This window comes from Arvicanthis niloticus, chromosome 4, assembly GCF_011762505.2.
Source record: "Arvicanthis niloticus isolate mArvNil1 chromosome 4, mArvNil1.pat.X, whole genome shotgun sequence".
NCBI lineage: Eukaryota > Metazoa > Chordata > Mammalia > Rodentia > Muridae > Arvicanthis > Arvicanthis niloticus.
Window position 1 is genome coordinate 47,034,557 of NC_047661.1, and position 71,098 is coordinate 47,105,654.

The window sequence follows — 71,098 nt, forward strand, 5'->3', positions numbered from 1 at the left end:
TCCCCAGTGTGTGCCTCACTTGCTGCAAGAACACTTTCTTCACTTTTTTATTTTCTGGTTGTGCTTACTAACTTTGTACTTACCAAGAAGCAAACCCATTGTATCCGTTATAAAATGAGTGGACAAACCAAGAGAGCAGTGAGTAAAGGCTGTAAGAGAATAAAACTCCCTTCTCTGAAAGGAACTCTACCGGCTGCCCAGGAGAAACAGAAACCAGCAGAGCTGCCAGGAAGAGAGTTTCAGACTGAGGCACCTGGAAAGGCCACTCTCCAGCCTGTTGGAGCTGCCTGCAGGCTGCTCAATGTAGTCCAGGTTCCCAGTTTATGTGAGCTGTCACCCATGCTGGGGTGGCCTTTGGTGACGCAGCTGTCTCTGAGTCATTTCTGCTCCTATAAGTAAACCCTCACCTGTATTCCTCTAAGTAACCCCAATAAAACACATTGGTTCACCAAATTGGCCTTTCTCAGGTTCTCTATGTGGGGTAAAGAAATGTGTGTGCTGTGTCTTCCCAGAAAAGATTTGTCACAACAATGTCAAATGGAGAAACAAGTGTGTTTGCTATATAGATTTAGACATGAAGACTTTCAGACCAGGGAAATGGCTCAGTGGTAAAGTTGCTTGCTGACAAGCTTGGTGACCAGAGTTTGAACCCTGGGATTCATAAAGTAGAAGCAGAGAGCCAACTCCAAAAGTTACCCTCTGGTCTTCACACACAGAAAGACAGACAGATGGATGGACTGACGGATAGACAGACAGACAGACACAGACACTCACATACACACACACAAAGAGAGAGAGAGAGATACACACACACATTAACTGATGCAGTAAAATAAAGAAAAATGAAGTTAAGGACATTCTTGGCTTCAAGAGCAAACAACCCCAACTTGTCTCCTAATTGCTAGACTTCATTATATAATTGACTGCCAGCATCTCTACAAGTGTTATCTAGTGTGTCTTAATAATACCAGCCAAATCTACATGTTTCCTTCTCCCTATTTCCCAAAGCTCATTCCTCCCAGTGAAATAAATGACAACCCTATTCTTCTAGTTGCTTGAGTTACAAATGGAATCATTCCTGGGTCTTCAGTTTCTTTCACATGCCGAATTCAATAGCAAGTGCTCTCAGTACCACTTCACATGTGTCCAGAATCTAACCAGTAATTGCTAGCACACTAGTTCAGACCACCGTGATCTCTGTCTATTAACTAATCTTGATTCCATTCTCTGCAGCCTACAAAAGCTCTTCTCCACACAGAAGCCAGAGTGTTCTTTTTTAAATGTAAATTACATTGACTTTTGTTTTAAAGATCTAAGCAGTATCCTTGTTTACTCTACTCCAACCAACCTGGTCCCGGATTCCTGCTAACACACCAAGCTTGTCCCCAGCTCAGAGCCTACATGTGCTGTGCCATTTCCCTGGGAAGTTTCTCCTCTAGTGTTCCCGTTGCTTGCCCCTTATTTTCTTCAGGCTTCTGCTTATGCGTTCTCTTCTTTTCTCTGCTGCTCACCACATTACTTTTTTCCCCTAATATTATTCTCTTTTCCACAGCACTCTAAAAACTTATGTAGGAATGTAGTATGAGTATAATTTTTATCGAGGACAGTCCTAACTTAACCTGTATCATTCCGTTATAACTATGAATAATCATTATTCACATGCTCATGTTTGCTGAGGAGGTTGTTCTGCTCTTACCACAGTTTATTTTTACAGCTTTCAGCATCTCTAATACAACCTGCTTCCCCAATTAGAGTGTTGCTATGAATTTGCAATTTGTTTTCTTCTGTGCCATCTAACACTTAAACACACCTAGAACATGGCATGTAAAATAAATAAATAAACGTGGAATGCAGATGCTCAAAAAATATGTGTTGAATAAACAAATGGCATTACTGACTACCTGATATATATAATGTGTTCTACTAGGAACTAGGGTAGACAAGACAAATATGGTACCCGTCAGTGCTCACGCCTCATCTGAGAAATTCTGATTTAGCTGGCCTTGGAAAAAGACTAAAAACAGATGTACAATTTATACTTCATATGTGAAGTGGCTCAAAGAATTCTCAAATATCAGTCAGGTTGAAATCCTGTGAGCTAGGCACTATTTTCCTGGTAAGAGAATCAGAGAAAAGGGAATGGTAGGCATCAGAGTAATTTTCTCCACTCTGCCAAAGTCACAGTTCTAAGTGTGGACATCAATGACAACCTCAGCTAAACACACGATCCTGAATAACACAGCTGGTCAGGGTCCAGTAAACTTAGTCCCTACATGTTGTTACTGAAAAATCTAAAAGTCTTGAGGAAAGTGTGGTGGCCCAAGCCTGTAATCCATCACTTAAGTGGCAGTACAGTGAGTCTGAGGCTAGAGCCTATCTCAAAAAAGAAAAAAAAGAAAAAAAGTCTTTACAAAGAATGTTGGGTTTTGGTTGCTATGTCTTTTGACAAGATAAGAAAAGAAAAGGGGGGGGGTCTTGGACTGGTCAAAAATGAGCCACTCAAACCTACTAATTTTTTCATTTTGTAATCAAATGCACACAACTCTAATTATACCCTTAGGATAGATCCCCACAGGGAGAAGGCTGTTAATTCTAGTTATTTCTGTACATGCTTATCCAGATCTTTAGTTTTATTTGAGGATCTTACTTTTTAAAAAGGATTGGGGTTCTCATGGCTGGAGGGCTGCTCTTACAGAGGACCTGGGTTGGTTCCCACTATCCATCCATTTGGCGGTTCACAACAATCGGAAATCAGGAATAGGACTGGAGACTTTGTGGGAGGCTTTCCTAATGATAGATGGCGGATTCACAAGCTTCACTATGACAAACTTAAAAAAAAAAAAAAAAAAAAAAAAGGTAGCGGCTATGTTCATGTATGTCACATAACTACTGCATAGCAACACATACATGAAAAGGTATACTGTATCAATTGAATTAAGAGGTCGGGAAAAGACCCAGGAACTTCTCTGAGAGAATCATCTCAAAGAGACCCCAGACCAACTACGTTAGAAAGTATTTTTGGTATATGCAGCAAGAGATACTAAACAGGTCCACAACTGGAGTGAACGAAGAACTTACCAGACTTTCTGAATCCTACAAAACCAAAAAGGTCAGCAGGTGATCAGGCCATTTACAGAAGTACATCTCAGATAACCAGAAGAGCAAGTGAACTTGCCAAAACATTTTAACACTTATTATATTTAGATTTTGTGTTTAATTTTTCACTAGGTCTTTCTCTTTAACCTTAGTTTCCCAGACTTAAGAACTTGTTGTCTCACTCATGGCAGAGACAAAAAAGTGAGTTTCAAGAGAGAGCAAGTATAACTAAGGAATGTCTTTTAAAATGCAGTAATGGTCTCCTATCATCTTTACAAAGTATGACTTTAAAATGTCCAGTTCCAAACGAATTTAGGAAAAACCTTAAGCTAACTAAACCATTAATTATTCACAAAGCCATAGAAAACGAGATAGCTTGAACTTAGCACTCAGAGATAAGGAGCTCTGGGTTCACTATTTGTACAGGTAGCTGTGCTCTGGGTTCACTGTTTGTACAGGTAGCTGTGCTCTCCCTGTGATCTCAGCTCAGTGATACAAAAGGACAAAACTTGTTTTCAAATCTCAAGTCTTTCACTGAGCTCTCTCTCTTTGTCACGCTGGTCATTGTTTCCTCCTTGGTGTGGTAACCAAAAGTAATCATCTTTCCTGGAGAAGGATGTTGGGAAATTAACTATTACAAATAATTGCAATAGCAGAAAGCAACAAAATACCGATATTTAGACATTTGATAACATTTACTGTTAATGAAAATGAAAACTAGTTTCTTTGAGTCACTTGAAATTTCACAAAAGAAATCTTGGTTCTCACACTAAAGTGTATTCATTAGCATTAGGAGTACTCTAATAATATGCTGGGGTTAATCCAGAACACAATAATCATGAAAATTGGCAATAAGAAGAATGCTTGGAAGTTAAAATATTTCTATTCTCTATACATATTTCAAAAAATAAATGACTTATAAAAATACACGGTCACAAATAAAAGTCTACACACACATATAACATATAGCCACATGGTATGTCTTCCAGTTTTGGAAATCATTCACTAAGATGTCATACATTCTCCCTTATGTTGACTCATATTTAACCATCTGACTTGAATTGAATTTTTTTTTTTTTTTTTTTTTTTTTTTAATGAATTGAGGGCAGTGAGATGGTGGTCACATTGAAAGTCTGGGGACATTGGTCTGACCCCCAGAATCCATGTAAAGGTGGAAGGAGAGAACAGACCCACAAATGTGCCATGTCTGCACCCACATACCTCCCCACACAAACACACTGTGTTGTACACACGGTAATAATATTAATTTTTTTAAAAAGTGAATTGACATGTTCTGTGCCAAGAAACAGTTAACCATAACATGTTATAGTTAGTCTGCTACTTACTTAAAAGTAATTTCCCCCCTGTGTATTTTTAGGACCATTCCTGTGTGTATATATTTTATTTCTCACCACAGTATATGTATTTGTTTTCTCACTTAGCCACACCCTAGCGAACTTGTGCTAACTCAGAAAGCTATTTATAGTATAACATTAGGTAAAATAATATAAATATGCACTAGTGTCATAATGGTAAAAACGTACTTGGAAAAAAGGCAGAGACCGTCAAAATGTTAAAATGAGACTTTGGGAGATTCAAGTTTGGATACTGTTTCTCCATTCTACCTCCTATTTCCTTTAATAAATGTTTCTTATGCTAATAATAATTTGAGATATCAGAATTTAGCAGAAAATGGTATAGGAGTTGATACATTATTTTGTGATAGCTCTGTGTATTTCTAACACACTAAGTCAAGTTAGTATCTAACTTGTAAATCAGGTGAGCAAGAACTCAGTAGAAATTAACTTATAATAGTTTATGTACTAGCCAAAACTATGTTCAGCTACACACTCCAGGTAGAAGTGGAGATAAATTCAGGTTTATCTGGGGGACAGAAGCAGCCATTTTAGGACTGCTGAAGTAGCCTCAGAGTATCATGAATGACCCAGGAACCTTCTTTCTTTCCAAGCATCCTCAGCCTACGGCTTCCAGCTTCATGTTTTCCACATTATGCTCTCTTATTTTTGTCATGAGACACTATTTCCATCTATGTGTCAAAAGAGAAGGGTGGTGAGGGAGGGAACAGGAGGGAAGAAGAGGCTCAGTATTAGAAAGAGAAATGCTTTTCTAGCAATCGAGCAGTTTCCAGGACTGTCTCCTTATGAGAGCCATAATTACATGAGATCTAGGGTGATACATTTTTCAGCCAGGCACCCTTCTCCCTTCTTCCTCAAGACAAGAAGGAGAAGAAGAAGGAAGAGAAGAGGAAGAAGAAGAAGAGAAGGAGAAAGAAGAAGAGGAGAAATAGGAAAAAGAGGAGGAAGAGGAAGAAAAGGAAGAAGGAGGAGAAAGAAAATCATCCAAATATTTCTAATAAAGGAGAAAAGCACAATAGAAACTTTATGACCAATTCACCCCTCTTCTCATTCGAGGAATACAATCGTACCCTTCTAGAGTAGCCCAGAATGCCCATCAGTTACGATAGTGAGCTCAGAGTGCAGGCTTTAAGAGCCCTCATGATGTTAGTGGTATTTCCGATCAAGTGTGTGAATTCATGTTCACATCAGCAGCATGTATGTATGTATACTAAGAAAAGATTAGGATGGAAACTGTGCAAAAATGACATAAAATTCACGACACCTTCTATAATTTTAAACTTTCATATTCCACATTTAAAAGTCCTTAATTTTAAATGTATGAGATCTCCTACATGTCTGCACATGTACCATGTTTGTGCCTAATACCCATGGAGGTCAGAAGAGGGCATCAGATCCCCTGGAAATGGTTAGCTGCCATGTGGCTGCTGAGAACTGCACATAGGTCCTCTGACACAGCATCAAGTGCTCTTAAGTACTGACTGAGCCATCTCTCCAACCCTCCCACCTCCAAGTTTTTGTTTTGTTTTGTTTTTTTAAAGAGTATGAGTTTCAGGGTTCTAGAAACCAATATTTAAACTAGCTCTGGAATTACATCTAATTATCAACTCTTAATTAAGATAAGTTAACCCTTAAATGATCTATAGCCTTTTATATAAAATACTTTTTCCCACTTAGATGCTCAACTTGATCATGTGACTTGCTTGGGTCAGTGACCTATTAGTAATCGTATTGCTTGCATATTGATGCTTGTTCCCTTGGAATGCCCCCCATTTTATGACCCAGATTATCATTTTATGAGGAAGCCTAAATCAGCCGGGTGGAGATGCCACACACAAGGAAACAGGACAACAAACCTTCTTTTTCTCTAGCATTCTCAGTTTCCATCTTTGCACTTTCCACATCACTGTCAGCTTATTTTTGCCTGAGACACTAGCTTCAACCTCGTGTTCTAAGAGATTTCAGTTAGACTAGTCAGGCCCAGCCATCGTGTTCTAAGAGATTTCAGTTAGACTAGCCAGGCCCAGCCATCCTGTCGTTCAGATGAGCTACTGGTGCCATGTCCCGATGGAATTCCTGAGCAAAGAGTCCGGGATCATGAGCAAATCAGTTATGGTTTTAAATAACTATGGTGGTGGTGGGGGGTAATTTGTACATAGCAATAACTGAAACGTTAATAAGCATATAAAGAATGTATAAAAATTGTTAGAAGAGAATGGAATTTTAAAAAATAGCACGAAAGCAAAGCAAACAAAATAGATGAGACAAAAAAAATAAGTAGAAAAATGATAGATTTAAACCCAAATATGGTATGTCCAACCTGAGACATGAGGCTTCATGTATATGTCCCAGGACTAATTTTGGATACAATCCAACATAAAACAGTATACTTACTTAAAACATTTGTTTTTGCAATTTTGGGGGGATAATCATTTAGTAGGTGAAGTTGGTACAGTTGTAAAAAGTTAGAAATACTACGATCTTCTTATAATTTTTAAAACTAGAGTTTCATTTTGCTTATGTACTAGTTTCTGAATTCTGTCCCAACCTTTCCACTTTAGTTTGAGAGCCTTGGCTTGATGCAATTTAAAACAACACTGCTGGGTGATCGTTAAGCTAGGTTAGCAGTGCCATAAAACTTGGGAACCACCACCTTTCCTCAGCGTCTGTTTTCCAGGACTCCGTTTTTTTGGAATAACTACGATCTTTTAATTTTTCTGAAATTTGCATTATACTAATTTAATATAATGTTTATTTCCTACTGGGGAAAAAAAAAGCTATTGAATACATGAAGTTACACTCCAGATGACAGTTTCGTGTATATTTTTGAAGTTAACTCTCGGTTCCCTAAGTTTCTATGAGGGCAGGCGTGGGGTCTGGGTGATGAAGGTTGTAGTTCTAAACCTAGTACACGCTCGGCGCATAATAGGTGCTCTGACTTGTTAAATGAATTAGTCACTACGGTGTCCGTGGGCTGTAAAACACACGCATAGGCATCTCTATTGTCAAACCCCTAGCACTGGCTTCCCCTAGCGGAGGCTGAGTCGGTGTCCGAGAACAGGCGGCGGGGCGGGCGCAGCCTTCCCGCCCGTACGGCGCGGGGCCGGCGACCCCGTCTGGAGGCAACGGCGGAGGCGGCCACTCGCTTTCCCCTCGGGATCTGGAGGCGTCTTGAAAGGAGGCCGATAAACAAAGGCAACCGCACCGAAACCGGCCGTTCCGTCTCACATCCTCTCTCACATCGCGTGCCTGGGTGTCCGCGGAACACGGTGACCCTGCATCTTGTCGGCAGGCAGGTGGAGCCCGCCCCACGCGGCGCGCGCCTCCTTTCCTCGCAGGAGCACAGGGGCCTCCGCGGCCTCGCGGACAGGGAGAGCCTGCCCGACCCTCAGCGGCTCTCAAGTGGACACTCCCTCCCCCCTCACTCCCCGGAGCGCAAAACGGCCGCGCGCCCCTCCGTCAGGCGCACGCGCACCGGAGGCGGGTCCACTTCCCGGCACCCACTGATCGCCCGGCCCCCTCACCCCACCCCTCACCCCTCAGCACCGAAGCTCCGCCCTCCCCCAAGACGAGCCGGCCCGGAGGAGGAGACCGGAAGCCACTTAAAGCAGAGCTGGAGCTGACAGGCGAGCGAGCTGGAACGCGGAGAGCAGTTGCGGCTTTCTGCGCCCAGGTCCGCGGAATGGTCCGCCCGCCGCTCGCCGCGTCGGCCGCCCACGACCCCTAGACACCGGCACTCGCCCTCGGCTCAGGCCGCTGGCGCAGAGCCGACCCTCCACGCCGCTCCTGTGCTGCGTTCTAAAGGCAGCCTGCCTGAGGTAAAAGGGCTCGGGGTGGGCAGCGAGTGATGGAGGGACCCCAGCGGGATGGCGGGCGCCGGCCTCGCCGCCCCGAGTCCCCGCCGGGACAGCGGCGGATCCGTAGACTGCCTGGGAGAGAGCTGAATGCGCTCTCGGTATCCTGTGGCGGGGTGGGATTGGGTTAAGCTCCGGTCGCCGGGAGTTGGGCAGGTGTATAGACGGACTGGCTCCGCAGGGCTTGCGGGGCGGCCGGCGACTCCCTCGGGGGGCTTGCAGCCGGGCGGGGGGGTGGGGGAGCCCCTGCGGGAGGGCTCGGCGCTGCGGGAGAGTTCCGGCCGGCGCGGGTTCTGGGCTGCAGCCCAGAAGTTTGCAGGCTGTGATCGAGTTAACTTTGAGTGCGCTCGGGTGCCTTTCTTCTTCCCCGCCACCCGTAGTGCCGGCTGCGGCTCGGCCCCGCAAGCTCCGGGACTCACAGGACAGTCCTCCGAGGGAGGAAGGGCCGAGGGAAATTGATTGAGTGGCTTCGGGGAGGCGGGGAGGTCGGGTCCTGAGGAAGGCGGGCCGGGGTTGATGAGGGGGTGCCCGGGTTGCTAAGGACAAGGTGAAGACGAGGATGCTCGCCCCTCACGGCGAAGTGCCGAGCCCGGTGGAACGGGCGCGGCGGGAGGTCGTGGCTGCGCAGACCGCGGCCGGCAGGAGGCGTCGCTCGGACCCGGCCGTCTCACGGCGGGCTGTTGGGAGCGGGCAGTTTCCATGGAAGGTGTGACCAGCCGGTAGTGCCAGACGACCGGGGCGTCACGAGGTGAAGGGTGGTGCGATTGGATTGCCCGCTGCGGGCGCCCGGAGGAAACGTCCTTCCAGTCTTTATTTTTCTGTTATGCAAACTAATTGAGGAACTGGTGGCTTCCGCACTTCGCTCCTCGGCTTCCCAGTTGAGTTACCGAGTTTAGTGGAGGTCAGTAAGAGGAAAAGTTGTGCGTGCGTGCGTGCGTGCATGCATGAGCGTGTGCAGAAGTATAAATAAAATCGCTCTAGTATTTTGCCGGGATTGGTGTGATGGGGGGGGATAGTGTGCGTGCGTAGGGGAAGGCACAGGCCGGTTCGATACGGAGAGGGAATACCACAATCTGTGCCAACTGAGCCTTGAGGCAAGAGCGCCGAATGATGAATAATAACGCCTGGCTTGGCTGCTTTCCAGTTATTTATGTCTCATGTCAGATCCCTCCTTCGTGAGGCTTTCTCTAACAATGCCAGCTCATACTGAACTCTTTTTTTAAAAAAATAAAATCTCTTTTGTACTTAGACTAACACTTTATTCCGTGCCTTGTGTTTTTCTGAGTTTTGATTATTCAGCACTTTTGTATACGTATACTTATAAATCCCTCCTAGATCTTTATATTCATTTTTTAAAGCACGAAGTTTTATCATTTTTGGTTTTGACCTTCAACCAAGAACAAAGCATCTAGTGTGTGCCTTTTCTTCAGTAATGCAGCCATAAAATATAGACATCCTCAGGGGTGAACCGTGCTAGGTACTATACTGGACCCTTAATGCATACTTGATTAAATTATAGGTTCTTACATCAAGGAGTTCTTTCAGTCTATTGGACAAGAAAAAAGACCATTAATTACTCATCACTGTCCTTTCTCATCTGGAACAATCTCAGTAAATACCTGGAAATCTCAGTCTTTTTAAAAGATCTGGTTCTTGCAAGGAAAAATAAAATTCTTAGTTTCCTTCAGTAGCTCATTCAGATTCTGAAATTTGGTATTTTTAAATATTTGTATTTTTGTTTATAATATGCTTTCATTTGTTTTTGGTTTTTTTTTTTTTTTAAATGGATGTGTAACTTTTCTAAAGACAAGGACTAGAAAACACTTTGTATACTCCTGCTGTGTTGAGTTCTAAGGCAGAGAGTACTGTGTGGCTGGTGAAGTTAGGCACGCCCTGATATTCCTTCAGTTATGGGAACTTTTTAAAAATTTTTGTAAGTCTTTAACATCCAACAATTAAATACTAGAACTCTCAGAAAATGGTAGCAAGCAGGCTTCTGGCTTTCTCTTGTATCACAATTCACTTGAAATCTTCAGTGTCTATTCTTACATACACACACGCACACACACACCAATTCTTTCACTTTTTAACTTTTGGGGTTTTTGTTTGTTTGTTTTGTTTTGTTTTTTTGTTTTTGTTTTTCGAGACAGGGTTTCTCTGTGTAGCCCTGGCTGTCCTGGAACTCTGTAGACCAGCTTTGCCTCAAACTCAGAAATCTGCCTGACTCTGCCTCCCAAGTGCTGGGATTAAAGGTCTATGCCAGCACTGCCCGGCTATTTTTAAGTTTATCCTTTTGATGAACTTTCCTCCCAGAGAAACTTGTTTTTGCCAACTCATGCAACACATACATAAACAACTGTAAAGGGAACCACAAAACTAAGCAAGAGATGTGGTTTCCCTGCTTCATCATCTAGAAAAGACAGTTATTTCTACCTTACAGAATAAAGTTATACCCCAGTAGAATCACACAGCACGCGCTCTCTCTCTCTCTCTCTCTGTCTCCCCCCCATATGTGTGTATATAACAATTATTAAATCAAATTATTTATGAGATATGTATCCCACAAATAAGTAATACATAACTATTGGAAGATACATTCTTATCTACCATTATCTACTATTATGCAGATTTTTGCATAGCTTTTGAATCTTCATTTCTCAGTTAAAAAAACAAAAAGAAAATTGACCTGTAAGAGCTAAATATAATGCAAACAGTGATTGCAGATAGTTAATCATAGACCTACACAAAATGTTTTAATGAATGAATGGGTTCAGTTGTCAGTTTTCAAATGATCATCTTTCTTCCTTTTCTGGTAGGATTTGTAGATACTGAGGTGAAGTTGGAGCTAATCCACATAATGGAAATGGAAACCACCGAACCTGAGCCGGACTGTGTAGTAGTACAGCCTCCCTCTCCACCTGATGACTTTTCATGCCAAATGAGAATTTCTGAGAAGATCACTCCATTGAAAACTTGTTTTAAGAAAAAACAGGAGCAGAAAAGATTGGGAACTGGAACCCTGAGATCCTTGAGGCCAATATTAAATACTTTGCTAGAATCTGGCTCGCTTGATGGAGTTTTTAGAGCTAGAGACCAAAATGGAGATGAGAGCAGCTTAAATGAACATATAGTGAAAAAAACCCTGGAAATCAACCCATCGTGTCCACCAACAGAAAACAGTATGCCTGTTCTGATTCCTGATGGGACAAATGTTGAGGGCCAATTACCAGAAGCGCATCCTTCTACCGATGCTCCAGAACAGGTAGTTCCAATCCAGGATCACAGTTTTCCACCAGAAACCATCAATGGGACAGTGGCAGATTCTACACCAGGACACTTCCAAACTGACCTTTTGCATCCTATTTCAGGTGATGTTCCTACAAGTCCTGACTGCATAGATAAAGTTATGGATTATGTTCCAGGAGCGTTCCAAGACAATAGTTTTACAATACAGTACATTTTGGATACCAGTGATAAGTTGAGTACTGAGCTCTTCCAAGACAAAAGTGAGGAAGCTTCCCTAGAACTTGTGTTTGAGCTTGTAAACCAGCTACAGTACCATACTCACCAAGAGAATGGAATTGAAATTTGTATGGACTTTCTGCAAGGCACTTGCATTTATGGCAGGGATTGTTTGAAACATCATACCGTATTGCCCTATCATTGGCAGATCAAAAGGACAACCACTCAGAAGTGGCAGAGTGTTTCCAATGATTCTCAGGAGCACTTGGAAAGATTTTACTGTAATCCAGAAAATGATAGAATGAGAATGAAGTATGGGTATGTATTATAATAACTTAAAAATTGTTACATGTTCTAATGAAGCTGAAAGTTTGGTATGGTGGTTTCTTTCAGTAGTGTACCATGGTTTTTGTTTCGGTTTTTTTTCTTTTATGGCTTTTATGTTATTCTGATTTTCCATAATGTTTAAATTTTAATGTAGTCTCTTTACCTAACCAGACAAAGGAATATTTTATGATTTGAACAATTTAGATGTCATTCTGTTTAGTATATGTATGAATGAAAGTTGTATATACATTTGAGTGTTGTGAATCAAGTACTATTTTAACTGTAATCAACTTGCCTTTAAAAGAAAATCCACTGTCAATCTTACATACTAAATTTATCTAGTTTTTAAATTTTTATGAACTGGGTAGCTGTTTTGTTTTGTTTTTTTTTTTTTTTAAATATAGGAACTAATATTTGGAGCACTTTTACTAAACACTTTTTATAGGAATAATTCAGAAGTTCTTCATGTATAGATAGACACATGCTATTTTATAGGAATAATTCAGAAGTTCTTCATGTATAGATAGACACATGCTATTTTATAGGAATGATTCAGAAGTTCTTCATGTATAGATAGACACATGCTATTTTATAGGAATGATTCAGAAGTTCTTCATGTATAGATAGACACATGCTATTTTATAGGAATGATTCAGAAGTTCTTCATGTATAGATAGACACATGCTATTTTATAGGAATAATTCAGAAGTTCTTCATGTATAGATAGACACATGCTATTTTATAGGAATAATTCAGAAGTTCTTCATGTATAGATAGACACATGCTATTTTATAGGAATGATTCAGAAGTTCTTCATGTATAGATAGACACATGCTATTTTATAGGAATAATTCAGAAGTTCTTCATGTATAGATAGACACATGCTATTTTATAGGAATAATTCAGAAGTTCTTCATGTATAGATAGACACATGCTATTTTATAGGAATGATTCAGAAGTTCTTCATGTATAGATAGACACATGCTATTTTATAGGAATGATTCAGAAGTTCTTCATGTATAGATAGACACATGCTATTTTATAGGAATGATTCAGAAGTTCTTCATGTATAGATAGACACATGCTATTTTATAGGAATGATTCAGAAGTTCTTCATGTATAGATAGACACATGCTATTTTATAGGAATGATTCAGAAGTTCTTCATGTATAGATAGACACATGCTATTTTATAGGAATAATTCAGAAGTTCTTCATGTATAGATAGACACATGCTATTTTATAGGAATAATTCAGAAGTTCTTCATGTATAGATAGACACATGCTATTTTATAGGAATAATTCAGAAGTTCTTCATGTATAGATAGACACATGCTATTTTATAGGAATAATTCAGAAGTTCTTCATGTATAGATAGACACATGCTATTTTGATTTTTCAAGGTGTTGGAATGTTTACAAGTGTTCTGCCTGTATGAATATATGTGCACCTGGTGCTGCAGAGGCCTAAAGTGGGTGTTAAATACCCTGGCATGGTTACAAACTGGTTTGAGCCTCCATGAGGTGCTAAGCACTGAACCTTAGTCCTCTGCAAGAGGCCCCCTTTTCTTAAAAATAGTTTTAATAAGGTATTGTCCAAAAATTCGATTGCCCCTGAGCTAGCAATTCTAATTGTTCTGTCAAGAGTAATTAAGTTTATGAATTCTCAAAGCCACTCGAATCCTTCCATCTCCAGACTACAAAACACTTCAGAGCAGTGGCCTCTCACTTCACTTACGAAGCATATTTCAGTCTACTGAGTACTTGACATTGTGGTACATTAAGTTTCTATTTGACTTAGTCAGAAAGAAACTAGCAGAATCATTGTCTTACACATTACACTCTGTCATGGTCAGCAAGACAAGACAATCATTTTTGTCCCAGAAGGTCCAAAAATTCTTTTCAGTAACATATTGAACATTTATATTTCCTAAGATCTTTTTGTTTGAAAAGTAGATAGATTGAGAGCCTTTAGCAAAAACTATAGGATCAGTTATAAAGTAGTTACAGTAGGAGCATGATTTCCAAATCAGTATTAATGATGTAAACTAACATTTATGTAATACTTAGGAGAGGAAAAGTATGAGTGAATTACTATTGTAATTGATATTGCTGCTACTACCACTTTAAGTGGTCCTGCAGTAATACCATAGCTGGAAATATGAAGTGTTAATTACTAATGAAATTTTCAGTGAACAAGAAGAAGAAATATAAGATTGAAAATAACTGTCAAAAATTAGGCTTTTGGGGAGTTGACCTGTGGTCATTGCAACCTGGTTTTCCTTGTATTCCAAAGCGATGTTGTGTTTCCTGGCAACAAGATGCAGATAACGGCATGTTGAGCCTTGCTGAGAGAATCACAAACAAGCTGGAGCAGCCCAGGTTCACATGGTTACCACATTATTTGGCTAAAGCTATTAATCTCTGTGGTCAGGCCTGTAAAGCTGGTCTATCTGTGCAGATTGCACATAACCAGGAAATGTGTGTTCAGCTGTGTATATGTTCATATTGGAGCCAGTCTTATATTCAGGATGAGTGGATGAATGGTGTTTGTTCTACTTGTTTTGGACAGTTTATATGACTAAGTCATCAATGTACACTATATCATAGTATTATTTTGAGGACTTTGAGGTATGTTCATAGTTCTGGGTCTATTTTGTTTTCAGGAATGAAATTGGGTAGGAAATTGAGCCAGATGTCTTTACAGTTTCCTTTGAGCTCATTAGTTAAGATGATGCTTATATACTAAAAACACATATGATATTTGGATGACAAATGCTTAATGCTTATGATACAGTCCTGTTTACTTTCCCTGTTTTTGTACATCAGAGCTGTGTATTGCAAACATAAGTTGGAAACTAATTAGTTATGGATCTGGACTCCAAATTTGATTTTTAGGCTTTTGTATATCGACCAGACCTTCAAAAACTACTGAGAGCAAGAACACTAAGTATTGTACTTTTTTATTGAGAAAATAATCTTTTAATAGTATAGATTCTCATCATTAGGAGATGGTGATTTTGAGTGGCAGAACTAGGCAGTTTCAAAGGAGCCTTGCTAATTGGAATACTGTTGTTGATAATTGAAACTGGAAACAGTGCAAATCTTTTTAGCAACCAAGATCACCATTAGTTTCACATTACATTCGTTTCAAAGTCAGTCAGAATGGAAGGGAACCACAAACTGGGTTTTGGAGTTGACTTGCTAGTGAAACTATGACCAATTGAGTATTCCTAATTTCTCAGTTCACTGAATGATGATTGGGGTGAACTCATGGTTAGATTTTTCTCAGGGAGAAGGTGGCTTTTGTTTATTTTGAGACATGGTCTTGCTATGTAGGCAGTGCTGTACTAAATGTACTAAATGCTGTGATTATAGGCGTGATCAGAATTTAGTATGTGTGTTTGCCTAGTATTTACGGATAATATAATTTTACTTGCTGTGAATTTTTTTTTTATTGGTAATAGTTCTTATGAGCCTTTAAAATTTTCAGAAATCTATCCAAGGGATAATGCCAGTAGATAACTTCAAAGTAGCTCTATGTAAGAAGTCAAAAGCTTATGTTATAATTTATATGACTTGGTGAAGTATCTAAACTAGAGCAAGCTCCTGATTGAACTTGACTAGAATAGTTAAATTAGCCAAATTAGTTCTGGTCTTACAGCTGTGATGATGTAGGAACTAACTCATTATGTGTTGTTGATAACACTGGCCAGAGGAGAACAGCTGAAACTTAACTGTGCCTTGTGACTTTCTGGTAGTTCTTGAATATACACAGCTGTATGAGTTTGAATTTATTTTTAAAATTCCTGTGTAAGAGAGAGAGCTCCATAAGCAAGAACTGGTTTGAAGTGACTTTCAAAATGGGTGCCTTGTGCTATTAGGATAAAGCCATGCAATGACTTGATTTTTTTTTTTCTACCTCTTTATGCTGCTATTTACATATGAAATAAAACTAATTGGCATCTATCTGTACTAATCTAGAGAAGTTAGTGGGTCTGTGTAGAGCTATCATGGCAATCAATAGCAGTCATTCATTTACTTTTCTGGCTTTTCATCAATAAGTAGGTTACTTCTGAAGCAGCTGTCACCTGGCTTCAGGTTGAGGTCAGGCTTTTCCTGATGTAATCAAAGTGAACCTTGGAAAAGGCAAAGATTTCTAATTATTCAGACGGTTGGGGAGGGGGGCCTCATAAGGCTATCTGGCTATTCCTGAGTATAATTGCATGATATATAATATCTTTTATTATCCAGTTGAATCTAAAACTTTTAGTTATTATTGTACATGAAAAAAATACTAGTAACATGGAGGTGTAAAGAAAAACTCAGGCATACAAGATACTTTTCACTAACTCTTCTGTCCTATAAATCTGTTTTGTTTTTTCTAATTAGTGATCCTCATCCTAGATTTGAATTCTAGAGAGTGAAGGAGTTTATATCATGTATAAACGATAACTACTAAAGGAATGCTACTAAAATCCAACCATTGTAAATTTGTAACTGTTTTCTGTGGCCTGCTAATTTCTTATTATGCCCTGCCCTCCATTTGAGACCACCAGATTGTGCATTCTTTGTCTGCTGGGGTTGGTTCTGGAATGTATTTAGATTAGGTTGTCAAGTCCTTTTAACCTACATCAGCAACCTTTAGTAATTATCAGTCTTTGTGAATTGTAGAGAGAAAACTGCATGCATGTGCTTATCACTTTACAAAGAAAAAAATTTTATTTTGAGTTACATTATAATTGATTCTGGCTCAGTTTTGTGAAATGTGGGCTTAAAGTGGACACTGGTAATTTTGAAAAAAAACCTCAATTCTTAAAACTAACCAGTGCTTCTCTTTTATAATTGAGTTATTTTGTATCTCTGAGAGATAAATAGAATGCTAAAGATTGAGCCACTTTCGGTTAGATTTTGGGTTTAGAGTTAGTATTTTATATTTATTTATGACAAGGCTTTCTGGAGACCAGGAATTACACCACATAAAGACTCCCATTTTTTTCCCTACAATTGTTAAACATCACCTAGCCCAGCCTCTGAAATAATAACTGAAAGCCTCAAATTGTAATAAAAGATTTTGATATTACAAGTGGTAGATTTTTAAAATACTGCATGAAGTTTCAGATTAGATTTTTATGTAAAATAAATGATCTTATCTCAGTTTGTATTTTGTAGATTTATCAGTTCATACAAAAATTTTACTAAATACAACCAATTCTGTGATCAGGAAATCCAAATTTAGAAGTTGATGCTATCAAAAAGCTTCTTGTTAATCAAATGTAAAACTTTAAATTTTTCTTTTGTTACCTAGCCAGTTATTGTTTTTAAGACAAGCATGGAAAGTTAATTAAGCATTCCTCTCTGTTATTCCACAGGATAAAATGTGCCTGTCTTTTCAGGCTTTCTGTGCTTTATTCTGTTGACTAACTTGAGTACCCACTTGACCAGTAAAGAACCCTTTCGTAGTCATTGCACAGAATAAGCTCTTAAGAGTGAGAATGGTTAGGGTGACTGTTGTTTCTCTCATATCCTAGTATTTGTACCACAAGAAATTCTGAATAGTAATCTTCCATTACTAAGTTGTATGAGAGTTTAGTAAATTTGTATTCTTTATGCAAGTCCAAGTCCTGTGCTTTAGTGCAGTTGCTTCTGAGACAGGTTTGTATTATTTATGTTGGTTGAAACAGCACATCTCTCATATTAGCTGTATTTTTTTTTTAAAGAAAATTCCTTTTTTTGTATTTTAAGAGAATCTTACCCTGTTTCTTCTTGTTTGCAATAGCTGTAAGTTCTTTGCTCCAAGTTTGTACCAGCACTGCTTAGTCAGGCATCAAAGAATGGCAGGGATGGGGGCCCAAGGATGAGCTTTGCAATGATACATGTGCCTTCAGGATCTTGCTTACATTCTTATCTTCACATCTCCCACAGATGATCAGGGTGTAGACAGAGCAAAGGTACAAAATACCCTAAATAATTTCCTGTTGTGGTTGGTCTTTGGTTTCTAACTGTCACCTGGTTTAGCTCTTATTTTCAGGCACTGACACAAAAAGAATAGAAAATACTGGGTTTCCTTCCAAATACTCATCTTAATTTAAAAAGTAAAAGACATTCATGAGTCTGGGTAAAGAATGAAAGAAAAACTTTTCTTATTTACTTTTTGACATTTGAATTAGCAAAATACTGTCATATATCAGAAGTGTTGTATAAAGCCTCTTAATATCTTTTCTGTAAAAACTTCCTCATCCCTCCCACAAGAATTTTCATGAGGAGCTGTCAGTAATAGATTCTCTGTATATTAGTTTGTGTACATTAAACTTTAGTCTGCTAAAACTTGTTTACTTTAGATTGTTAGCAACAGTACATAAACAATCATCACTGAGTCTATTTCTGTTTCTCTTATTTACCAGTTAAATTTATTTAGAGTAACTGGGGGGAAAGTACAAGGCTAAATAAAATTTGGAATAAATAATTATTTTTGAAGAATCATTTGTTTGTTTTTCGAGACAGGGTTTCTCTGTATAAGCCTGGGCTGTCCTGGAACTCACTCTGTAGACCAGGCTGGCCTCGAACTCAGAAATCCACCTGCCTCTGCCTCCCAAGTGCTGGGACTAAAGTCATGCACCACCACTGCCCAGCCTGAAGAGTCATTTGTAATTGAAATATTAAATCAGAAATAAATTGACTTACTACATTTATTTTTCTAGATATTATTAGAGAGTATGTTCTATAACGTTTATAGTGTCTTGTTTATAAATGAGTTTTAATTCGAGATTATCTTAAAGTGGTTTAAAGGATATTTTATCATATATATCTTATGTATATATACTATTAAGCATTTTATATTTATGTAGAAGTGTTTTATAAATTTTATTTTAGCCCTTTCTACTTTCAGTTTTTTTAAATGAATTAATTTGTGTCTTGTATATATGGCACACATTTTTAATTGATCACTTTGAAACTTCTGCTTTTAAAATATTTTACTCAGCAAAGGGGATATTCACATATTTCAGAAACCTTTATATAGTTTAGGGCAATATAAGATATAAATAGAACTTTTTGATTAAAAAAAAAAAAACTGCTTCCTTTCCCAGCTGTTCTCATAGAAATTACATTTCACTTCCTTATTAGGAAATATAATATTCACAGTTAAATATATTTTACCTGAATAGTTACCTTCTATTTGTCTCAGGACATGTGATTGAATTTGGATCAAAATTAAGGCTCTATGACATTTCTGACATCTTCAGAGTGCAAAATTTAATCCCAATTCTCTGAATAGATGGCAATAAGATCTTACAAGAATACTTTTTATTTACAAAAGATTTTAAGCTTATTTACATGGTGTTAGAAAATTATTTATATATGTTCTTTGCTTTCATCTGCAGTTGTTACTTTAACAACAATTATAATGGCTAACGTTTTGATCAGTTCTTTTCCTTGAGTATGGATATTATAGTCTGTTTTTAGTGTTTGCGTTGGTTGAAATGGGTACAAAGGTGGGGAGTAGAGGAAAATGTAGGGGCTTTAGGAACTCTAAATATATGAACATTAGAATTTTGACAAATATTTGTGTGCATTCAAGTGGCTATGTCTCAGTATCGCTGGTTTTGGTTTTGCTTTGTTTTAGTATAAGCTTTACTAGCTGCATGCTGTTCTGTTCTCCACATTCTTTGGAAATTTTTTTTTTTTATTTAGGAAACTTAACTACCTCTCTTCTTTCAGCCTCTCTCCATCTCCATCCCACCCCACCCCACCCCCACTCTCTTTCCACTATGTTCTCTTCTAGAAAGACTTCAAGACCACACATTAAATGTCTGACATGTAAATCAGGCATAAGGTTTGGCATATAGATAAGTGTGATGTCCCACTTAAAAACTGCCTGCCTTCTCAGAAATTCTCAGACATGTTTCTGATGTTCTAGGATTGTTCAAGGGAGCACCGCACATAGGCTTAATTTTGCTTAATGATCACTTTTTAAAATGCATTATATCTTAAAATGGAGATACCCTTAACCTTACCTACAATTTTTAGTATTTGAAAACATTAGCTATGTCTATCATTTTGGTTTTATGTTAATAGTTCTACTGAGTGATCTAAGCCTTGGTAATCCTGCTCTGCTACATCATCCTCTTTAAAAGTAGACACATTTAATCCATAATCAACAGTAAAGGTTTCTTATTTTATTTCTCCTCCATGTATGTGCACCATGTGCATGCCTGGTGCCAAAGAGATTAGAAGTGATCCCCTGGAACTGGAGTTACAGATAGTTGTGAACAATCACATGGGTGCTCAGAATCAAACCTCTGCAAGAACAGAAAGTGCTCTTAACCACTGAGCCATATCTCCAGCTCTAACATTTGGTTTTTAATCTGCCCATAGCTACTGAGGTCCATATAGATAATAGTATAAACTCTGAAATTTGTCTTAAGAATATGTCTATGATATAGCGACTTTGAAACACAAAAGGAATCTGAGTATGTACATTGTATATAATTGTAAGCCTTTAGTTAATAGTTGAAGGATGTTGCATGGAATGTCAGCATGTATGAATGTTTCCCTTTCTCTCCAGGAGCTCTCTACTATTTGAGGCAATGATAACAGAAATCATAATTAGTAACAGGATATGATAATTGACAATGATAGTGCTTCTAATACAGAAAACTATGGGCCCTCTTTAAATACTTTCATATTCAAAGAATTGTTACATAGGCCATAGGCCTGGTATTACATGGAATGTAATACCTGGAATCTGGCAGGGGAAAGTTCAAGGCTAGTACAGACAGTTTAGGCTCTGTCTGGAATAAAAAAAGGGTCAGGGATGTAACTGAGTAGTAGGATGGATACTTGCTTGCCTGGTGCATATGAGACTCTGGAATCAGTCTCCCACCATCCCCTCCTCCCAAGTTGAAATTAACCAATATTTATGCAAACATTTTATTGTCTACTTTGAGTTAAGGAAGAAAGCTTACTTTTAACATTTTCATAAAACTTTAACCTCATAGTTGAAGGTATAAAGTACATAGTCCTCTGAAGTTTAATAAATATAGTACTTTCACAAAATAATGTTGACATATTACACACCATGTCTTTGGTTCTCATTTCCTTGTAACATCTTGAAGGAGTATATGAGCTGGCAGATACTCCAGCAGAGCTGAGTTCTGGAAACATCAAAGCCATGGATCAAAAGCCAGCTATATTTTGTGTCCCTGTGAAATTTCTTCAGCAGCAAACATCCCCATCTGTCAAACTTGTCTTAAGCTAGGGGATCCCCTCATATTCTTCAGGCAGCATTTAAGCTTTTCTTTCTATCATTAGGACCCTCAGCTTAAGAAGACATTTTATTTTTCATGATAATAATAGAAGAGGACTCCTGATTAGGGCGAGTGCTAATGTTTGAGGTCATAGATTTACCCTTGTAGAAACTGCTTAACTCTTTGTTGTTGTTGTTGTTTGTTTGTTTGGCTTGATTTATGGTGTTTTTGAGACAGGTTTCTTTGTGTAATAGCCCTGGCTGTCATGAAACTCACTTTGTAGACCAGGCTGGCCTCAAACTCAAGACATTTGCCTGCCTCTGCCTCCCAAATACTGGGATTAAAGGCCTGGTTAACTCTAATAGACAGAAAGCCAAGGTTCTGAAGTCTAGCTGATCTCATTAAAATTGAGCAATGTTCAGAAAGTTTATACTTAATTTATTTTCCTAAAGTATTAATTTTTATTTACATCATCTTCCCACTCAGACATGTTCTGCCTCTTATAGTTTTTATTGGCATCGTTATCCAAGAACACAGATTAGAAACAAAGGACACATTTTGGGCTCTTTGATAAAGTAAGTCTTCTGTGTAATGCAGACTGGCCTCAAACTTGGCCCCTCTCTTGCCTCAGTCTTCTGAGTGCAAGTATGTGCTTCTGCCACACACCTGGCCTTCACGTACTCTGTACTTTCTTACCCACATGTAATTGTTCTTGATGTAGTTTGATTGTAACCTAACCTATCAAGCAGCCTCCTTTTATTGCCTCCATAGTCTGTCAACATTTGTCTTCTAATTGTTAAACATAGATAATAAATATGCTAATATCGCAAAGTAGTATTAGCCTCTACTCTTCCCTCATCTTTCTCCATCCTCTATCAAAAATAAATCACTTTACTGGAGTAAGCTTTATAAAAGGCAGCCATAGGCCCCGTTGATCCTGCCCATAGGATCAAGCCCTAACCTCTTAACCCAACATACAAAGCTCTTCCTTATCCGGCTCCAGCCAATCTCTCCAGACCAGTCTTATCTCTAATCACCTCCCACGTACACTCTGACCTCCCACATGAACTACATGTGCTTCTTGCATTGTATCCTCATGCCCTGCTTAGTTAACTTTTACACATATTAAGTCACCTCGTGGTGGTCTGGTAACTAACTTCACATGTCACATTCTGAAGCAATCCTTGTCACCTCTCTTGATACCTTTATCAGCAATGGCAGGCCATTCTTTGGTATTTTCTTAGACAAGATCTCACTATGTATCCTTGGTTGATTTGGAAGTTGCTTCTGTACTGTGTCTCCTGAGTACTGGAACTAAGGTGTGCACCACCACTCCTTGCCCAGGCCATATACTTTTGAGTTATCCTTAGACCATCTTTATGTCATATTTCACACTATAATGGGGTTATTCTTCTCTCTAAACTAACGTTCTGTGGCATTTTGATTTTTTTTTCAACCCATGTCTGCAGCATATAGTCTAGTCTATAGTCAGTTGTCTTATTTAAAATTAGTTTTTAATTGTCATTATTTTCTTCATAGTTTTAAATACTTTATTACATCTACTTTATTTTGTGTATCATGGGGAGGGGCATATGCTATGGCACACTTAGGGAGGTCAGAGGACAACATGTCGGAATCAGCTCTCTCCTTCTACCATGTGGATCCTGGGGATGTCAGGCTTGGCACCAACTGGTTTTACCCAGAGCTATTTTAACAGCCTCTCAAATAAAAATTGTCCAAGACTGTTAAATTGTATACTGAGTTCCCAAATACATAATGAATAAACAGAAAACTATTTGAGCAAGAAATGTAGTAAATTTTGTTTTACTCAACACCTATTTCTGTATTGGTTTTGATTGTTCTCCTACCTCACAATTTTTCTCATTGTGGGATCTTTTCACTTTCTTTTTTAGTATCTGAAATACACACAGACACACACATATGAAATAATATATGAGGCATACTATGTGGGTACTGGTACATGGATTGGTGAAAAACTTCTGGAAATGCTGACTTAATTAGTATGTAAGTTATTTGTGAGAGAAGAGAACCATTTTTAAAAATTATGATAATGGAGTCCTTTTCCAGAATTTCAAGTTAGTTTTCTATCTAGATTTTTGAACAAGTGTGTGTGATGGTATGTTTGTTAGTAAAGCATGTAACAGGATTTCTAATTTTATTCTTTTAGTTCATAACCTGTTCACAAGATGTGTTTTTGTCCCTCTGATTAATGATGAGGTTACTATAGATTGTAAATTCTATAGTATAGTGACCATCTCCTTTGTATTATGGCCACCTCTCAACTCTTATGCCGAGTAGGGTTCTCATCTATCTCTGATTTTATCTTGACACCTCCTCGACCTGCCCCCTCAATCTTAACTTTGTTTCTCTTATTCTGTTTTCACACATCCTGTATTTACTACATTCCTGTCTGCTTTCTCCCTGTTTACCTTCTGTCCTCCAAGGTCCTGGATTAACTTCTGCTCTCCCATTGCCTGTACATGATATGCAGGTCCTTCATATCTTATGCATTGTCTAGAAGGTCTTCTTCAACTATTTGAACTACTCAGATGTTCTGAGGAATAAAGCACCTAGCTCATTTTTCTTGTTCTCCTGCAGCCTCTTTACTTGTTGATATTTTATAATATTTAAACTGCTCTTAAAATATTTTCTTAAATACTTCTTGGATATATATATTTATATATATTTATATATATTTATATTTTACTTTCCCTGACCATTATCTACTCTTGGACATCAATAACTACTTTTTCTCCCATGACATTGCAAATCTGTCATTTACTTCAGTTGTTTGAATATATTATTTGCCGCTAATGAATTTCTATAGACAGGTGTATACTGTTTCTTTGGAACCCTTGTAAAATTGAGATCAAAGCTCTTAATTTTTTTTTTGCATTATCTAATTCAGCACACAATTCATTACCATGCATAGATGACTTGTAACTTCTTTCTTGATAATAGTAAATAATGGCTTGATAAAGAAGGTGTTGAACACTTGGTAATTACATTATGTGTATGTGTAGTGATACAGATTGTTAAAAAAAAAAAAAAACTCTTCGCTTTGAATTTTTAAAACATCCCCTGTTTAACATTTGGTAGTAAAATTAATCTTATAAAAAGATAATATTTATCACATTTGTTATTTTACCTTGTCAAGTCTGAAAAAGCATGTTGAAAATGAAATATAGCCAAAACAGTACTTTATTCAGTACACTAATCTAAAGAAAGTAAATTAGGGCTTAGCATAGAAATTTCTCAAGCCCAAAGGACTAGAATACATAGAGGTTGTAACAAAAGCCATGTTCATAGATGTTTTCTCATGCAAATCACTATCTACAAAGTTTTTAGTGATAAAGGCTTGTACAGAAATTGCTGAAGTGATGTCTACAATAAAATCTAAACAGCAGAAAGCAGAAATGACAAAGGGTTTATTAGCTTGCTGGAAAATGATGCTTAATGAGGGAAAATATGTTTTAAAACTTGAAATGTCCTTCAGAGAAAGATTATTAGTTCTTCTCAGTTATAATATCTAATTTCTCCTTTATAAAGTGACAAGAAAATTGCTTTCTGTAACTTAATAGGAAGTTGAACTTAAGCATAAGGATTTCCATTTTTGGGGTTGTTTTCTTTTTTCTAGAACCTTCTATGAACGTTTTTTCTTTTAAATTAAATATTACTATTTATAAATTTTAAATGAAATAGTGTCCAAATGTGATTTGCCCCTTACTTTTTTAAGTTCCTAATTATACAGAATAAATGGGCTTCATTATTTAATAATGAACTTGGAGAAAATATATCCCCTTATGCTTGTCCTTCTTAAGCCTCCCCTCTAAAACCTTTACTTCTTTCTAATAGTCTCTTTCCTAGATTCATGTTATTTTTTTTTTCCCAAAATGTTATTTCCAACTCCATTTTATTATAGTCCCATTTTATGCTGAATTTAACTTGTATGTTGTTTTGGGGTTATTTTTAAAGGAATATACATCTTTTTACAAGTTGGGGTGGTTTTTTTGTTTGTTTGTTTGTTTTTTGTTTTGGGTTTTTTTGGGGGGGTTTGTTTTTTGGGTTTTTGGGGTTTTTTTGGGGTTTTTTTGGTTTTTTTTTTTTTTTTGTATCTTTAATTATTCATGTGACTATAGTTTTGCTTTTTGTTTCCCAAAGAGTAGTACTTGATCATAAATTATGACATGAGGAGAGAGAATCGATAGATTTTTCTTGACATTTGCCAGGGGTGTGTGCTTTGAGAGGTGTTAGATGTTTGTGTGAAAAAGGAGAGCATCTTCATTGGTTTGGAAGTATACTCTTGTCATTCTTATCATAGTACTGTTGTCCTTGGCATATTACAGGGACTAAGGAACAGCTACAGTAAATAGTTTAACTTGTGTAACCAGGTTAATTTTCAAACATTTGACTAGAGAGGGATTTTTTAGTACTTATTTACAGTCCTTGAAACAAGTATACCAAAAGCACAGTTGGATTAGCTAACAAATCATTAATAATGAATACCCTTCTCAAAATCTTGTTTTGTAACAAGGAAAGTCCTTGATTTCACGTATAAATGCTCACTTGATCTGTCTTATAGATATCCCCTTAGATGTCTGCATTGAGAATCGAGAGACTGAGGAAACACATTCAGGAGCTTAGTTACAAATATCTATAATATTATCTTATTTTTAAAAATATTTTCTTAAGGAAATTTGCATTTGTCCATTATACAGAGCAGAGAACAGTGACATTTACTAGTGTCTTAAAGTTAATGGTTCAGACGTTTCAACATGATCTAATGATTCACTAAAGAGGAAATGTTTTATTTAAGTCATCCTTTGTCAATTAATGATTTAAGTGAATTTGATTCTTATAGTGGACTTGTCTCCCAACAATATGAAGATGTAACCTAGGTATGGTGGCACAACACATATAATCTCATAATTTGGGAGAGGAAGGTAGGAAGTGAGTAGTCCTTAGCTATAAAACAAAGGCCAGCTCAGACTACATGAGACCCTGTCTCAAAAGAAAAAAACTAATATGGAGATGTTTGTAAAGGTTTAATTTAGCAATAGTAGACTAGATAACAAATGACAAAATAGTCTCATAGCTAACCCTCATAATAATTCAAACTACTTTTTAACATTTTCCCACTTACACAATGAAATGAAATATTGATGCTTGTTGAATCGGCGGGGCTGGCTGGTGTTGTTTTTCTGTCATCTTTTCTCCTACCTCACCAGGCAGTATTGTATATCTACATTGGCACAGGTAACCTGATGCTTCTGGAAAAAAACTATGTTTCAAAAAGTTTTTTGGTTTCTCCACCTGCTTTTCATCAGTTTCATTCTTCAGACTGACTCCCTGATTGACAGCCTGGGTTTGGTTTATCTTAACCAGGGAGAAGAACCTAGGGTTGTATTTATTGATGGCTTAGCCTGTAATGGCAGTGGTTAATTGTTAGTAATTTTTTAATCATACCATAAGGACACAACCTGGAAATGTTGGTCTAGTTAGGAATGAGCATATAGAAAATGTATGTTGGGGAAGCAACCAATAATGTTCTTTTATACCAAATAAAATGAATTATGGCAATTATACATCAGTCTATATTAGACATTCTTAATGCCCAATAAGATATTTAGGTACTTTTATTTAGCAGGTCTTTTTTTTTCTTGGGTCTTTCTAGAGGACAAGACTTTTGGGCAGATTTGAATGCCATGACTGTATTTGAAACAACCGAATTTGACCAACTACGAAGGCTGTCTACACCACCCTGTAGTAGTTCAAACTCTATTTACCACACATTTTGGAAATTCTTCTGTAGAGACCACTTTGGATGGAGAGAGTATCCTGAGGTATTTACATGTTCTTTTTTTTTCTTTTAAATAAATTTAAATTTTTTCCTGTGGTCTTTTTCCTTCCCAACAGTGACTAAGCAGAACTGAGTATAATAATCAGATATCTTAAGAATGTAAATTTAAAATCTTGCTGGTACAGGTAAAACTTCTCTCTTTATATTTCTAAAAGTACATTTCTTTCCATTGATCTGAAAACCTTAATAGAATGCCACTAAAGGACTTTCCTAGAATCTCACAGTATAGAGATGCCGTACTTAACAGACTTGGTGCCATCTTATAATAGTTTTGATGAGATCTGGTATAACTTTTGTCTATGTGCCTATAGAAATCTAATCTAAAATCTATAGAAATCTAATCTAAAGTTAAATCTACCATTTTTAGAAGCCTGATGGAACAGGAGTCATTCCTGAGTTTATGGAAGAGATGCTTGAATATGTTTCATTATTAAGCTATAGTTAGGCAAATCATCTCTTTAGAATTTTGTCATGTGCACATGTATCACTAGTATGATATAGAAGAACTCACCAGTTGCAAAGCTTTGCTTGTAACTGAATCCAGTAAAACTTTGAAAATGGTTGTTAGAGATTAACTTATCATTCCACTGATCTGTCAGTTTGTTAATTTTATCTGTAAAATTACAAAGAGGTTTTAATATGTATGTTTTTTAAGACATTACCAAACAAAAGCACCCTAAGTAAACACAATATTGAATCATTTTCTGATTTTTGTCGTTTAATAGTTGATTGGTGTCTACCTTCCAAATGAAGTAAGGAGTTGTTTAAATGGAATGCATGGACTGTCCTTGTGCCTTTACTCTCAGGTTTTTTAGGCTTAGAACTTGGCTGGGTTTTTTTTTTGTTTTGTTTTGTTTTTATTTCTTTTGAAATTTGAATACTGTTAACTTTTAATTCCTCTCTGAAATTTTCCTTAACAAATGTAAGTCACGAAAAGTCTCTAGGACATCATTAAGGTTGAAAATAGAATGGACTTCTAAGCCTCATGTGTCATAAGGCAGATAGATAGCCATGCTCTTGTGAACAGAGAGTGTCTTTTCACTTATAAGGCTCTGAAATCCTAAATACAGAATTAGTTGGATTTATTGTATTTATTGAAATTCCTTTGATGTTAGCAGTGAACTGTTTTTTGCTTTCAGTTACTTTTTTCATGTAAATTGAATTTTTATTTACATTCTGTTTTTTTTTTTTTTTTTTTTTTTTTTTTCTCCATAGTCTGTTGTTCGACTAATTGAAGACGCCAACTCTCGGGGTCTGAAAGAAGTTAGATTTATGATGTGGAACAACCATTACATCCTCCACAACTCATTCTTCAGGAGAGAAATAAAACGGAGACCCCTTTTCCGTTCCTGTTTCATACTGATTCCATATTTACAGTAAGTATCCAATTGTTTTTGACTCTTCATTTTTACTTTCCATTGTGTAAATGCACTACTGGATGCCATTTTTAAAGGCATCTTTATCTTGGTTACTGTTACCAGAATATGAATTTGTGTATTCTTTACATTTAATTCTTAAGTAAATTGAGTTCAGATAACTACTGTTCACCCAACCCTAAACAAATGAATTTTTTATTGGGTTTTTGAACTGAAAAAATGGGGTACAGTTAACATATTTATATACCTAAAGTAACTTGTATTTGGAATGAAGCAGGGCTTGCTTCTTTTAAGATGTTTCCAAATTATAAGACTACTTTAGGGTCAGATATACCATTATTAGAATTTGGTTTTGAAAGTGATATTAAACTTAGTATCTGTTGGTTCATTCTGATTCTTGAAGTAAAATGCTGTTTTCATATTCCTACTATTTTTATTTTGAGTATTGAATGTAGTTCTGGGGTTGAAATAGGACCATTAAAAACAAGTTGCTGGCCGGGCAGTGGTGGCGCACGCCTTTAATCCCAGCACTTGGGAGGCAGAGACAGGCAGATTTCTGAGTTCGAGGCCAGCCTGGTCTACAGAGTGAGTTCCAGGACAGTCAGGACTACACAGAGAAACCCTGTCTCAAAAAAAAAAAAAAAAAAAAAAAAAAAACAAAAAAAACAAAAACCAAGTTGCTGGTTATGGCTGCCCAGGCTGTAATCTTGGTGCATAGGTGATAAAGGTAGGAGGGATACATACCAAATTTCAGACCAGTTGGGGCAACCAAAGGAGACCCTGTCTTAAAACAAGGACACAAAACTTAAAAGAATCCCTCAATGAATTAGAATTCAAAATAAGCTTGTGATAAGGTCAGTTTTAAAAATATATTGACTTGTGTTTTCTTTTAAGTCCATATGTGAAAATGAAATTATACCTAGGTTTTTTTTTTTTTTTTTTAATTAGAAGTAATAAAAATGCTATTGCTGGGATTTCACGTGCACAGCTGGAGCTAGTGTCTCCATCCAGTAGTGAGGAACATACTGTCCTCCTGGTGAGACAGTAGAACTCATTACTGAGACCAGCAGCTTGGCATGCTGAGCTAACAGAAGCAAGACATGGCTCCTCTGTAAGGATGAAAATCCTCATTCAAATGCTACATTGTCGGGAAAAGTTTTAAATAGTGAAAAGAAATACTTTAAGAGATTATGCCTTTTTTAAAAAAAATACCTCATACTCATTTTGAAAGTATAAAATATAAAAATAATACAAGCATAAATATGACATTTTTATAGAATGCAGATGAAATGCAATGAAAGAAAATAATTATTTGCTTTTTCTTTTCAAAAATTATTTTAGTCTTCTTGTCTGAGACAGTGATAATAAAGGACTAAAATGAGAGAGCAGCAAATCAATAAGAGGGAGATGTTTGAAGAAGAAAAGTACAAAGTAAATTGACAGGGTGAAATGTTAAATACAGCATCCTATCTGCTCTCTGGTCTACAACTATAGGACATTCCCTCCTAATAGGGACAAGGAAAAAAGGGCATGATCTTAGCTAGAGAGAAGGATTTGTGTTTTCCATTTAACTATTAAATTCAAAGAACCAAAGGAAACAATAGATGTGGGTCTTAAATTTCCAGCATATTCCATTGTATAAAGAATTTTCTGATACTGCTAAAAAGGACCCTGTTCTTTAATATTCCTAGAATAACTGAGCTGAAGTAACTTAGGCAACAAATCAAATTAGGGGGCTTCAGTGCCTGTGTCTCAGAACTGAAAGTACACCTATTTCATGTAATCATCTCATGGTTATAAGAATGCCAAACATAGTTTCTTTGACTCTTTCCTTAGAAGGATAAAATTAATCCATTTTTATTTCAGTACTGAAATTGGTTTAGGAAAAATTTCAGAATGGTAAAGGGAGGCAAGGAGAATAAGGTTGGAATCTAAAAACTGTAAGGAGTATGTTATTACAACACTACAAGCTGAATAGAAACAGCATTCTCAGACAATGGTGGTACATTTTAACATTGCTTAGAACATGCACATACATGTTATTGACATGGCAACTGGAGTATAAAAGTCCATCATCACACATGCCTTTACTTATCTGTTTCAGTAAAGTTAGAATGTTAACCTGATGAAAGTATGTGTTTGTGGGAGTTGATGTTGTCCATGTATAGAATCTGGAATATCTGCATATTTATGTTTATTGTTGCGCTAATAAAGAGTCATCCTATATGCCCATCAACAGATAATAGAGAAAAATGTGTTATATGTATGCTGGGTTTTATTCATCCATGAAGGAAAAGTCATTTAAAAGGAAGTGGTTAGTCCCAGAGCTCATATTAAAGGAAATAAGCCAGATTCACACAGAAAGTTATTGCATGTTTTGTCTTTTGTAGAGTCTAGATTTAGCAATATATCTGTAAGACAGACATGAAAGTGGAACAGAGAGTCGGGGAGGAGAATGGGGGACAGTAAACAGAAACCGAATGAACAAAGTACAAAGGTATACATGTGAATTATTTACTTTTCTCATTGCTTTCACAAAATACCTGACAAAAGCAAAACTTGAGGAAGGAGCAGTCTGTTGTAGCTCTTGGTTTAAGGTACAGTTGATTGTGGCAGGGAAGTTATGGTAGAAGCTGTGTGAGATGGCTGCTTGTGTTAAATCTGAAGTCAGAAAACAAAGAAAAGAATGCTTGCTGTCTTCCTTTTTATTCAGTCTGGAGACTCAGACCACCCATGGGAACATCTTTACAGAATGCAAAACAGTTTATTTTCTGTGTTATTCTGAATTCTGTAAGATGAACAATTTATAGGCATCTATAACATTATTCTGTATGTCAACTGTAAATAACAAATAAGTCTTAACAGAATGTTTGGGGAAAGTCTTACTTTTGTTGGAAATGTCAAACCCTAACAATAATAGAAAACCAAGTAGGCTAGTGCCTACTTTTGCCAAGCAGGATAGGAGTTGGGGGCTAAAAGTTGGATGCTCTTCTGTAATTTGTTCAGAACAGTGATGGCAATTTAAGAAGAGCCAGAGTTTTTGAGACTGATTAAAGTGGTGGAGCTTCTATTTAGAAAAGCATATCAGTGAAAAATATAACCATTGTAAATATACCTGTGACAAGTCTCCAGAGGAATTTGTCAGCTGTTGGAAAATGATCCAAAAGAAAAGAAGTATGAGTCTTGTAAAAGTTGGAGGAACTACTTAAATCTACCCCTGAATTTCAGATGGGGGTGGTGGGAGGACTTGCTAAGTCCTGAATCCACTCACTTAGAACTTTGTCTTACAAAGGGGCTTTGGGGCATAATGAATTGAAGGCACAACTACTTACATGAAACTGGCAGGGATTAGAGAAGGCAATTGTGTTTCCATAGCAGTAGTAGTGGCGCTACCAGTAATAGTTGTCATAAGAGTCAGATAAACCAGCTTGTATCTACCACTTAGTAGCTTTATTTTATTGTAAGTTGTGAAGTGTGGAAATGGAAAGAAACAAGCCTGGATTAAAAAGTACATCTGCTATATTGGGACAAAATCATTAACTACTCTGAACTGTTTGTTTATTTGAGGAGGAGGATAATCAAGCCATATTGCAGTTCATGTGACAGTGACAGGTGACTAATGACAGTGGTAGGATATGCTCTTTAGAGACAAGACAAATGTTCCATATACAACTATAACCTCTGTGTCACAAAGCTCTTTTGAAAATGTCAATTTCCAAATCCACTTGGCAGACATTACTCCTTCCTTGTGACCACTATGTACTGATGAGTGAGTGTTACAATACCCTGACACTGAAACTAGGTCTCGGGGTCAGGGTTTCCTTATTCTTTGCTTCTTCCCTTTTTCTTGTTTTGAAAAAAGCTAAAAAGTATGATTTAAATATATGAACCAACCAGGCAGGAAGAAGAAAACCTATTTGTGTAAATTCATCTTTAGAAATAACAAAATTGAATTTTAAAGATTGAATGAATTGTGCACCCTCTGGCATCTGTGCTATTTGGGGGAGGGGCCTGAAGATTGAACCCAATGCATTAAGCATCATAGATCATCACTTTATTACTTGAGCCCACCTTCCCTTAATAGACTCCTAGTTTCATCTTAAATACATCTAAAATTGTAAAATTGGAATAATATTTAGTGATTGTTTTAATTGTAGTATTAGAAAGTGAATGCCTGCTTCATGATTTTTGTTACTTTTTATATAGAAAGTAAATGTTTTAAGTTTTAACCCCAGAAGTTCCAATTTAACCCCTGTCCTACATATTCTATAGTGATAGTAATTTTTCTGCTCAGTGTCAGCAAAGTTTGAAAGAAGTATGTAAATTATCATTGTTCCTTTGAGACAAAGCTTTTTTAAACTGTATATACGAAAGAGGACTCTAGGAGGCTTCAGAAGTAAAGGTACTTGTAAATCGCTCCTTACTGTTTCCTCTGAAGCAGTACATTTCAGAGTTGTCTCCACAAGAAGGAAGCTAGAAAGAAGCTAATGTGTTTGCTCTAAGAGTCTGTTGTTGTTTCTGTTTGATGGGTTTTTTGTTTGGTTGGTTTTTGGATTGTAATTTTGAGACAAAGTTGCCCAGGCTGGGCTGAGGTTATATTTCTCTGGCCTCTATCCCCTGGGTATCATAGTTCAGCACTACCACACTTGGGTTTATGGTTTGCTTTTCTTAAGTAAATAAATAAAATAAATATATAAATATTTAAGCTGTTCATTTATAAAATTGGGCAATACTACAAAGCACTATGTAATATGAGATGTGTTGATTTTTGAATGCTTTACTTAGTGTTTTTCTCCACTTTAGGACACTTGGTGGGGTTCCCACTCAGACTTCTCTGCCTCTTGAAGCGACTTCATCACAAATCATCTGCCCAGATGGAGTAACTTCAGCAAACTTTTACCCTGAAACATGGGTTTATATGCATCCATCTCAGGACTTCATCCAAGTGCCTGTTTCTGCAGAGGATAAAAGTTATCGAATCATTTACAACCTTTTTCATAAAACTGTACCTGAATTTAAATACAGAATTTTACAAATATTGAGAGTCCAAAACCAGTTTCTTTGGGAGAAATATAAAAGGTGAGTCAGAGGTATGAAAATTTAAGAGCATTTCTTAACATAGCTATTGTCAAATGTACAACACAATAAACACTTGCATAGAGTTTAATATGTTCATATTTTCATATAGTAGCACACATATAATCATAATATACCTATAAATTGTATTACTAAAATTATGACAAACTGTAGTATGATTTTTGGCATTTTACTTTTATAGCTTTACCCTTGAAACTATAAAGCAGAGTTTGAATGCATTGTTTATTATAATCTACAAATCATCCTAAATGCCTGTCAACTTTTTGCACTAGGAAAAAAGAGTATATGAACAGAAAAATGTCTGGCCGTGACAGAATAATAAATGAGAGACACTTATTTCATGGAACATCCCAAGATGTGGTAGATGGAATTTGCAAGCACAACTTTGACCCTCGTGTCTGTGGAAAGCATGCTACAATGTTTGGACAAGGCAGTTACTTCGCAAAGAAGGCAAGCTACTCTCATAACTTTTCTAAGAAGTCCTCAAAAGGAGTCCATTTCATGTTTTTAGCCAAAGTGTTAACTGGCAGATACACAATGGGCAGTCATGGCATGAGAAGGCCCCCTCCCGTCAACCCTGGCAGTGTCACCAGTGACTTGTATGACTCTTGTGTGGATAATTTTTTTGAGCCTCAGATTTTTGTCATTTTTAATGATGACCAGAGTTACCCTTATTTTGTTATCCAATATGAAGAAGTCAGTAACACTGTTTCCATTTGAAAATCTTGGTACTACTAAGTTATTTGATATGAACTCAATCCAGCATTTGTAGCAGGTTTGGGTGGGACTGGGAGGGAAACAGCGTTTGACAGAAATAGGATACTTTTCAGACCCAATTTTTAATAAGTGCTAGAAAGTAACTTTTTTTAAAAGAAAAAAAAAATGGGTTTTAAAATGGCCACTTATTTAATTGTTTACTAATTGTTAGTGTACTTGGTGTGGAAAAGACTAAAGTGCATATTCTTCATTCACACTTGTACATATAGACAGCAGCAATATTAGTAGAAGTATTTGGAAAAAAAAAGACAAAAACTGACTAGCCTAATTAAATGTCACTTGGGTCTGGTAGAAGTTTGGTCAAAACAAATAGAGGCTGTGAGCAAGGTGAGGTTCTGTTTGCGTAACATTGATAAAACCACCTGGAACTGATACTACCATGCTTATTACCTGTCCAGAGCATTATGTACTGTACTTTGGGGTAGTATACATTCATGTAATGCTAATAGGTGGGAAGAAACTTTCACTCTGTGATCAGGATGGAAACATACCACCCTCTGAAACCTCCAGAATTTCCTGAGAACTCAGGATCTGTTCAGAGGAAATAAAATAATAATAAAGAGCCCATTTGAAAAAAAAACTTGTCAACAGCAAAATTCCCTGGTTGTGAAGTGTCATACATGTGTTACAGTTTAGCCATGGAAAACTCAGCCTCTTTCATTGTTGCCTACCTTAGTTTCAGAGTTGGGCAGCTAGGTTGGTTAAAGCCAGTCTTAAGGGTTTAAAGTATTTCCTTTGGGATTCCAGACCTACCCCTGGGCTGGTGTTAGTTGATAGAAGACCTCTCCAGCCAGAGTGAGAAGGTTGAGTACTAAAACAGACTCCTAGCCGGATCTGCTGAGTTGAATTGTTAAAGACAACAAGTTCACCCCATGCCTGCTTTGCCAGATGCACTGGATTTCTTGGCTGACTCTGTACCTTACACTACTTACTTTAATAGAAACACAAACTTGGAAATTGTGCCACTGGCCCAGCAAGAGCACTGTTAGGTGAATGTGCTGTTGCCTCAATTCAGAGCAGTAGTAAGTACTTCTAAGCAAAGCAAAAACCTGCATAAAGTGAAAAGTGGTTGTTGATAAACCACAGAAGTCCTTCAGATACCAAGCTCTCCTTGTATGTTTGTGGTTATCTCACTTACCCAAACTTTACAGGAACTTCTTTGTTATTTAAAGCAAGATCTAGCTGTACAGATGTCTCAGTGAATCTGTTTAAGCACTTATCAGGGCTTCCACACAGTTATTTATTTTGCCCTAGTTGATCTTGTTGTTTGCTGCCATTGGCAGGAGGAAATGGGCAACTGTGGCAGTCATTCATTCGATTATAACTTGTAAACCAGTGACCCCCAATTGTTTTCAAGTTAAGACATGTTACCATTGCTTGTTTGATTTTATGGAACTTGTTCCTTTTTTCTCCCTAAAGGAAACAAAAGCTTTATGACATATTTATTTTTTTAATAAAACTAAGCAAAAATAAAAGTTAATTCTTTAAAACTTCTGGTTTGTTCTCTTTCTATTTAAATAACAATTCATAAAATAGTTGATCTGTAAGTGTTGAGTGGTTTGCTGATTGGCTGGGTGAGTGGGTTGATTGGTTTGGTCTGTTCATTAGAAGACTGTAGGATTAATCTGAATAGATCTGTTCAGAACATGTTGCTTATCCTCTTCTGCTTGGGAATTGAAGGAAGTATATTACCTAGTTTTCAACTGTAAGTTACAAGAAAAGAATGACTATTTTTATTTGAAGATAATTTGTTTGGGGGTAAGGGACAAGTCTTATATCAGCAAATAGCTATAAAGAAAAGCAAGCTAGTTAAATATGCTACTTTCAATTATGTGAAGGAAATATAAAAAGGAAACTCAAAATTTCAGCATAATGAAATTCCTGATGAGTATATGTGAACATCTCATACTGTATCTACCATGATAGTAATGACCTGAAATAAGTACTGTATTTATTGTTCTGAATTAGCTATATGTATAGAGTCAGTCTAAATTTTGTAATGGATCTAAGGGTAAAACATAGATGAAAGGCATTCAGTGGCTTTCTTCCTACCAGCACAACTATCATTTGTATCCTTAAATTTAAAATATGGTTGAAACATCTAGGGAACAAGCCTACAAACTCCTTGATTTTTCAGTATTGTATAATACTATAGCAGGAAAGCTTTGTTTGTTGGTTTGTTTGTTTTGAGGGGTGTGTGTGTGTGTGTGTGTGTGTGTGTGTGTGTGTGTGTGTGTGTACAGGCACATATAGCAGTCCTGGAACTCACAGTGTACCAGGCTGGCCTCAGAGATCTGCCTGCCTCTTAATCTCCTAAATGCTAGGATTAAAGGTTTGCACCATCACACCTGGCCTAAAATTTGTTTCTTTAATGTAAACAAAGTTTATACATATTTGATCCCTTAGAATTTAAATTTAAAACTTAACTTTGTTTTTCATATATTTGAACAGTTTGGTCTCAAAATCTAGAGCTTTCCTCCCTCCTGCCTCAACCTCCCATGAAATTAAATTCTAATCCCAGACAAATTGCAGCCTTTTCCATAGTTGGTACTCTTACCTTAAAATGGGCTTTTTGTTGCTTTGTTGTTGCATTTCTAAGACAAGGTCTCACCCTGTCATCCAGTATGGGACTCAGTATGTACCTCAGCTGGACTAGAACCTATGAAGACCTTTTTGTCTCAGTCAAGTACTGTGATTACAGGCAGGAGTAAGTGCACCTAGCACTGTACCACACTTTTATACTGTTGTTGATTTAGTTTTTGTTTTTGCAGTACTGGGGAGGGAAACCAGGCCTTGCATATGATCAGTCAAGCACTCTACCACTGCTTGTATCACAGGCCCTCTCTTTATCTTTTGTTTTCAATCTGGGTCTCACTAGTTGTCCAGAATGACCTTGAGTTTTGGATTCTCTGGCCTCAGTTTCCCTAGTAGCTAGTCCTAGCTAGTAGCTAGGACTTTAAGTCTGGGCTTTCATCTGAAATGCTTTGTCAAAAAAAACTAAACACTAGAAATGTTCTTTGAGACTATATTTTTTGTAAACTTCTATATAAATATAAATAACTGATACTATTGCCTTATAAGCTTAAAAGCTGGATAGTTACATTTTTTTCCTTAGGACAGCATTAAGTTTTTTAAAACAGACTTGTCTAGCCTGCTTACTTACTTGCAGGCAAATTAATGGAGCAGAGTTGAGTTCCAATAGCTTTTAGCCATTCCGTACTTCATATTAATTATTAGGTTTTTACATGCAGTTAAATTATGTCATAACAGTCTGAAATTCTGCCATATGTAAAGTTTTTGACTCCTTTAAAGATTTAGCACATGGGCATGCTAGGCAAGTGCTGTACTGCTGAGTTGCATTGTCCCCACCCCACCTCCAGCTTCTCTTTGTAATAGTATTTTGTTCAAGGGTGTAAGTCAAACTAGGTATAGTTGGTTTAAATTTTAAGGATAGCAATTGTAAGTTTAACTAACTAGCACTGTTCTCAGTGATTTTAAGGTGATTGAACCTGTTGTATATAATGCCTCTTATAAAAGTAGCTGAATTCATTCTAAATGCAGGTCTCTTCTACCCATGGGTCTAGACACATACCTGCAGTTTTTTCTAGAGCTACGGCTTCTGCAGTCTTAAAATGAATTTGTTGGTGTATACATGTCATGCTAGATGAGTTGGGAATGCAGGTTTTTGTGAATCATTGTTACCCAGTTTTGTTTTAAATTACTGCCATTTGTCAGCAGCCACTTAGTCACAGGCCTGTCTGTCCAAGAAAGTCATATGATTTTAGTAACTGGGTTATGGGCAAATTTAGATAATGTAAAGCAGAGCAGCATCTAGTGTATGGTATGCAATCAGATTGTATCCATTAATAGTAACAGTATAACAGCAGCAGGAACCGTAGTGTCATGAATTGAGCAGAACTCCCAAAGATATCTAAATCCTGCTTTAGGAACCTGTCACCATGTTACTTACTAGTCAGAGGTGCTTTACATAGGTCATTAAAGATCTTAAGGTGGGGTAATGTCTTGTTGTAACAATGAGCTGGGGCACAGCAATGTCTAAATGAAAATCGTATGTAGCTCAAGACCCAAGAGGCTCCATCTGACAAAGGCCTTATATATTTTCACACAGTAGAAAAGCAGAAGGGCAAATGAACATGTTTTGCCTGCACGCATGTTCTACTACCTGCAGAAGGCAGAAAAGCCTTGAATCACTGGAACTAGAGTAAAAGATGATTGTGAGCCACCGTGTGAGTGCTGGGAACTGGGGGAGGGGAAAAGGAGATCTTCCTGAAGATGCCCTTCCCAGTGACCTACTTCCTCCAGCTGTGTCCTACCTCCTATGGTTTCTAGAACCTTCCAGAATAATGTTATCAGGTGAGGACCAAGCCCCTTACATGAGCCTTTGTAGGGAGCCCTGTACTTCATATCTAAACTATAAGACCTTTTCAGGTGAGCCAAAAATATTGGATGAAAATAGCCATACCTGTGGAATTCCTAGATAAAGAATTCTATGTATTGGCAGCCATGTATCACACAGTGGCTGGAATGATAAAATATCCACCAAGTGTCACTGCTTCACAGCCCCACTGCCAAATGAAGTAGGGATGATGGTCCCCTAGCAGAATCAGCTGTTTTACTCTCACTGGGACATGTGCTTTATGAAGTGATTCAAGGCATAACACCACCATATTTTGAATTCTGTTGTTACCTAGACAGCCAGAGTGACAATAATTTCATTGATCTGATCAGGATAAATTGCCAAACCAGAAAATTCTGGTAAACTGCAATGTACTTATTGTCAAATTATGCCATTTGTTTAGACATATTAAACTGGAAAATACCAGATCCTTTTTTTATTAAGTGCCTTGTGAGTAGTACCTGCAGTGACTAAGTACTAAGTCTAGACAGCATCCCAGCTGATGATTAGGTAGTACTTAGCAGGCATTGCTTCCCTGAAGACAACCTTTATTGTATTTGATTGAGCTGGGATCAGTTTTTATCTCTCAACCATTCTAGTCACTATTTGCTAATTCCTTTAAGCCAACCATGGTAATTCAAACCTGTAATTCCAACACTGAGGAAGTTAAAGCAGTGGGGGATTATCATGAGTTTAAATCCATTCAGTCTGTACTGAAGGAGAAGACCCTGTCTTAAAACAATTTTTTTAATTACATTAAACTCTACAGGCCCCTGTATATAAGCTTTGCTGTCTCCTGTGTCATTCCTGAGAAGAACACATTTTCTCTGAGGACAGGGGAATAGAACATGCAAAACAGTGAATAGAATTGTGAGTGAAATTCGTGTCATTTTGGCTAGTTGGAAAAACACCTTGAAATCTAGCCCCTAATATTTTGTGAGCTTTTACCAAGTCACCAACCACTCCAGGCTTCAGTTTTCTTATCTGAAAAACATGTTATAGTCTTCTAAGGTCCTTTCTATGATTTTATGACAATTTAAGAAGTAGTCAATTTCTTGACTTGAATCATTAATACTAAGACCTTGGCCTTAACCTTATGTCACAAAGAAAGTCATCTGATTCCAGGCTGAAGGACTCCAAAGAACTTCAGAAAAGAGAAAAGAAGAGAAATAAAATTTAAATTCAGAATTCCTCATAGGACACTGATATATCTGCTGCCCTCTTAGTGTTCTTGTTGATGTTACCACATGAGTTCTAGAATCTCTGTTTCCCCTCCCTTCCCCTATTCTTCTTGTCTCTCCCTCCTTTCTCTTCCTGTCACCCACTTCTACTACCTAGTGCCCATACCATATATCACAGTCCCTTTGCCCTAGATTATTAAAGGGTTTGTTGTCAGGAGCCAGACAAACAAAGGCCTTCCCAGAAGCTTCATTATGAGAAGAAGAACTCTGATCCAGAAGTTAGCTCAGCCTTTGGTACTGACCCACGTTTTAATAGCTGCCTTCTCTGTGATCTGGTTCTGTGGGCACAGATAACAGGCCGGACACCTGGAGGGTTCCTGCTGCAGGGGGAGGCTGAGGTAGGACTCCTGAGCAATCATTCAAAACCTTTCATCTCAGCTTCAGAATCAGCTGACTGGAGGCATTTGGTTTCAGATGGAGCATGCAAAGCTGTGGTCCCAGGCTCATGACTGGCAGTTTCTGTTGTTCTGCGCTCCGTGATCAGGTTGTGCTCTCTGACTCAGTTTCACATGCAGCAGCTCTCAGGGTGTTCCCGTGGCCTTTCTAATGAGCAGTTCTCCTCCCAGCAGCCTCAGCCACTCTGCCAATTCCCCAAGCTCTACCCCTGCATGAATTCCCACACCCACTTCAAAAGTAATGGAAATTTTGCCCCAAAGCAAATTAATTCCTCACATCTCCATGAAGATACATATTTAATGCATCTTAAAAATAGAGACTGAACATCATTTCCATAACTAGTTCAGGTTCTTGATGGCAAATTTTCTTTTAAATAAGACTTTTACATATGCAGACATGCTTTATTTAACATGAGACAAGTTTTATTCTCATGATGAGCAGATTATGAGTATTCTTGGCTGACCTTCCCTGGCACAATACTGTAGGAAACCAGGGTTAGCTCAGAATACAGGAGGCTGAAAAACACTTGATTTCCGCCCTATTACTTGCCAGTCTATCGCCACAGTGTCCCAGCAGTTGAGTACTTGTGAAAGCTGGGATGACATTTCTGTTGGAAGAGGTTTGTTTTTAGAGACCAAGGACAGATTACAAATAACTTTCAAGACTCCCCACCTCACCCCTTCTCAGTTCTCTGTTTGGTCGAGGTAGCCTTTCAAATCTTTGCATTAGAGATAAGTCTACATGTCTTCTAGGGAAGACAGTTATCCTAAAAGAAAGTCGTTCTGAAACCTTCCTTATGTTTGATCCCTATACTCTGCCCTGGCTGAGAATTGTTCATTTACTAGGTCAGCCCACAAGTGATTATAGCACTGATTAAAATGTGTTTGCCTACCTATAACATTTATATTCATGATAGAACCGTCAGGTATAAACACACAAAAAAAATGAAAGATGTGTAATTCCCAATATGGCAATGCTTTTCCAAAACATCTTTTCTGAATAGACAAATATGCGCACAAGAATGCAAAACAAAAGAATATGTAGAGTTTCTCTGTAAAGACAAAAGCTGTTACCAATTTCTTACACACCTGAGATAGTTGGCATTTTCTCACTGTGCCCAAAACAAACAGGCAAACAATGATAACCTTCCATAGACAATTTGAAAGCAAAAAAAAAAAAAAAAAAAAAACTATTTTGGATCACAGTTTCAGAGATTTGGGCTCAAGATCAACTTAATTCGTTGCTATAGAGGACCATAGTAAGGCCCAACATCATTGTGAAGGAAGGTGTGAAAAAAAAAAAAAAAACGCAAACTAACTGGCCCCACTGTGATCTGGAGAGGAAGCTGCAAGAACAAATTAAACTTGGAGGTAGGTCCCTAGGGGCCCACTTCCTCCAGTCAGGCCCCACCTTCCATAGTTTCTACCTTCTCATAATCTAATTATGAATTCACCAATGGATCAAAACGATTAGGTCAACGCCTTCAATATCCAGTCACATCCTGAAAGTGCCTGTCAGCTGGCAGTCAGGTGTCAGACATTTGAGCCTTTTAGGTAACATTTCGTCTTTAGGCTGTAAGATCCTTCCAAGGATTGATGAAAGTAAATAAATAAATAATATATATTTTATATAATATAAATTTTATATATAATTATATATTTTTTTCAGAGTTGATGGGATATTAAACACACTGTTTGTATTCCTTGCTTTTTTATTGACAGCTTATCTTGGATTGCAGCATCAGTCTCCTTAATGACTGTGAAGCATTCTGTTGTGTAAATGCTTCAGGATTGACTTCTCACTGATGAACTTTCAGGTTGTTGTTGCTAGTGCTGTCAACTACACACTGTGCTGAGGTATCTTTTACACATATCCTCTTGATATAGCATGCTCTCTATTGACAGACCAAGTTCCTAGAAGTGGGGTTGTTATGTCAAAGAATAAAGCATTTTAAGTTTGGGTACATACTCTGTCACTTATCTTGGAGATTGACTCAATGTGTTAGCATCCCTCCAGATACCTCCCCTTCCCCAAAGTAAAAACTGAGAGGACAATGGCCTCCTAACGATCTCTTCTTGAGTATGCATGTTTTTGTGGAGTTGCTTTTAAAATAGAGATGTATAAGCCGGGCATGGAAACATACTTTTTATTAATCCCAGTACTCGGGATGCAGAAGCAGGCAGACCTCTGTGAGTTTGAGGCTAGCTTGGTCTACACAGTGAGTACTAAGCCAGCCAGAGCTGTAAAGTAAGACCCTGTCTCAAAAATAAATAAATAAAATGGAGACGTACAACAGAATGTGAGAAGATATAATATCATCAGGCTGACTCAAATGCTACCCCTCCACACTTTTGGGGGAGCTGCTGGTGATCTACCCCAAGGTCTCACTTATGTTAAGCAAGTGCTCTACCACTGAGCTGCAACTCACCAGTCCTCTGAGTTATTTTAGCATTACTTGCTATCAGCAGTTCCTTTGTTTCTTTTTTTCATTTTCTTTCCCTAGCTGTGCATCAACTAGAACGTAAACCAGAGATCAGAAAAGGTGGGCATCTGTATTTTCCACCTCATACCTGGTAGTAATTGGCATTCAATAAATGTGCCTTGGTGGAAACAATAGGTTCTGAGTATGTACCCAGACTTAAAATGCTTTGTCCTTTGGTACCCAAGGACATGAGTTTGCCCTGGAACACTGCAGATCTCTCCAAGACATGTACAAAGCATAGGCCCCAGAGGAGTTTCTGGCACAGTCTGCTAACAATCCACAGGCTTTGGAGAGAAAATGAAGATTTACATCAACTTTAAGGGAAACAGATAGGGCTGGAAGACACTATCCAGTCCTTTGATTTTGGCGTAAAACATAAGTTGCACTATCCTTGGCTATGAACAAACTGTAGGTCAAAGTGAAGTATAAATACCATTTGTAAAACAGTGTAGAGAGCATTTGTTAATGAACTCTAAAGTAGAGGCTTTTGACTTTGGTCTGGAGTGCCGTGTTGAGGAAACTGTCAGGAAAAATCCGAAGTGATTCACTGAATACAGGTAGTGACAAACCAGTGTTTGTTGAAGGGGTGTTCCTGAATCCTAAGGGTTATTCAGCTGGGTCCTGGGTGTGGCTGACAGGTTTGGCTAGGCCTAATTAATTGGATTCAGCCATGTGGGAAACTTCAGTAATGACTGTTGGTTTTAACATTTATACCACCCATTCACTGGCCTGGCACCAGGAAGACATGACAATGTCATATGAGTATCCCAGACATTATACATATCCTGAAAGATACAGGGGACAGGAACTAACTTTTCCCACTGGAAAATATTTCTCAATCTTAATTAATTAAATATATGAAGGAACTTCCTTTTTATTGCCAGAGAACATGTTTCTCAGAGGTCTGCTGTTCACTTCTTATATAGAAATTAGATGTAGACTTTTATCCGTGAGTGGCATGCCTTAAGCTCATTTATCCCCATTAGGGTCCTTTGCCTGGTTCTTTAACAGAGATAATAGTGTTTTCTCAAGGTTATGTAACGTACTGTTACAGAGCTGCTCTGGAGGCTGAGAAGCAGCCACACCAGCTCGGTGGCTGTTTCCAAGCCCAGCAACTGAGAGATTCTCAAGTCAGTCTTGCATTTGAAGATCAAGGAAGGAGCAGCCAGCAAAGGGCAGTCTCCATAATGACAGCCTCATCTGTCAGCTCTCTGCTCCTTCCTGGTTGGGCATGCATGAGCAAACGATCATGGGAATTTCTCAGTGACCTTTGCCACCTTTCACCTCAGCGGCCCAGGGACCCATGTGAACTGCCTCCGAGAGAATGTGGTGGCACTGGGTGATCTGGTGTGAGACAGACATGAGGCAGCTGGCTCCAAAGGACTTCTCTGGGTCTGTCAGTGATTCTTAGTAGGCCCAGGCTCTTTGGCTAGAAACTACCCAGTATTAACAAAGAGAAAGGATCAGGCCTGTTTCAGAAGAGTGACACAAAAATTCTAGATCCCCCCCCAGACCTGGACACTTGAGCAGATAAGTACAGTATGGAGGTGGCGTACACTCTGGAGGCAGCATGTGATTTCCAAAATTGATCTGGAGGATTCCAGATACTTTTCTTTTATAGCACGGTTTTCAGACATTTTATATCATATATCTCAAAGATATATGCGTACCTGTGATTACAGAATGTACTAGATATTGAAAAGACGCAGTGCTGGAATTCTGTCCCACTTTGGATCTCCCAACTCATTTCCTTATAGATTTTCAAGCTTGTGGCTGGGTGTGGTGGCCCCTGCCTGTCACTGTACTCTTGGAGCCTGAGGAAGGAGGCTTACTGTGAGTTTCAGGCCATCCTGGCCTCTAGGCCTTTCATCCTCCAAAGAAAACAAAGCAAAACTGTGCTTTTCAAAGATTTATAAAGTCATCTATTTCCCTTTAGTTTTCTGCTTGGGAAATAAGAAGTGTCTCCTCCGTAAGTAACTTAATTAGTGCAAGGAGAAAGACCAAGGGATCACAGCCTGCCTAGTGGGGTGGGTGTACTGTGATGAGTTCCAGAGGATCTACTGAGACCATTTCCATGACCAAACCCTCTACCTAGGGGAGCTATCTCAAAGTCTCATTTTACCAAGCCTGACTTAGAAGCTTAACAATGCCAGTTCTTAGATGGGCTGCTCACAGGAATCGGTGCTCCTGCCCAGCTTGGGCTGTAAGTGCACAGTTGAGGACATAGCTGCTCCTCTGTGTAACTGTCCTGTCTAGGACCAGTGGGCAGCCAGCTGGTTGTGGCTGTCTGCTAAACCCTGAGGTGAAGCTGCATTTAAAAAGCTACTATAAGGTCATCAGGAGAACTGATGCTTTATTCTGTCCGAGGAAGCAGGTTATAAGCATCTGGCTTCCATGTGCTTCTGTGTGAGTCTTTATGTGTGGTGCTTGTTTGAGAGTCCTTATGTGTAGTACATAGAGACTGTGCTAGAGAAACAGTCGTCTGTACTCTCTTCAGAGAGGAAGAGCCTGTTTTCTTTTTAATTTCATTTGTGGTGTATTTATTTATCGAGACGGAGATTCCTTTCTAGCCCAGGCTGACCTGGAATTTGCAATCTTCCTGCCTCCTGGTCCCAAGTGCTGGGACTATAGGTATATGTCACCACACCCAGACACAAAAGTCTTTTTCAGTGCTCTTGGAGACCCACGAAGGTGTCAGGCAGGCAAGGCTCAGCTGCGAGTTCCAATGATTAACAAAATTCAGTGAAGATTTACCATTTGTCTAGTGTTTATTGAGTCTCTATTATATACCAGGCACAGGTGTAGGTGCTGGACTACAGTAGCCAGGAAACATTTTACTCCCTGCCCTTCTGAAGCTTCCATTGCTAGTTCTCAATAAATCTGACACAGAACCGAAGCCCCGTGGCAAGCTGTACTCGGCCAGTGGTACTTTAAGTAAATGTGTACCAACGTAACTTAGGACACTGGCCATTTTGGTGTGCTATCCAGAGGACAAGGCACAGTTAGGCTTGGGATCAAAGGAACCTGAGCCTAGTCCCAGTGCTTTTGGACTCTGTAACTAACATACTTGCTTGTGTGGCCCTGGACCACCACCTGACCCACTGTGTCTGTTTCATCTCTGACAAGGCAGGAATTTGACATTGTGTGCCTATCTCCAAGGGAAGTGTGTGAATCAGTGTTTGGAAAGTCTGTATCAGTTGAAAGGGCAAATAAATGCGCTGAGCTGGGTGGTCAACCCTGGTGCAGCTAACTCACGGCTCAGTCTTTTCAGGATACCCATGTGTAAACACAGGACCATGTAACTAACCACCGGCTGTCCAAAGGCACACACAGGCTAAAAGGAGCCAGAGAGAAACATTCCAGGGAGAGAAACTCTTTTCTCTGGCTCTTTATTTTAATCTTTTTAAGGGAAGAATCACCTAGCAAATGTGGGCAGTATCCAGGACTGGTGGGTTTCATTCGTTCAGAAGGAACCAATCGTTTCCTGTGGCAGGCATTTACTTTCTGAGATGCTATAAGCAGCCAGTAACTGTGGGCACTTTTCCAGGTTTTTCAGGTGGAAGTCAAACGACCCCTACAAAAGTCTCCGATCTGGTGCCATTCAGTGCTTCAGTAGAGGAAGAGCCACTGGGTTTTATCTATATAGGTCTCTGCCAACACCGAGAGAGAGAGGCAGGATTTAATTACTAAGTTTTTGTCTCCCATCTGTCTGCTGTCTTTCTGCATTTGGGGAAATACTAGATATTTTGATATGGTGATTTATAAAGAATAAAGCAATTTCAAAACAGACGAGGGAAAGCCTGGTCTCGTTATACTAATAAAAATGCAAGGAAAACTCAGCGTAAGGGCAGGACAAACAGAGTCTTGAAGGCTGTCATAGCAAAGTGTGACAAAAAAATTCAGGGATTCTCACTATATAACTTTTTCATACATTGACAGAAAACTCTATCATTCTTAAATAAGAAACGAATCTAAGATTTACTTGTGTGTGTGTGTGTGTGTGTGTGTGTGTGTGTGTGTGTGTATCATATGCAAAGCCTTAAGAAGGCCAGAAGAGGATGGTGGATCCTGAAACTGGAGTTACAGTTCTATAGTTGTGAGCCATGAAGTGGGTGCTGGGGTCTTAACTCAGGTCCCGTACAAGAACAGTAAGAACTCTTAACTGCTTGGCCATCTTTCTTGCCCACTATTTAATAAACAAGACAAACAAAATCCATTTATAACACATCTTGTCTCAAAAGGAATGAAAAAATGTGTTCTAAGAAAGGTATGAGGTCCAGCCAGTGGCTCAGGTGGAGCCTTGTTTTCATCTCTACTGCTGTGGAAACATGGTCAATGGCTTACACCTGTAATCCCAGCATTCAGGTAGAGGCAGGAGAGGGAGGAGATGCTGAAAACAAGGCCATGGGTGCGGCGGGGGGGGGGGGGGGGGGGGGGGGGGGCCGCTTAGAAACCCAGTCTCAAAAACCACAAACAACAACAGTAACCACCCCCCAAGACATCCTAGCTAAAGAGAAAATGTTTTCGGTTTCACTGACAACAATTAGGAGCTGGGCAGCTTGCTAATTTCTGACTAGCAGCCAACCATTCCTGTCTTTCCTCCTGTTACCCTCCCTGCCTCTCATTAACAAGTTAGTTGTTTATTAAAAGTGGGCAGCTTTTTAAACCTTCTCAACCCTCTGAGATGTCCCGATTCTGGAATACCTAAGGTGTCAAATGCCCACAATGATTAGAAAGTAACAAAACAGAGTAACACCAAGGCCTTGGAGATAAAAGTCTTTGCACTTTGTAGGCCCAAGACACGGTTCCAGGCATTATAGACTTCTAGGTGTCAGTGGGCCAGCAAGGGACCCTGTGGGAATGTAAGTGACCGGCAGCTGAAGGGCAGTGCTCTAACGGTAGTTTTGCAGTAAGCAGCCTAACTCTGTGGGAAAGCGGCCCTTCCAGAAGGCCTGGGAGGAGTGAGCAGCGGAATTACACGTGCACAACCTATGACCAGATGCTTGACTCACGTGGAATTTTCTCAGAGGCTTCCTGGCAAATTCCAAGGTGAGAACTGCAAAACCACACACTACTTCGAGGTCCTGTCTCCAAAACGCAGAACAACAAAACAAGAAAATCCAAGCAGCAGCAACAACAAAAGTGATCACTACCTGAGAGCTTAGAAGATATTCTAGGTGCTGGGACCAGGGCCGTTGGTTATTAGGAGGATCTGTTTTCAACTCGGTGTCCTGTTAGGAACAAATAAACCCGGGGAAGCCGGTGACTTTTCACTGGAGTTGTTTTGTAGTGAGAGTAAAGATTTAAGAACAATGAGCCTTAGCTGGCAGAGGACTGGCAACCAGTTAAGGTGTCCAAGGCCTGCTGGGAGGTAAGAAGGGTGTGAAATGCCTCCATGCTCCCCTGGGGAGGCCCTTTCACTCCGGGTAACTGCAGTACTCCCCCACTGGAAGGGATCCCCTGCAGGACAGACGTGGAGGCTAAGAGGCAGGTGGGGCCTCAGTCTGCTCTACAGTGCCTGGGCTCACACCAGCAGGCTCTGTTCTCTTTGAAAACATACCTATCTATCAGCCAGGTGTAGGTGAATGCCTTTAATCCCAGTATTTGGTAGGCAGAGGCAATGGGATCTCTGTGAGTCTGGAGGCCAGCCAAACTACATAGTTAGTTCTAGGACAGCCAAGGCTACATAGTGAGACCCTGCCTCAGAAAAGAAAAAGGAAGGAAAGGAAGGAAGGAAGGGAGGGAGGGAAGGAAAAAGGAAGAAGGGAAGGATAGAGGGAGGGAGGGAAGAAAGGAGGAATGAAGGACGGATGGACTGACACTATTGGACTTGGAGTTGACCTCAATGTCATTGGCATGTTTCATAGCTGTTCTGAGCTGACTGGTCCAGGCAATGAACATGCTTGTGGACATATCACACAGACCTAAAGGACAGAGATGACGTAAATTCTGAACAGGCTGTAAGTAAGTTGACAGGGTAAAAGCTACCACTATTTACAATTTCCTGTTAAGCTTTTTTCCCTTTTCTGGTAAAAGATAGCAACATTTCCCAAGAGGTTTAAAAATTATAAAGAGTGGTCAACACAGGAATCATTACATTTCTTGCCACTTAAATAAATTGAGCAAAATTACATAAAGGTAAGGCAATTTGTTCGTGTGTGTGTGTGTGTGTGTGTGTTAGTCTACTATTTTTTATACTTTATATATATTTGAAAACATTTAAATAAATGTTTTTTAAAAGGCTGTGAATGTCCATATGAAATGATTTTGGTAGTTCCTTTATTCAGTTCATCTGGTGTGAAGAATTACCATCTTTATTGGCTTACTATTAGAAGTAATCAATAAGCCAGATGTGGCAGTTCATGCAGACAATCATAGAGCAGAGGCTTCCTGAAAGTTCAAGTCTACCCTGACTATATAGTGAGTACCAGGCAAGCCAGGGGTACAAAGCAAAGTCTTGACTCAAAAACTAAATAAATAAAACAAAATTAAGCCGGGGAGTGGGGGTACACGCCTTTAGTCCCAGCACTTGGGAGGCAGAGGCAGGTGGATTTCTGAGTTCGAGGCTAGCCTGGTCTACAGAGTGAATTCCAGGACAGCCAGGGCTGCACAGAGAAACCCTGTCTTGAAAAACCAAATAATAATAATATAATAAAATAAAAATTTTAAACCCCAAAAGAGCAACAAAAATAATTATTATTAACTAAGGGCTTAGAAAATACTCTCCATGCCAGGCCTTTATATGCATGCTTTCTAAAACTCACAGCAACCCAGCAAAACAGGATAATAAATTCAATTACAGATGAGACTCATAGGGGCCAAATGATTACCTTCTTGTTTATTGAAGTCAAGAGTGAAACCCAGAGCAATGTCCATAGGAAGCACAGCTTCGAACATCCCCATACTGCTGTTAGTAGGGGAACAGTGAATCAACACACAGACCAGTGATTTTCCCAGCTTCACTGGTCCAGAGAATACTTGGAACATGGACTCCAGGTTCTGTCTGCTGAGGAGCAGGCAGGTGAATGTGGAGGAAGCCAGGTCGTATCCTCAGGAGATTCTAGGATATTAATTTTAATTTTTTAAATTTTTGTAGAATCCTCCCAGGAACAACAGTTGCTTCCTTACATGTTGTCTTTACAAATGGTGACTTCTGGGTGGCATGAAATATTGTACTATCATAAATACCATGCCTTCCCTTTTGAATTCACTATCACATAGCTTTTCTCCTGTCGTCCTAAGAACATGCAATATCCACCCCCTGGGAGTCATTAATGGTAGGAAAGGTTGTTTAAAAGGACAGAGAGTCTCAACATCCCTTTCCAATTTCCACGTACGCTGTAAGCTCTGAAATAGCCAGCTTTCTGAAAGATAACATCATGCCCTCCATTCCTAGAGAAGATTGGAATCCATAGCCAATTCTAGTTTCCACAGGGCAATATGTGGATTTCTTCTCCTTTCAGCTCTGTGCATGCTGAGTGAAAGCAAGGGTCATTCCCAGGCTGGAAGGAATGAAGGACTCCTTAGAGTTGCCAAGGGTCAAAACGGAAACATTTTACATTGTGGGTCTAGGTTCCAGAAAATGATGAAATTCCAGAAAGAACAATGGGTGCCTTAGAGTCTCTCAGGGTCAAAATTGAAACATTTCACATCATGATCTGAATTCCAGAAAACCATGATGTTCCAGAGCTCTTTGGAGATACTGACACTCAAAGGGGCATACATTATCTTAGCATCATTTCAGGCCTTGAGAGGCATGTGTTGGGTTGTATAAATTTTACATGATGAGCCCATACCCCAGCAGATCCCCTGTCATGTATACACACACCACATACACGCTATGAAAACTACATGATCTCCAATATTCCAGACAGTCTTAAGAGACATTTATCTTTCCTGGTGCCATATCCACCCACACCCACCCCACACTGAGAGGGAGTGGGGTCCAGAAAGCAAGCCAAGGTTTCCTCATTTGTTTGCTTGTCAAGGCTAAAAAAACATTGAAACTGGGACAGATGGGGAGGCAGGGGTGGAAGAGGGGGTCAAATGAGGTTTGTATTGACCTCAAGTCCAAAGATGATTTCTTTTTTTTTTCTTCAAAAAAAGACTCCTTTGAATGTGTCTCTATGATCTGGACGCAGAGATGAGGGCAGTGACAGCATGTGATACCCCAAAGTAGGCATCAGCCTGCGTCTCTCCATTCAGGCTGTCTACCTGTGGAAATCAAACACACACCATGGAGGTGCCCAGGTTCCATTATCAACAATTACCCTGGGAGGAGGCTGCTGTCACCTTCTGTTACAGACCACCCCTCCTGGGTCCCACAGGACTCTGACAACATCTAAAATCGATAGCTGTTCCAAAAGACAACCTCCTCAGAACCACTCAGATGACCTTTGAAGCCTAGAATACAGAATCTTGCTGGACAGTACAACAAACCCACCGGACTGTTATTAGGGCCTCATAGAACAAGGTAGACTTTTGTTTTAGGGTTTATTTGTTCGTTTGTCTGTTTGAGACAAGGTCTGTATGTAGCCCTGGCTGCCCTGCAACTTGCTATGTAGTCCAAGGTGGCTTTAAACCTACAGAGATCTACCTGCCTCTGCCTCCTGAGTTCTGAAATTGGATGCATGCACCACCATGCCCAGCCTAAGGCAGATGTTATATGAGAACTTGCCACTTACTCTCTGAAGCTCTAAAATGTCCCTTGTGAACTTCTTTTTGTGAAAGCATTTATCAACTGCTCTTAACTAGCCTGCTTTATTAAATAGTGGCATATATTAAAGCCTTTCTTTAAAACATTATTGTTGTTGCTACCAGTGTGTGTGCGTGCATGTATGCATGTGTGTGCACATGCATGTGCACTTAATATGTGTGGATATGCATGCCACAGCGTGCATGTGAGTTCCAGGAATTGAAGCCAGGCTTGTATATCTTCAGTGGCTGTGTGGTCTCACTGGCCCATGGACCCTTTCCTTAGTAACTAGGCATCACTCTTAACCTCCCAATTTTGCCATTATAAAATGAAGAGAACAATAGACTTGACTGTAAAAAGTCAGGATTGAACAAGGCATGGCATGGAAAGTGCTAAGCAGAACTTCAGCCACTGTCAGTGTTAGCTGCTACAACCTGGACACAGCCGCAGCCTTAGCAAGTCCAACCACCAGGTATCTTTGCTGGCCTCCTAGTGACTGTCTCCAGCTATGTCCTGCCAACCCCTCAGACACTTGCTTTTTTAACCTGGTGGATTAGGAAGTCAAACACAACCAGAACTACATATCCGTATGTGCTCAATTAAAATCACCACAAGTTCAAGCAAGCAGGTAATGTGTAGCTGTGTCATGTCCTAGAGGAAGTCAACAGATATACAAGCCCATGTGAGCCAGCACCAACTGCCCAGCTGACTGGGGGTAGTGTGAGTGACTCTCCTGGGAAATGGGTCTTCAAACCACCCATCCCCCAGATACTACCCTCATCAAAATACCCACCTAGGGTGATCCTGTTAAGCTGGCCTCATTCCAAGAGACCATGGAGGAGAACAAATAACTATTGTTCTTTTAGGCCAGTAAGTTGGGAGTAGTTTGGTATTAGATAACTGACAAACTGCCCTTGTGTCTCATTCCCTGCCCCTGCTGGGCAATCGGGAGGCCATGACACATTCTTTCCAGGCTTTGGTCCTGAAGGATCTCAGTTCTGAGGCTTCCCAGAAGGAAAGAAATTGCCCTCACCTGCCATGAGACCCTCCTACCATGTGCTATCACCTTCCTGAGTGTCACTGTCACCTCTATGGGCACTGTTGTCACCTCTTGAAAATGTTTGTTCTCTGGACTAAAGAGGGAGCCTTAAGATAAATGTGGTGTAGTTTAGAGCAGTGCTTTAACCTGACTGTGTCACACAGTTTTGTCAGATAGTAGCTCTTTCCATTCTTCCTCTTGGTCTTTCCTTCCTTGAGGACTCAGACAAGGACCCTAGGCCCTAGCCATCATTTAGACAAGCCTGAGCACGTCCAGTCTCCGGCAAGAGGCATCTTCCATGTGATACCTTGCTGCAGGCAAAGCCTGTTTCCGGGAGGGAAAGGGTATGGAATCTGATTTAGTCCAAGCTTCCACAGGCCTCTCACAACTATACAACTGTTTGCTGTGTTGTGGTAACTCAGGGGCGCATATGTATGAAGTACTTCTACTTGTCTGGTCACTACCCTCCAAATTGACTTGTTCCCAGCATCAGTAACAACCACATACATCATGTGAATGTCTTCCTCTTTTCTTTTACTCTTCTTGCCTCTTTAGAGGCTCAACTGCAGTCTGTGCCTGTTAAGATCTCATGTCTAAGTCAGTGTCCTACTCTGGCCACTCATCTTTGAGATACTTGCAGATGTCGTCATTGTAATAGGGAGAAACATCAGGGCAGGTTACTCCATCTCCTGGCACAGGGGAATCTAGCTCAGTGGACCTCTTGAGCTTTCAGCAGTGGTGGTGACCACACAGTGTCTTGCTCCTGGGTTCCTCTGCTAGTGGGCAGCCTCTTGGATGCATCCTGACAAGATAGCAAGGACCAGCTATTTCTCTTGCCACTTCCCATGCCCCAGCTGCTGCCCTTAACCTTTTTCTTGCTTTGAGGGGAAGGCACAGAGGAGAACTGCATGTCCACAGCTCAGGCAGTCGTCCAGCTGGGGAGAGGAGAGAGAGATGCTCCCTTTCCTGTCAGGGCAGGAGAGGACAAGGGAGGTTAGGAAGGAGCCTCTTAAAGTGACTTCTGCTGAACACTATTGACCTATGGGGCTCCTTTCTGCTTTTTCCCATAAGGAAAGATTAGGGAGGCAGAGGGGAGAGAGGCCACTTAACTGAAGCTAAGGAAGCCAAAGAAAAGTCGTTCCCTTTCCCAGTCCTCTCCCCTCCCCCTTTTCTTTTTTTATTTAATTTTTCCCTCCTTTCCTTTCTCCCTCTCTCCTTTGTCCACTTTCTTGTGTTTTGTTTGAGTCATGGTCTCAGTATAGCCCAGGATAGCTTGGAATTATCTATGTAAACCAGGGTGGCCTCAGACTCTCAGTAATTCTTCTGCTTCAACACCCTAAGCGTCTTTTGGGGTGGGGGTGGCGCAGGATGTCAAAACAAGAAAACCTTCCTTCATTGCACCGGGTCCCCTCCCGCTTTGCACTGTTCTGGCTGTCAGGTGCAGGACTGCGGCTCCTCTGTAGTGTAGTGAGCTGCCGGGACTGCAGGCAGGGATGGCAAGGCATTACCAAAGCTCAAAAGCTAGAACATGGACACCGGGTGGGATTGTCTCCTTGGCTTTTTGGACACTGTCACCCTGTTCTGGGTATCTTAGAATGGGCAGGGGCTGCCTGTCTCCTTGCTATTCCAGGCTCTACTGCTCTGGGTCAACGTGCTTATTACGGGAGGAGTCCCAGCTACCTCCTTGAGATCAAGATACATTTGCAGATCACATGCTTGCTCAGAGATCAGGGATAGTCTAATACCCCCTGGGACACAAACCTGAGAGTGAGGCTTGGAGGCAGAATGGAAGGCTGTGTACTGGGCACTGGGCTCTAAGCTCAGACCACTGTCACAGAGGTGATCAGAGCTGATAGTGGACAGTATTCTTGCAAGCAGATGATTCTCCAGCCATGCTCAGTCTCTGGTAAGCCATTCTTAATGACCTGCACATTTGGCTCTTGTACACACACAGACACTGTGCAGAGGCCAAGAGGCTGGCAACAGTGGCTCTACCTGTTTCTCCTTTACCCAAACAAATCTGGTCTTCTCCACATATGCAACTCTAGACATGAAGAGACAACCCTTCTTTCCTCGCCTACCTGTTTTCTCACATTCCTCTCTTGCAAACTCAGAATAATGGGACGATTCACTCCATAACTCCCCTTCCCAGGGAAGCTTGACACATGCATTCCAAGGTGATAGAAACACCTGACGTTTCTTCCACTAAAGACTAGAAAAGAAAGAATATATTCAAGTTTAGTCCCCAGAACATGACTCTATGAACTCGCTTCTTTGTGTATTTGAGGTGGAGAAACAAACGCCATGGCTCTCTGTTGGTTAACTGAATGTGGCTTTTGGCAATCTTTTCTCTGAATATGTTCCACTTCTCAGTAGCATCTGCTGCCACACACCTGCATCCTTTAAATAGGCCAAATTACTCCCTGGCAGGTGAAAGACTTCTATAAGCAACACTTCCCTCAAAGAAGATCAAGTTTTTTTAAAGTCTGAATTCTGACAATGGATGGTGTATCCATCCTGCAGCCTGTGGCCCCTGTGCAGCCTCAGAGAGCTAAGAATGCAGCCTAACACAAAATCATAAACTTGCGTAAAACACAAGGTTCTTTAAAATGCAATTGCACAGTTCTCTGTTTGAGCTTTGTCGTTAAAAACATGGTCTTGCTGTCTCAGGTTGGACATGACAGACAGCTATTAGAAAGCATGAGTGCCAGCTAGCTTTCTCTCAGTTTTCCTTCCTTTCTCCCTTTACCCTCTCCCCTCCCTTCCCCTTCTTTTCTTCTCTGTCATCTCTATCTCCTCTCTTCTCCTTCCCCCTTCCTTCCCCCTCCCCTCTCCTTCCCCTGCTTCCTCCACATATTTTGTTTCCAAAAAGGTTGAAAGACTGGCTGACCAGTTGGAAAAATTTCGGGTGGAAATGGAGGGGCCTGAGAAACAAAACATAGTTGAAATGGGAAAACAAAAGGGGTCACTCTGCTCTCTTTTGTCTGAAAGGGTTGAGAGTTGGCTGTGCAGCTGGAGAGGTTTTGAGTGGAGATGGAAGCACTTGCAAATCAAGGCGTACTGGAAAAGAGAGAACAAAAAGGCTCAGTCTTGGTGACTGAACAAGAGAGGGGGCATATTCTTCAGGAAGAAAGAGGAAAAGAAACTGTGCTGGACGGTGGTTGGTCAGAGTAGAGCCAAAAACACGGGAGGAGGACAATCTGATAACACAGCCAGGCTTGAAAAAAGGGTTAAACTCAAACCAATGGCACCACCAGAGCTAGAGGAAGGGCATCCTGGGGCTAGAAGATCACCATCAGTTTTCCCAGTAGTCATGGCGTATGTCTGCTAATGGTCTGAAGACCTTATGATGAGATAGGATGGCGGCCTAGAAATGATAGATCGAAGGCATTTTAAAGAGGTCGTAGTTCCAGATGGAATGAGCTTGCATTGTGCGGAACAAATTCTAAATAACTGGGCTGCTCAAAATTGAATTATTCCCCAAGACTGGAAAGGATAGGTGACACCTGTACTAGAGGCCAGTCCACAGCTGCAATGGTTAACATGGTGGAAGGAAGAAGCCTCAAATATTGAAGAGTGAAATGGAGTGCAGGGAGTGAAGATAGTAAAGGATCAGTTGCAGGTGAAGGGAGGTGCTCTGTTATGCAAGATTCACCTGGATGACATTGCTATAGAAAAATGTCCCTGTCTTAGGGTTTTCCTGCTGTGAACAGACACCATGACCAAGGCAGCTCAAGGACAACATTTAATTGGAGCTGGCTTACAGGTTCAGAGGTTCAGTCCATTATCATCATGGTGGGAAGTGTGTCAGCATCCAGGAAGACATGGTGCTCTAGAAGGAGCTAAGTGTTCTACATCTTGATCCAAAGGCAGACGGAAGGAGACTGTTCTCTGAAGACAGCCAAGAGGAGACTACCATGCACATTGGGTGAACCTTGAGCACAGGACCTCAAAGCCCACCCCCACAGTGACACACTTCCTCCAACAAAGCCACACCTACTCTAACAAGGCCACGCCTCCTTATAGTGTCACTTCCCATGGGCCAAACTTATTCAAACCACCATGTTCCATCCCTGGCACCCATGTCCTGTTCAAACACATGAGTCTGTGAGGGCCATACCTGGCCAAAGCATAATGCAAAAATACATTTAGGCCAACTTCAAAAGTCCACATAGTCCATATCAGTCTCAACAATGTTAAAAGTCCAAAACTAAAAAGTCTCTTCTGAGATTTATGCAATCTCTTAACTGCAATCCCCTATAAAATCAAAATAAAAAAGCAGATCATATACTTCCAACATCACAGGATATACATTACCATTCTAAAACATCACAGTGAAGAAATACTGGACCCAAGCAAGACCAAAAAAACCAGCTGGCAAAATGCCAAACTCTGCATCTCCATGTCTGATGTTCAACTTCTTTCAGTTTTGTTGACTGCAACACAATTATTTCTCTTGGGCTGGTTCCACACATGATCTTCTTGGCTCCCCCAAAGGGCTAGGTCACTTCTCCAGCTCTGCCCTCTGTAGTAATCTAAGCTCTGGTTGACCCCACTCCATGTTACTGCTACTCCTGGTGGTTGTACTGGCTGTTTTTGTGTGTCAACTTGACACAAGCTGGAGTTATCACAGAGAAAGGAGCCTCCTTTGAGGAAATGCTTCCATGAAATACAGCTGTAAGAAATTTTCTCAATTAATGATCCAAGGGGGGAGGGCCCATTGTGGGTGGTGCCATCTCTGTGCTGGTAGTCATAGGTTCTATAAGAAGGCATGCTGAGCATGCCAGGGGAAGCAATCCAGTAAGTAGTATCCCTCCATGGCCTCTGCATCAGCTCCGGCTTCCTGACCTGCCTGAGTTCCAGTCCTAACTTCCTTTGGTGACAAACAACAATGTGGAAGTGTAAGCTAAGTAAATTCTCTCCTCCCCAACTTGCTTCTTGATTCTGATGTTTGTGCAGGAATAGAAACCCTAAGACCGTGGTCATCCCACGATATGGGCATTTCCAATACGCTGGGGTCTTCCACTGCGACTAGGCTTTACCAATAGCTTCATAGGCCCTCTTCCTGGTGTCCAGTCTCAACTTCTACGCATGACTCCTTCAGCCCTGGGCTGTCAACTACATCTGAGTTCGCACCTTCACCAGTGGCCTTCCATGCCCTCACTTCCTAATAGTGCCACTTCTCATGTACCAAGAATATTCAAACTACCACAACATCATAATGAAAGCCAGAGAAAGTTTTGTGTTGGGGACATGGCTTTGTTTATATTCCCACAGGAAAGGAAAAGCTGTGTACACCATCAAAACTGATAAAGATTAGAACTGAGCAGGAGAGGTCTCCTGAAAACCTTGACCCCTGACCTGAAAAGTGCTTGTTTCATTGAAAATGTCTCTGTTTATAATTTCCTGCTATACCCAACAAAATTGATGGCTTAAAACAGAAGCAGTGAAATGTAGGGAAAATTTTGGAATTTTGTTTTTTCAAAACAAAACATAGAACTATTATAAAAATATGCTTTTGTTTTAATCCCAGGTTTGGGGATACGAGGCTGCTTTGGACGGTCCACGGCAGCTGACTATGATTTGCCTCATGTGTTAGCAGGGGCATGGTTTTGCCAGCTGCACATAGTTTCTACAATTTTGTAACAATTAGAATTCTGGGAACTTTTCAGAGAGTATATAAATGCTAGAGCCCAGAGAAATAAGATGAGTGGTTGTTGGTTGTTTAGGGAGATTTGTTGTGGTTTGTTAGTAGCTAGGGTCAAAGAAGAAACAAAAGGAAAAAAATTAGATTCAGGCATTTCTCTTCCTCTCTCCTCTATCCTTCATTCTCTCCTATCTAGTGTTAGAAGGTGAAACAGGGCAGGGGTGTTAGGGTGGATGGGGGATAAAGCAGAAGAAAAAGTAGAACCCACAAAGTAGCAATGACCAGCCACAAAGCTCTCAGCTCATTAACTTTATCAGTCAATTGGCCAGTCTATAATTCTGGGACCAAACACAGGGCCTCCTGTGTGCCAAACAAGTAGACTACCACTGACTTGCATCTCCCAGCCCTTGGCTTGCCAGACTTTTAGAAGACTTTTGTTGTGTACACCCACACACCCAGAGACCTCACCACCCCTATTGGTCTCTTGAAAAGATTCTTTTTACATATTTATTTTTTTGTGGGTGTTGGGGGAAGGGTGCATGTGCCACGACATACCACAAGTGTGGAGGTCAGAGGACAGTTTTTGAGAGTTGGTTCTCTCATTCCATTGTGAGTTTCAGGAATCAATCTCAGGTCGTCAAGCAACTTTACCTTAACTCAGCCATCTTACCAGCCCTCTGTTAATTCTTAAAGATGAGAAATATTCCTTCACTGTGCTAAAGGTTATCTTGCAATTAGAAATATGATGACATTCTAGATTGATCATTTTCTTACAATAGAGCCATGAAACACAATTGTCATATTTTGTTTATGACTGAGGTATGAAACTTTAGGGGAAATTTCCATAAGGTTATGACAAACAAGCTGGCCTGAGATTTGAAGTCATTGCATTCTCCTAGATATTGATCAATTACAGAACTGCTGATCTGAGATATTTTCTCCCATGTTTTAATGTCAACCAGTTATAATATTTTACATTACTTAGATAGGTAAATATATTAACTAAAAGTATTTCTTTCATGGCTTAAGGGATCGATTTTTTCTCAATTCTATTTATTGTTTCAATATTTATCTTGTTGGCAAATGATGTTTTTAATGCTTTAATTTTATTATTTTATTTTGTATTTGACTTTTCAAGATGAGTCCTTACCATTTTCTTTGACTGGCTTGGAACTCACTATGTAAACTAGAGCTGGCCTCCAGCTCATAGAGAACCACCTGGCTCAGCCTCCCAAGTGTTGGGATTCAAGTTAATGCCTGTTTTAAATGAGGGATCTCACTAACTTGTTAGAGCAAACATCTGAGGAAATAATACTTTTATTTAACGGAACAAATTCATTACATTTATTTATCTATTTGAGAGAGGGTGTAGCAAGTGCTATGGTTAACATGTGGAGATCGGGGGACAACTTGTGGGAGATGGTTCTTTCCCGATACCGTGTGGGTCCCAGGTGTTGAACTCCGGTCTTCAGGCTTGGCAGCAAGTGCCTTTCCATCGGAGCCATCTCACCAGCCCATAACTTCAAATTCCTCACTGCATGGTGCCTTCTTTTTGACGTTTACTTTCTAAAATGAAGGGATCTTTTGAAAGTTGTGCTTCATGTTCATTTATAATCACAGAGAGTTCGACAGCATTTTCTACCTTTTTGATGCTGTTTTCCCTCAAAGAATCCACATTCCCCTTCTTTTTCTACAACCACACAGCCAGTTCATGTGTGCCCCCCATGCCCCTTGGTGTGTGTGTGTGTGTGTGTGTGTGTGTGTGTGTGTGTGTATGTGTGTTCATTGCTTCTGGTTTTCTCTTTCTTTTTAAAATCTACACTGTGTGAATTTGAACAAGATCAGGGGATATAGAAAAACACATTTTTTTTTTTTTTTTTTGGCCTTTGCTCATAGGCAACACCAATAAAATATTTCCACACAAGTAAATATTTGTATTCCCCGAGTGCTTGGCATTCCTCAAAACTGGAGCCCATCGTGAAGGTGGGAGCTTGTCAATGGTGGTCATAGGGGTAGGAAGCAAACTGAATTGGTTCTCAGTGCTCATGGGTGTGGGTGTCGGTGGGTCACGAGAACACTCCTAGACGGGTCTTACCCCGCCCCTTCCTCCCCTCCCCATCCTTCCATCAGCAATAATCTTCTTTCCCAGCAGCAGAAGAAGCCTCTTTGTGCGTCTGCTAGGACATGGCACTCGAGGAATGTTGAGCTTTGCCTGCCTACAGATGACCTCTGACCCAACCTGTGGTTATGTGCTGTTGGCTGCCTGATTTCTGACCCTCCACTGGACTCTTTTAAATAAAGACGATATTGTTAGAATTACCACACAGCCCACCTCTTCGGTTCCACGATGTGAGAGGAGGAGAGTGGTCTGAAGTCATGGGACCACCTAGAAGGCACAGAGGCTTCCGAAGTTTGAAGGCAAGCTACTGGGAGCAGAGGAGGAAGTACATTTGGGAAGAGAGAAAACAAATGTTAAGATTGAAAAGGACCCAGAAGCCATCAGCTCCAGTGGTTCACAAAAGCCTTTCTATATTGGACGGGATACACTTCTGTCTCAAAACCATCAGTACAAGGAGGAATCCAAGTTTGTGAATCACTGAAAATTTAGCCACCCTACAGGTCTAGAAGAAGGACATGATTCTTCCATATTTATGACCACACAGCAGCAGAGGTTACCTCTAAGTATGGGTCCACTTCTTCAAGTATAACTTAGAAATTCCACATTGTGCTGATGAGGAAAGGGTGTTCCAACATGATAATGAAAGTGAAAATAGTGATCAAAAACTCAGTACGAAAGTGAAAAGATGCAGAGGGGCTGAGCAGAGGGAGGGCCTGGTACCCAGACTATTTCACATTCCTCAACACCAAGGCTCAAAAGCATGCAGAGCCAGGCGAGGCACACGGATACAAACAGCTTGGAGGCCTGGGAAATGTGGACTCCACTGTGTCTAGCTTCTTGACTCTAACCTGTCCGAGTGCAGGGTAGACCAGAGCGCAGACTTGGTTAAATTTACTTTGAAGATTCAGAGGCCAAGAGCCCAGGAGCTATGACCACGCCTTCCGCCACGGAAGTGAGGGTTGGAAGCTATAATGCAGTTGTTTTGCTGTTAAAAACAGAACTGAACAAAACAAAACGAAAACAGACCCCGAAGGAAAAAACAGCTTAAATTCAGTATTGGGGGCGGGGGCGGGGGTTTACGGGGAACGGGACAGATAGAGGGTTAAAATTTACAGCCATTTCTCTGATGATCTGAGTGGCCTCCTCCGCCACATTCAGTCTTTAGCTTCTTTTAAAAATTGTTTGTTTGCTTGCTTGTTTCTCATAACCATGTAGCAAAGCAGAAGGCATCAGTTCTCAGAGTGAGTTTAGGTAGATCCTGGGGGTTGTGTGCCTTGCTCCGGAGTGTTTGAGAGAGCGGTTCAGTAAACACAGCCTGGCCCAGCCTTTTCCCTACCTTGAGTCAGCCCCAAGTTTTGCTTCTAAGAAAGGACAGGATCCACTTTATTTTTCCTTTTGTTTTTCTTAACCCTTCGGGTAGTGCCAGGGGAATTCCACAGTACAACTGGGAGTCAAGGGGGCAGTGTCTTCGAGAAGCCTAGCCAAATGGAAGTACCGAATGCATTTTCCCACCCGTGGGGATTCAAGCTTAACTACCTTCATTTTTCTCCATTTAGCAGGAGAAAAGAAAATCCCAGCCCTAAGGACATTTGTTCTGGCTCAAGGGCATAGGGTTTTTTTTCTTTTCTGAAAGAGGAGACTGGCTCAGTAAGACAGCCCAGAGTTGCTACTTTATATTACCAAGGTGAGAAAGACAGCTTGAGGTCTCCATGCCCCCTAGGAACCATACACAACTTTTCTTACTTAGTAGTGTCAGGAAAAAAAAAAATTCAACTCAAGAAAAAAAAAAAGCTGAATGGAGATGATTTCACTGATAATATTTTAAGTATTATAAACAGAATCAGGTCGCATAACGAGTGCATGCTAGGCTGAAGCCTTATTAGATTGCCTAACGTGCTGGACAGGGGAAGAAAGCAGGTAGTTGTGAACTTGTCTGTAAAGCAGCACATATCTGGAAAAGCCATTTCCCATGCCCTCTGTCTTGAGGCTTCACAAGCTCTCAGCACCTGAAGACTTCTAAAGAGCCTGCTGTCAATGGTGAGCTGCCAAAGCACCAAGTCAGAAGCGACACTGACCACAGTGCAGTGATATGACACACAATCCTGTCTCTTACAGGTGCTTACAGAAATCATTTGGTGTTTATACGTTCTTCTTTAAGAAACCTCAAACAATCAGTCTACGACAGCAATTGTTGAATGTCACCTTGCAAATCCCAGGAGAGCTCTGGGTCATTTAAGGTGGTCCATTAGACCAAAACTATTTCCAAAGCCTTAGAATGTCATTTATGCTTGTGGCTGTGTTGACACTTGTGCTGATGATGTAATAGCAATGATTTTTTTTTTAAATGGTAATACCTTTGCACAAATCAAGGAAGTAGGAGCAAGCTATTACTAGTCAGAATTCCCTGCTGGCACACACATAAACAAACCAAACAACCAACCCCAACAAGGAGACTACCAAAAACTCCTGCCAAATCCATTAAAAAAAAATGTCCCTGGCAAAGTCATGAAAATTGTTCACCTTAGCCTATATGAACAGTCTTTTTGTAATGTATATCACAGGAACCCTGCCTGAGGCACATGGACTGCATCCTGATACACACACAAAAAGCACACATACCATTGTTTGAGTTACAAGCTCAACTATTTGCTTTTGTCACAGATGTTAGAAACTTGGAAAAAATGTAAAATAATGTCACTCTCTTCACTATTTTATTTTGGTTGAGAAAATACCGTTTTTAAATGAAGAATGTTGCTTAGATTAGCATGAAGTAATAAAGTTAAAGTTATTTTAAAGAAAATTAAATCTTAAGCTTCTGTTTCAATGTTTTATTTTTAAATTATTTCTCTTTATTGTATTTGTATTATGTATGTTTCTGTGTGTGTGTGTGTGTGTGTGGTGTGTGTGTGTGGTGTGTCTATGTACACATGAATGCAGAGCCTGTGGAAACCAGAGATGGTATTGGATACCTGGAAGTAGAGTTACAGATGGTTGTGAGCCACCACGTGGGTGCTGGGAATTGAACTACTGTCCTCTGGAAGAGCTTCCAATGCTCTTAACTGCTGAGCCTTCTTTCCAGGCCCCTCTTTCAAATTTTAATTTATCTATAGATAGAATATAAACAAATGAAAGCCCTTTGGGATCCTCGGTATTTTTAAAACTGGGAAGGAGACCTGTTCAACTATCTGAGAAATGTGATTTAGTAAAGCCATACGTAAGGCTATTCTAATGAAGAAGCATGGTGGAGTAGTAAGAACACATGGTTTAGAGTCCTATAGACCCTGGATTCTGACTTTAAACTTTTCCACATGCTAGCTGTTTAATGTCATGGATACGTTTAGTTGTTCCAAACTTCACTTCCTTCACCACCCCATCCCCCATGGGAATGATATTTATTATATATATCTCCAAAAGAGAAAATATATCTGATACCCTTAGTTAACATAAAATCTAGTGTCTCAGTTAGGGTTTTACTGCTGTGAGCAGACACCATGACCAAGGCAACTCTTATAAGAACAACATTTAATTGGGGCTGGCTTACAGGTTCAGAGGTTCAGTCCATTATCATCAAGACGGGAGCATGACTGTATCTAGACAGGCATGGTAAAGGCAGAGCTGAGAGTCCTACATCTTCATCTGAAGGCTGCTAGCAGAATACTGACTTCCAGGCAGCAAGGATGAGGGTCTTAAAGCCCACACCCACAGTAACACACCCACTCCAACAGGGCCACACCCTCTAATAGCGCCACTCTCTAGGCTAAGCATATACAAACCACAAACCTAGTGAAGATGTTCAAATATTAGCTGACTGAATAATAGTAAGAAGTTCAGAATATGAAGGGGTGCTTTTGGTTGCAAGGAACAGAAATGGCTTAGCAGATTGAGAAAAGAGAAAAAAAAAAAATTGGAGGCAACCACTCAGGGTCTACTATGTTCAACAGAGGCCTAGAACAAACACCACGTTCCAAATGTTGGTTGGCAGACTGGCTATGTAGGAGTCCTCTGGGAGCTACTGGAAAATATCACTGGAGTTGTAACTGGCATATGAATTGCCTGAGATGCCAAGCACGAGTAAGAAGATCTATATCATGTGCATGCGGCTAATCTATGGAGCAAGCTTGAGTGGCAAGACGGAGACCTCCCACCTCCCACCTCCAAATTATTGATTCTGAGTTTCCCAGTTGAGGCTGGCTTTAGAACTCTGGGTTCGGTAAGGTAAGGCAGCAATAATATGCAAGATTGACATCCATTCATTTGCACATTCAATCAATAGACTCCCTGGCCCCGTTAAATATCCTACGTGCGTTCTGCAGACATTATAAAGGATCTACATTCTGTTGGGCAGGAGAAGCAGGCTGACCTATTTGCTTTTGTCTTTAATGCAGTATGAGAAGATGTTCTGGTTAAGATGTGTGCACAGTGTTCTGGCATCCAGGAGCCAGGAGTGAGTCACTGGTGACTGTGGGGTTGACAGGGAAGGTTCAGAGAAGAGAAGCTAAGATAGGGTAGGGGAAGAAAAAGTCAAAAAGAGTCTGGAGCTAGACTGAAAGAGGCCTTGAACTCTATTAAATCACTCTACAGTCCTATAGTCTTGATTGCACTTGGAGAGCTTTTAAGAATATTGATGCCTAGGTTACCCTAGATTGACTAAATTCTATGTTCTTGAGCGCGCACAAGAGAGAGAGAGAGAGAGAGAGAGAGAGAGAGAGAGAGAGAGAGAGAATTCTTGAGTAAAAGAGTGTGTATGTGTAAAAGTGTGCATGTGTGGGAGAGAGAAAGTGTGTGTGTGTGTGTGTGTTCTTGACTGAAAGAGTGTGTGAGAGAGTGTGTGTGTATTCTTGAGTGAAAGAGTGAGTATATGTGTGTGTGTGTGTGTGTGTGTGAGAGAGAGAGAGAGAGAGAGAGAGAAAGAGAGAGAGAGAGAGAGAGAGAGAGAGGGGCAATTGATTCAACATTACAGGGTATCAGGATTTTAGAGCAAGCAACACAGTGCACAGCCTAAGTTGAGAACTCAGACTACAAATGAGCAAGTGACCGCCCAGCTTATTTGCGTAGGACATGCTCTTCAGTGTGGATCATGCCTATTCTTCTTAAATGGACTTTTCATGTCAATTTGATATTCAAAATCAGAATTATTTAAAAGCTTTATGCTCCAGAGGTCATGTGATAGGCATTGGAATGGCACCTCCTGCCCCACCCAGGGGGCTGTGGGTGTAGGCAGATGAAACATGCCCTTTGTTCCCTGGACCGCTGGGTGAAAAGCTGATCCCTGTGAAGTTAGAGCCCTGGGCAGAGGGCACCTTTTTCACTGGCCAGGACCATGGAGTCCCTGAGGAGAGTCGCCTGCAGGGTGTGTGTTCAGTGTGCTGCCTTTTCCCAGCCTCCCTTACTAATGGGGGAATTGAGGGATATTTTTACTTACAAGATGAAAAGATGAACTCTCCACATCGTGACGGCTGACAGATGAATCCTTCTGGTGTTTCTCTATAATATGATTTTACTCTGTCTGTACTGGCTTTTGAAGTCTGTATCCAGCTCTAAAATGTCATAATTAGGAAAAATCTCTCATGCCTCCCCACTAAAGTTCCTGCCACCATCTTCAAAGTGTCCAAATGTTGCCGTGACACGTCTATGGTTGTTGTTCATCAAGTGTCTGAATTTCAGAGCTGTTTTGAGTCTCTAAAATATGTAGCCAAAAGGAATTCCATCCATGAAACATAAACACAACTAAAATCGGCCCTCCAAATATGTTTATATGCACTTCCATCCCCCAGGTTTTAGTCAATAAAATATTCAGTCATTTTTAATGGAACGGACCAAGCACTTCCTGTGGGGGATTAAAAAAAAACTGGACACTACTGTAAGCAAACACAGTGGCTGATGGTTCCTGCTTTGTATGTGCCCAGGTTCATACAGACTCAGTGTAGCCTTAATGCTTATTTCTGAGTGTGTTCTGTTTTACAACTTCTGACACAACACACGGGGAACTGAGGTGCTCCTTTCTTTTCTGAATTAAAATTTCAGGAAGCCTGGTGTGGAGGGGAGGGGTGGGAGAGGGTGAAACGGGGTAGGGGTCAGGGGTGCAGCCATCCACTTTTTGAGAGAGACGGTCTCAGAAGGAAGCCTGCCATGTTCTTTCAGCGACTATAAACTCACTGGATTAGATCGCTTTCCTTGGTGATACCCAGGCTTTCCCCATCGTTGGATGATGCGTCATCACTTGAAAGGAAGAATTTAACACTGATCTTCCGCTTTGACTAAAAGAACTGGGATCTATGTAAATTACAGTCTTTCACTTCTCTGGCTTTGCAGATGTGACTCAGAATCCACACCACAGCTAATGCAGAGTGGGAGCTGGCCTCCATGGACACAAGTGTGCCAGTGTGTGGGTGGCCCAGAGCAGGCCTCCCAGGGTTTAAAGTCTGTGTGTGTGTGTGTGTGTGTGTGTGTGTGTGTGTGTGTGTGTTGTTCGGTGGGGGTGGGGGAGGATGTAGACAAAGCTGACTCCTGACAACTTATAAGAATATGTACCGAGCAAACTGCCTCAACAGCCTCAGCAGCCAAACCTGCATTCCCGTAGCCTTAGGAAAGGACCGTGCCTGGCAAACACCGCTGAGTGGGCCCTGCCATTCCTGCGGCTGCGGGACTCTCAGACCAAGTGCGCCTCACCCAAGGTCCTGCTTGGAAACAAGCTGGCCTTCGATCACAGGAAGGGAGTGGAATCTCCCTCCATGTGTCGGTTTTAATCTTGGTTCTGGGGGACATTAACTCCCTCTTCGTGGATCACTGATTGCTTTCAAAATACCAGGAATCATTATTTTACCTTACAGGGTTATTGTATGCTAGGACTAATTTAGTTAAGGCTTGTGGAAGCCAGTAGATGCTGAACGGCCTTATTAGTTCCCCTTTAAAAAGCTCTTCAGCATCCCTGGGTTGCTGATTTGATGAGAAGTGCCTACTTACCGTGACCCTCATGTGTAGTCCTTCCTCGAACTCAACCTCCCAGGGCTTTTTAGTCCCTTTGATGAATAAGTACTGCTTCCAAATGAACCAAACAGTAAGCAGAGATGTGAATTTTGTCTGTGTGGGAAAAAAAAAATCAACCCCAGTGTCCAAGGGGGGAAAATCATGGTGATTAGGAGGTATAGGAACAGCGTGCCTCTTAGATATAGGACAGATGAAGGTCTGGGTTTTGAGTGTAACCTAAAATGATGGAGATTCAAGTTAAAGAGCTTGCCAGTGCCTTCAAGATCCTTCCCAAGGCATTGTTACTGTCCCCTTCCTTTCTTCTCTCTCCCATTCTCTTCAATGCCAAACAGAACAGCCATAGACACGAGCCTTCGAAAGACACGTTTGTGCATCTTGGGTGGTGCAGAAAGCACAGAGTTCAAGCATGCCCCTCTCTGCTCTGCCATGGCACATTCTGCCCCTGGAGGGAAGTAATCTCACTTGTCTACAAGCCTACACTCCCACCAGCCAGCCCTCAGCAAGTAGGGAGCAAACAATTTTCTGGACCTCCATGCAATCTCTCTGTCTATCTCTAGGAATATACACCGGGGTGTGCCTAGCTCATTTTGCTTGACTGTTTTGAAACTGCCCTTCATGAGTGTTTTAAATTTTTGTTTAATAAAGGAATGGATGCTTTATAACTGGAGATCAGTTGGTGGTTAGAATCCATTCTGCCAACAGTAGTAGCTGCTGCCTATCTTTCCGAGGTCTGCGAACCCACAGCTGTCCCTCCTCTCCTGTGTTTTCTCTGAAGTAGTATGTCTCTGCACTTTCCTCCAACTTTGTTTTGCCTTAGTAATTCTATCTTGCTTACACAATTGCTCAGCCTTTATCCTCCTGTTTTTGATTACCAACTGGTGTTTATTTTAAATGCAGTTACTGGCCAATTAAATAGAAATTAGCTACATTTAGAGACAGGACTCCAGTTTACTGGGCCTTTCCTCCTCCCACCCCCACCCCCACCCCACACCTCCCCCCTAACCCCCCAAAAAGGCCTCACTCATCCTTCTTGAGACAATTCTCAGAATAGACATTCCAAAGACTAAGACCTGTGAACTGTCAGGGCCCCTTAGGACAGCCACCTGCTGGGTCTATAGCTAAAGGAGAGGATGCTCTGCTTGCCCAGTAGGAGCCAGAGCAAGCTAGGATGTAACAAGAGACATTTCCTGTTGTGATTTGGTCAAACCATTTTTGATTCAAGACAGACTCTCCTACCAGAGCAGCTCAGGCTATTTCATTGAACAAGAGAACAAATAAATGAATAAAACTGCCTTCTGCCTTACTTTGTTGTTGGGGCAGCTGGAATGAATCTTCCTTTCCACACGAATATTGACCACTAGTTACTGGGTAAAGACAAAAGGAGGGTGCTCCCTTCCTGGGCTGAGTGGAGCATATGGGCTAAATTACTTGGATGGGACATACAGCCTGGACCTTACTGTAGCAAGCTGTGCTTAAGCTGTGGGGGCTGTGGAGCCTGGGTCCTAGGAGCTGGCCTGAAACGTTCATACATGGAGGTCAGCCTGGCACCAGATTGGCCTTGAGCTTGAGTCTGAAGGGACAGGCCTATGCCTTTAGTGTGTAGGAGCCAATCAATCTGGAGCTTCAGTCTAGAGGAGTCATCTTGAAGTTACCTGTTCTATGGGGTCACAGGTGGTATCATTGAATCCAGGCAGGGGTCACCAGTGCTCCTAGAGGCAGCTAAACAAATATTCCATGGAGGCTGGCATAGAGGCTGGATCTAGGGCACTGGCTTGAAGCCTGAGGTCAGACTGCTGAAGACGACGACCTGGATGCAGAGTCTGGGTCTGTGCGGCAGTACACGAGACTCTACTAAGCCTTAGGTCTGCCGAAGATGAAGTTAGTTCCAGGACTAGTTTCTATTTTAGATCTGTGGGTGCTTCCCTGGTGCCTGGGGCTTTGGAAGTTGGCATACAGCTATGATTCATGGGTCCAGGCTCACAACCAAAGAGTGCTTTCAAGTCTAGAGTCATGGGCTAGCCTGGTGTTGGAGTAGCTCTGGAGACTTCATGGGTGGTTGTCTGCTTGGACTTGGAGAAGTGGAGGCTGGTCTGCTGCCTGGTTCCCTGGGGATAAGAAAGCATCAGGGTCCACAGCAATATCTGCTGTATTATCCCCATGCCCATAGTGCCCCCTGGCTCGGAAAAATGATGGTGGGAGGAATTTATACCGTCATCAATATGACTTCTAAAAGATTTCTACCCTGTACTCAGGCACTTTAATTTTTCACTTGGATTTTATTTTATTTTATTTTATTTTATTTTATTTTAGATGTTGTAAAGAATTCCAACAGATGTTTCTGTGAGGAGTTGAAGAAATGACAGAGAATTTTAAGTACAACTAGTTTGTTAAATATGCTCACATGTAAAAAGTAGTCAATATCCAGGACCCAGTGGGTCATTTCAGCAGAGAGATAAGAAGCTTCAAGAATCAAGTGGAAGGGCTGGAGAGATGGCTCAGTGGTTAAGAGGACTGATTTGACTGCTCTTCCAGAGGACCCAGGTTCAATTCTCAGGAACCATATAGCAGCACATAATTCTCTGTAACTCCAGATACTCATGCATGCAAGCAAAACACCAATGCACATAAAACAAAAATAAATAAAATATTAATAATTCTCTTCAAAATTAAAAAGTATTAACTAAAATGAAACTTTGTAGACTCACATGCTCAAGGAAATAGTCAGTGAGTTGTAGGTCGTTAGTAATTACTGAGGTGGCAACATACAAAGAGTGAAGGAAAGGTAGAACATAGCCTCCCAGGCCTAAGATGTGGCACTTGGAGCCCACAAGAAATCACAATGAGGTTGTCAAAACTTAATGGCAGATACCAAATTATAAACCTCAGAAGTTGGGAGAATATGAAGTAGCGCGCACACACACACACACTGTCATACTCTTTTGTCTGTTGCAATGACAAAGTACCAGAGCCTGGGTAATTTATGAAGAATGAAAATTTACATGGCTAATCTGAAGAACATGGTGCCAGTATCTGCCTTTGTGATGTATTTTAACACGGCAGAGGTTATCACATGATGAGACAGGGAAAGGATGCTACTTCAGACCTCTTCACTGATCCTTATAAATGCCTTTATGGGGCTTTGCATTCGCCACCTTATCTAGCCTTAATTACTCCTCAAAGTGCTACCTCTGAATACCATTAACATGTGAATTTTAGGAAACATGTTTCAAGTTTCTAAGACATGAATTTGGGGGGGACTATATTCAAACTTCAGCACATGCCTACACAGAGTACTGAAATTCACTAAAACCCACGACAGCGAGAAAGCATTGAATGCAATCAGAGAAAAAAAAAAAAAAAAAAAGAAAGACCATATTCTAACGGAAACCCTGACATTCTACTGTCCAAACAAACTATCACAGGATGAAATGGGGGTGGGGGTGGGAATTTTTAGGAATTCATTGTGGCTGGGTTCTTATCCAATAGTAAGTACTATAATGTTTCAAGGCAGCTTAATATTAACTAAAGATGTATATTTATTCTGTGGGGTATTAGAAAAAGCAACCACAAAAGAAAAGGGAAT

General features: G+C 40.2%; 1 protein-coding gene across 2 annotated transcripts; it reads left to right on the forward strand.

The window, feature by feature from the left end:
* The first annotated feature begins 8,055 nt into the window (after positions 1-8,055).
* On the forward strand, positions 8,056-35,985 carry Tiparp (TCDD inducible poly(ADP-ribose) polymerase). Of its 2 annotated transcripts, none has more exons than XM_034500885.2 (6): positions 8,056-8,290; positions 11,143-12,106; positions 27,057-27,225; positions 28,458-28,618; positions 33,422-33,697; positions 33,988-35,985. In XM_034500885.2, the coding sequence occupies exons 2-6, from the start codon at positions 11,184-11,186 to the stop codon at positions 34,433-34,435; spliced, it is 1,977 nt and encodes a 658-aa protein (XP_034356776.1). In that variant the 5' UTR covers positions 8,056-8,290; positions 11,143-11,183; the 3' UTR covers positions 34,436-35,985. The 2 variants fall into 2 exon arrangements, with proteins under 2 accessions (XP_034356776.1, XP_076788593.1); XM_076932478.1 differs by lacking the exon at positions 8,056-8,290 and adding an exon at positions 9,102-9,227 and having other exon boundaries at positions 33,988-34,669.
* The last annotated feature ends 35,113 nt before the right edge of the window (positions 35,986-71,098 follow it).

Bases quoted from the DNA above. Each gene is read 5' to 3' on its own strand.
- Tiparp (XM_034500885.2), top strand. From the start codon at position 11,184: ATGGAAATGGAAACCACCGAACCTGAGCCGGACTGTGTAGTAGTACAG. The intron at 28,619-33,421 runs GTAAGTATCCAA...TCTCCACTTTAG, and splicing joins ATACTGATTCCATATTTACA to GACACTTGGTGGGGTTCCCA. The intron at 33,698-33,987 runs GTGAGTCAGAGG...TTTTTGCACTAG, and splicing joins CTTTGGGAGAAATATAAAAG to GAAAAAAGAGTATATGAACA.